This window comes from Epinephelus moara, chromosome 10 (assembly GCF_006386435.1).
Source record: "Epinephelus moara isolate mb chromosome 10, YSFRI_EMoa_1.0, whole genome shotgun sequence".
NCBI classification, from domain to species: domain Eukaryota; kingdom Metazoa; phylum Chordata; class Actinopteri; order Perciformes; family Serranidae; genus Epinephelus; species Epinephelus moara.
This window is the reverse complement of record NC_065515.1, coordinates 14,947,183-15,016,719: the sequence shown is the minus strand read 5'-3', so window position 1 is coordinate 15,016,719 and position 69,537 is coordinate 14,947,183. Positions and strand designations below refer to the sequence as shown.

Genomic DNA, 69,537 nt, shown 5'->3' with positions numbered 1-69,537 from the left:
CCCTTTCCTCCAGTGACTGAGAAGCAATAGGGAGCATTTAAATTAAATATTATTAACCAATTCACAGCTGGACAACAAGAAAAATAAAATCTCCTATTAGATGATATTGCATTAGGACAGCATCAGCTGCAAAACTGTGCTGAACCCATGTAATGCTGTGTTGATAGTGATATGTGCTGATGATATTTAATACACTGCCGCCATTAGGAGCAGTTTTGCTGTATTGGGGTCATTAGAAATTTCATTATCACTGAAAGGAAAATAAATACAGTTATTTATTATTATTAAGACTAACTGTAAAGTAAACCCAAAGCTATTCTCAAATTTAAAAGCTTAAAGTATTTCCTGGACAAATCTCAGGAGTTTCAACTGTTTTGAGTCAGGAGGTGGTAGCTGATGATTAACTGTCCCCTTGGTGCCCAAACTCTGTCAAGGTGCTGAGATTACTGGCCATGGGAAAGAGCTTAGACACCAAGAACAGTTAGTCACTTCTGATACTGTGTGGCTGATCCTACAAGGCTCCCCGTGAAAACAAAAAGCACACACACAAGGAGCATGCAAAGGCTAAAATCAGTCAGAAAAACACGACGAGGGGACTTGTGCTGGTACTTTATGCTGTGAGGTCATCCGACGCGGGTGCGAAGTCCCTGGTGCGCAGGGCGTTGGACTGTGCCCGTCTGCGGGCCAGCCTGGAGTTGGACGGAGGAGAAAGCCTCATGGAGCAAACGATGGCTCCGACGTCCTCCTGCTGCTCGTCGTGCTGGGATAGCTGCCGGTTAAAAGCGATGGCTTCTGCTGCAAACTGGGTCAGGTCTTTGGTGCTGCTGTTCCTGCAGGAAGAGAGGAGGCAGAGGAGGATTTAATGGATGGTTGCATGTGTTTTTTTGTATCATTTACACATTTCAACCCTGCCTCTTCTCACTCAATCAGATGTTTTCACACCAAACACATCAGCTCTACTGTCCTATTGAAAAATAATAATGCAGTTGTGTTGAGCAGATTGCTTTAATCTGACTTTACTCTCTCTGTAGAGCAATTTAAAACACTTCAGTGTTGTTTAAAACACCTGATAAACTTCATGAATACATTTGACATGGCTTTTTAAGCTGACTGTCATACCTCTGTAGAACATGAGGAGTTGGAAGACCTCTCTCTGGAGCGTTCTGTAAAAAAAAGAAAATGAATATTTAACTTGAAATCAATTAAAAATAAAATAGAAACAGCAATGAATGAATGATACCAGGGGTCCTGGTAGTTGGGTTTAAGACTTTTTAAAGTTGTGTTTAAGATTTTTTAGTTGGGTTTAAGACTTTTTAAATGCCACACGGAAAGAAAGTAAAGACCAATTTCACAAACCAAAACTGAAGAAAACAGGGATGGACGTCATCTATGGTCATTTTGACTTGACCAGCAGATTTCACTACAAGCCAGCTGGCTGTTGAAATAGGTGATGTGCTTTGCGTTCTAAAACCAGCCGTCGGCGATTTGACCAGCTGAGTTGCAGGTGACACCACCAGCCAGTTTGAGTCGAGTGCAGACCGGCCAGCTCACACTGCTGCAACGTTCTAAAACAGTTCTGTCTTGTCGCAAATCTTTGGTCTGAACTGGGTTTTAAGATAGATCTCAGATGGCTGGTCCGACAGGTACTATTTGGTCAGGCAGGTAAACGTACAAAAAACAAGATCCAGGGATTATGCCCTCATTTTCTGATCAATGAAGTCAGTGTCCCTGGATACAGTGGTCCTTGTATCAGATAATATTAGAGTACCCAGACGGTACAGCTATTCTAGTGCACATGTGTAATGATACCCACCCCCTGCACCCAAGGGTGCTTGAGGACCTGAGCAGCACTGAGGCGCAGAGTTGCATCCCGAACAAGCAGCTTGGATATGAGATCCTTGGCCCCCTCTGTGATGTGATCCCAGTCCTTGTCTGGAAACTCATACTTCCCCTGCTGGATGCTTTCAAACAGGTGACTCTGTGGACAGAACATAACACATCATCCTGTGAAACTGTTGAGCTGTCATGCTGAAGCATTACAGTGCCTGCATGTGCGTCTCGTGTTGACTGAATGCTGCTCCTCCAGTGTCACGAGCCACTCGAGGAGAGGTTAAACATTAACCTTGGACTCAGATAATAATCAGGTGACAACAGAGGAGAACAATTCATGTCCAGAGCTACAGGTGCAGTCACACCTAAATCAATCTATACAGTCACACTCGTGCTTTTTGTTCCCAGTGGTATTAAGAATACACTTAGATAAGATGTGACTAAACCAAGTGGCACATGTACTATGAATACTGTTGAGCAACACAGTCTGAATGTAGCAGGCAAACATTATTTATAGTGAATACACTATCTTATTAATAGCTATACCATAGAGGTGGGCAAAATCTTCTGTTACAGTATGTGTAATATATCATTAAAATAACCATACTATACTTCATCACATTTTAAGTGTTTCTGGATTCTGTATTTATAACTTCACTCTCCTCCTACATGCATGTCCAAATCACATTAGACTCGTTCAAGATGAGCCAGGCCTGAGTGGAATCGCTTAACGGCAATTGCCGCACAATGCATGCTGGTTAGATTTGTGTCCGACTTGTGGGCACTGATAACCTTACGAGATTGCAGTGGACTCAGTTTCTAGAGCGAAGCACCACAGTTACTCTCTGCTAATTGCAAGACCCAGGGCATGATGGGAAACGCCTGGCTGTCACCCACAGAGCGTGCTGATTGACTCTTAGCTTCAACCACAAACACTACGTTCTGTAGAAAATGCCAATTTTCTGTGTAAATTATTGTTTAACGCTGGATTGTAGGCTGTTAGTCTCATGTTGTTAAACCAGTTACACTCATTGCCATTTACATTGTACTGTTATTTCCACTCGTGTTTCTACTTATGTTATCTCACCTGTAAACCAATGTTTAAACTTACGGAATAAATGTCTTGGGACCATTTAGTAGTTAGCATTAGGTTAGTCTTAGGAGTTCTGTAGATTATAAATGTTACTGTATATTATATGCACTTTATTAAATCTAGGCAACATGTTCAAAAATACATTTTAAAGTACAATTTGCGTCATGTCTGGGCCCCTACTCTCAAGCTTTCAATAGCTTATCAGGGTGTTTCATTTCACATCTCCATTATTTCTTATGAATTGTACATGTACTTTTTCTCTATCTGTTTTTTGTGAATAAACTTGTGAATTGAGTTGAGTTGTGCAATTAAAATTTAATCTGTTAACAAACACATCTTATGATGATGATGATGATGATGGTAATAATAATACATGGTCTGCTAACTACAGGTAACCTATAGATGGATCTAAAAGAATGTAAATATTTTCTGTGACGACGCTTTGAAGGCAGCTGGAAATGGAGCATCTTTGTAGAAAACAGTTTGATTTGACTGCAGTTTTCACCGCCCCCTGGCTGCTGCCCGATATCATGTACTTTCCACGCGAAGCGCAGTTTATCTCAAACAAGCCTATCACCTTGCGTGACAGCTAGGTTCGTGAGATTGTGAGATCGCAAGATTACGCAAATATCCGGCCCTGATTTGCTACCCCTGCAGTAGAAACAGTTTTGCCAAATCTATACTTGTGGATACATTTCTACTGTTGCACGGTATATATATGCATATTATGTAACTGCACTTTATGCACATTACAAGTTTTCAGAGTCCAAGGTGGCATCTATAATGTCATGTTTTGTCTGCCCAACGGTCCAAAACCTATATTCAGTTTCCTATCATAACATACTACAGGGGCCAGTATATCCACCAGAGGTGCTTGTCGGACAGTCTCATAAGGTTCAGAAGCCCCCCCCCTCCCCCTACCCCTTTCACAATCCAACCATTTCTGTACTTTCATTCACATCCACTGTAAACACTGTAGGATGTAAACACTCAGATGCTGACTGGGCAAACATACCTGGCAGGTTCTGCAGGTTTCTCCACGGTCCCAGCCGCAGTCGGTGCCACAGTGGCCTGTGAAAGGAGGGCTGCCGCTCAGCAGGATGTAGAGGATGACCCCAAGACTCCAGAGATCACAGCGCTTGTCGTAGAAAGAGGCCTCATCAGTGAACACCTCCACTACTTCTGGAGCCATGTACTCTGCTGAGCCACACTAAGAGAGGACAAAAAAAAACACAGGAAGAGTCACATAACTGTTATCCATCACACTGATCTTGTTTGTTTGTGTGTGTCTGTGCCATGAAATTAAAACTAGACAGTTACCGGTGTTGTGAGCTCTGGGGTTGTTATGGGCGTGCAGGCACTGCTGAGCTTCACTCCACTTCCCAAGTCAAAATCACAGATCTTTACTGGGGACACCTGAGTCAAGAGATGGAGGAGAAATATTAAACTGCTGTGCTCTATTTCTCTAGGAACAACTAATGTCCTTCTAAAAGCTTCCTGTCCTTTAAAAATCACTTACCCGATCTGTGTATTCACAAAGGATGTTCTCCAGCTTAAGGTCTCTATGGGCAATGCCTGTAGAAAAGCACATTGTAACCATGACAACATAAAACAAAGCCACAGCTATTACCCCTGACTTTCATATGATAGCTGTGTGGATGCTGACCTACCTTTAGTGTGGAGGAAGTCAAGAGCTTGGGCAATGTCCCTGACCACCTTACTGGCTTCCAACTCATCAAAGTGCTTCCTGTTCTGGATGTGTGTCAGAATGGAGCCTGAGGGAAGAGAAAACAATCGCTTGTAGCAATTACTGTGTTTATGAAGGGTCATTTGAAAAGCCAAGCGTGTGCAGATGGTGTAACTATTGAGGTATTCATTTATACTTACCGCCGCGCAGCTTTTCAAACACCAAATAAAAGCAGGAGTTGTCTTCAAAGAACTGGATCAATTCCAAGACGTTTCTAAATCAGGAGATTTTCCAATGATTAGAATCTGTTTCATTTTGTGTTGGTTTTATTTAAGTTAAAAAATGTCTGACAGAAATTACACTCACTTGTTTCCCTGACACTGGTAGAGAGTCTCCACCTCTCGAAAGACCCTGCTGCGGCTGTGCCCTGCGCTCTTTTCTATGATCTGTGTAAAAACAAAACACAACAGAACATATTATACATGTCATACATTAAACTTGGAAAAATTCAAACTTCTCAAAAGTCTGAGCATTCATGTAAACCCTTGCATGATTTATTTAAGGTACGCCAAATGTTTTACCAGAACTATTTTCAAAACTTTCTCGTCAAGGCTCTCTATCAGGTACAGCTATTGTTAAAGGTGGTGTTAATTTGGTACACATTTTAGATCCTTAACACAAAACAGCATCCTACAAGTTGTCCCAGCATTTTCTTAATCTTAATGAAAATTCCAATACAGATGCAAGGAAGACACGCTCAAAAGCAAGAGCTGTGCTTTGGTGGTACGCAAGTGTTCGCAAGCGCCTGTTGTTCAGGGCACAACGGCTGCCCCTCTGACATCACAAAAAGTTTAACTTTTGGAGAGCAGCAATGCACAGCATGTCATGTGACAAGGGACAGTCAGTCACAGCCGTCAGATATTTATTTTTTTCCGTAAATATTAGTCTATGGTAAATATGGAGTAGTTGATCATTTTAGTGCAAGGCTACCCAGAGCTTTACATCTGAGCTTTGACAGTTGGCACAGAGTAGCTGCAAGGTAACACCCAGTGCCTGAGCACACCTTTTTCAGACTATGAATTATGGGGCATATGTCCTGGCCCTTTCTCTGTTAACTAAAAAATATCCTTACTCACCTTTACAGCAAACTCCTGTCCATTCTGCAGACTTATGCATCCTTGAACTTTGGCATAAGCCCCCTGGCCAAGCACCTCATCTGTTAGTTTGTAAAGATCTGGAGAAAATGGGACATATGAGACTGCAGTAGGTGCTTGTGGAGTTGTTTTTTTATTTTTCGTGTCTCACAATAATGTCATTACCATCAAAAGTGCCAGTGGAGCTGTCTGTCGCTCTGGTTCTTTTCTTCTTTTTTCTTTTAGCTGCATCTGGGATGTTCACTGGCTGGCTTTTCTCAATTTCTGTAGCAACACAAAAGAAGCCATAGGCAAGCAAATTAGTTAAAACAGCACAGATTTTACCGGTGTGTTACTGTATGCACCATAAGTTTCAGTAGCTCCAGAGCTGTTCTGAATTATAGAGCCGTTGTACCTGCTGGGCCCTGGGAAAAGTGCTGTCTCTCGACTGAAGCGACCCTGTTCTCCTGAGTTCCCCCACAGCTCTGCCCCACCTGGCCCACAGCCAGGGAGTTACCCTGTAACAGGGAGAAGGAGGCCACATGGAAGGGGGGAAAAGGGAGGGGAAAGTGCGAGAGTAGCAACAGAGATCAGTTGGTTATTCAGTAGTGAAACCACGAGAGGGAATACATAGTTCTTCCTCTTTGTTTTCAGTGTTAAATTTTCACCCAACTTTCTGAAACACTTGTGAAACAGTCGACCACAGGGTAAAACATATTGTTGATAAAACTTTCTTTTACAAAACAATGACCCAGTGTAATTACACAGAACTTCCTGTTACCACCTAGCTTATCTTATCTTCCCCCAGTGGCAACCTGCCAAAACCGTGGCCTGATGAGGATACAGGAAACAACATGACAGGCCTAATCTCACCCTGGACATTCCCAGAAGCATTTACACAACCAGTTACAGTGCATGACTCATAGAAAATGATGAAACTTCTACAAGTCTGTATAGACAACTCTGACAGTCTGCTGGCGGCTTCCTAGCAGCTTGGTCTTATCTACCACGTCTCAGGAAGTGAAAAGGTTTTGAAATCAACAACATCAACAGCTCACATCTTACCTGGAGAGAGTGCTGGAAGGTTTGCAACTCTGTCATGCTGTGCCTCACCATGTCTGCCAACTGAGAGGGCAACACAAACACTGAGTTAGTCTGGAACAAACTGCACCAGCAGAAACATAAATATACACAATAACAAGTGTACAGCAAAGTGGTAGGAAGTCAAAGAATGTGAGCAATGAAAAAGCAAAAAGGTCCATTAGTATCCTGCCCTAACTTGACGTGTAACTTCCTCTTTCTTTCCCCTTCTAATGTCACAATTTTGTCTCTGTCTGGTCGCGGTTATTAAGTGACAGTTCGCCACAGGGTTCAAGTTAGGTTAGCTTTAGCCTTCCGGCAAGTAAGAGGTATGCATAAGTCGTCTGTTAGTTAGCATTTAGCTATATTATCCAGCGTTATAACAGCTGAAAGTGAGACATAACGTTATAGCTTACAGCTGGTGTCCTGAAACTCGTCGAGTTAGTTAGTAAGTGTGTACCGACAGCCAATACCGCAGCTAACAATAGCCACGTCAATAACGTTGCTTACATTAGCATAGTTGCTACAAATATCAAGGTGTCCTTAACAAGAGCGAACAATGTAACGTTATAAATGTTTAACCCGATTATTAGAAAACAAATAGCGTCCATTGCTGACCGTATAATCCGATGTTATTGTCGTTAGCCCCGGCTAGCTAGCAAGTACCCTTAGCTAGCTTCTCCTGCAGAATAACGTCCATTCGCTGGTTTGTGTTTAGAGACCGGTCGAGTGTCGTTAAAACATAAACATAAATGCAATATAAACACTTCTTACCTGGATTCTGTGTCCAAACCATCCAGATCCTCTCTGTCAAAGCCCCTCACAGCTGATGTAAGCACCCATTGCTAGCTGGAATCCATCACACAGACAGACGGTGACGCACAAGGCGGGAAAGCACATAAACAGACGTTTGCTCCGCCCTCTTCTGCATACCCCCTCCTCCCATTGGTCGAGAATGAGACTGGCAATGCAACGTCACTTCTCTTATTGCCCCGCCACACCCCCGTCCACGTAGTGGGGATTTTTTGTGCATTATGAGGACATTTAATTACAGATGCAGAGGTTTGGCAGGTCAGCTATGACAAGAGGAAGTACGGCTCACGCCACATACCTTTAGTATTTCATCATTACTGTTTTATTTAGTTCATTGATTCTCCTTGTGTTGGTTTATCTGGTGAAGTATGTCTGTCTGTGGAGGTTTTATACTGAAACTAACAGCCTGTGCAGCAGACCAAACTTTAAATGCAAATAGCCCTATGTGATTAAAAAAGATATATATAAGTATTAATCTTGTCAATTTGCCATCTAACTTAAGTGATACAGTGCTTACATAATGAAAACAAAATCATAACCATGGGCAAATGATAAGACAATGGGCCCCTGGGCTCAGATATGCAAAAGGCCCCACCACATCTCCTGCATAGGAGCAAGACACTAAGATTATGGTGGTTTTGCATCTCTTTGTAGTCGTTATGCATCTCCATGTAGTTTTGTGTCTCTGCCAGTGGTCATTTTGTGTCTGTGTGGTTGTTTCATGTCTCTTTGTAGTCGATTTATGTGCCTTTAAGGTCATTTTGTGTCTCTGAGGTAATTTTGTGTGTCTTTTTGGTCATTTTTGTCTCTTTGAGATAGTTTTATGTGTTTTTGGTCATTTTGTGTCTCTTTGAGGTCATTTTGTGTGTCTTTCTAGCCATTTTGTGTTTCTTTGAGGTAATTTTGTGTGTCTTTTTGTATATCTGTGTGTCTTTTGGTCATTTTGTGTCTCTTTGAGTTCATTTTGTGTGTCTTTTTGGTCATTTTGTGTCTCCTTGTAGTTGTTTTGTGTCAGGTTGTAGTCATTTTGTGTCTCTTTGTGGTTGTTTTGCCTGTATTTAAGTTTAAGTTTATTTACTTTATTAATCCCCCTGTTTTCACTCTTGCTTGTCAATTACACACTGGTCCGAAAGACACACACATGCACAAACAGGACCTGTACATGCACAAAGTGGAGAGATGTCAGAGTGAGCGGTTGGGGGGTTTGGTGCCTTGCTCAAGGGCACCTCGGCAGTGCCCAGGAGGTGAACTGGCACCTCTCCAGCCACCAGTCCACGCTCCATATTTGGTCCGGACAGGGACTCGAACAGGCGACCCTCCAGTTCCCAACCCAAGTCCCTATGGACTGAACTACTGCCGCCCCCATCTTGTTATTTTGTATCCCTGCAGTTCCTTTGTATCTCTTTTCATCATTGTGTGTCTTTTGAGGTCATGTCATGTGTCTTGTTGGACATTTTGTGTCTCTTTGAGATAATTTTGTGTGTCTTTTGGACATTTTGTGTCTCTTTGAGGTAATTTCATGTGTCTTTTTAGTCATTTTGTGGTTCTGTGAGGTAATTTTGTGTGTCTTCTGGTCATTTTGTGTCTCCTTATAGTTGTTTTGTGTCAGTTTGTAGTCATTTTGCGTCTCTTTGTTGGTTGTTTGGTCCATTCTTGTATTTATTTAATATATCTGCATCTCTTTTCGTCATTGTGTCTGTTTGCGGTAGTTTTGTGTATCTTTTGGTCATTTTGTGTCTTTTTGAAGTAATTTAGAGTGTCCTTTGGTCATTTTGTGTCTCTTTGAAGTAATTTAGAGTGTCCTTTGGTCATTTTGTGTCTCTTTGAGGTACTTTCTTTAGTCTTTTTGGTTATTTTGTGTCTGTAGTTGTTTTGTGTCAGTTTGTAGTCATTCTGTGTCTCTTTGTGGTTGTTTTGCACATTTTTCTAGTTATTTTGTGTCTCTAAAGTTTCTTTGCATCTCTTTGTGGTAATTTTGAGTCTCTTTCTGATCTGTTCATGTTAATTTTTTGTGACATTGCAGGTGAAGGCCAGGGGGTCCCTGACACTTTCGGACCCTGGGCCCTAGCCCAGTAGGCCCATTCAGTAATCCATCCGTGATAATAGCAATGTTTTTGTACAATTTTTGTGGTGCAGTGCAAAAAAACACATTAGCAGAGCACTGGTCATTAATAGACTGTATTTTTATGTTCAAACCATAAAAAACATCAAATAAAGTACAAACTTTCATTCAACAAAACAAGACAACACTATATAAAAAGGTCAAACACAAACATACATGCACAGTGAGGAAGAGAGAAAAGGCATGAGTACAGGAGATGTATTATAAACCAACACATAGTCCTACATAATGATGGCATCAAGCGCCACAGTTACTGTAAATAAAAACCTCTATGAAGGCACAGTGCCACCAGCTGAAGAGGTGTGGTTATGTTAGTGGACCCTCCCAGTTATGCTCAGAAAATCACTCACACAACTTTATGTAAAAGCGTTCTTTGTTTTGAGTGTTTTGAAGCCGAAGATTTCTCACAGGGCTCAGATAACGTGAAAATGTAAACTCCTTTTGTCCATGTGGTTTTGTTTAATTGCATATCTTCTCTGTCATCTCTTTCTGTAGGAGAAGAAAACAAAGGACATGGTTAACACATCAGATTCATATTGTACGAGGAGGTGAATGATTGTTATGAAGTGCAATCTATACTGTTATCATGAGGAATAATATTTCTTATTGTGTGAAACAAAGCTGTTATTCCTATCAGACCAGCAACAAAAAGAATCGCCTTGGGCACTAAAGGTGGGACAATAAAACAGGGTCTGTTTACAAGATTCACCTTTTCTGCAGCGTGTTGACATAAATTTCTCATCCTCGTTTTGCTTTATGAGGGGAATTACGCAGCCCGGGCTTCATAATGATGATAACTGAAGCCTTTTATTGACGCTCGAAGCACCGTTCTCCATCTGCTCATATGTGATGGAGGTCCCTTTGTTGGAAAAAAAGCAACAACTACACAAACTCTGCCTCATTACATGATTGCACAAAGTCAGTAACTTTTCTTAGTGTTGTTGCTTCAAACCAATTTCTATAAAGCAGTTAACGAGTTTCTTTCATGATGGAAAATTGGGGGGAAAGTGAATGCTGATTCCATTCTTGGTGTCAAATGGAAAAGTATTGTTATCTCAGAGAAATCATACAGTCAGTGCAGCTTCAGAAGACAAAATCTGTGGTTATTTTCTTTGTGCTGCATGTGCACTAGCCAGGGAACACACACTGACACGAGGACAATCTCACCAAGCATGCTGCACAACAAGGTTATAGATGGCAGGATGGCTGATATTTTCTGCAAGACTGACAGTTATGAGAGTGATACTGACATCCTCCCAACACAAAACATCTATCTGATCCTCTTTCTCCTGCTCCCTGTCATCACCCTTGAACATCTGAGGTTGCGCTATATTCTCACCAGGGGCTCCAGTTCAGAGTGATCAATGAGGTTGAACTCAGAGATGAAGTAGTAGTAGTGCTTGTAGCAGGTATTGATGTGGGCCTCGGCACCCATGCTGCAGATGCTGTCAAAGTGATGGATGTAAACATGCACAAACACTCTGAAGAGGCGGCTCAGGATCTTCTTGCACACCTGCTGGAAGTTCTTCGGGAAAGGTACACCTAGTGTGAAGAAAGGAGAAGCGTGTTACAGACGTGAATAGACTTCCACCTGAGAAATTGTTTGATTAAATCTGAAACAAAGATGTTATCATTTTCTGAAACTGTAAGTAATATGAGTTCCTCTGAGCACAGCCTTTTTTCAGGTACATAAAAGTGACATAAAAGGGAAAAGATAGGATGTTCAACTTAATACTCTATTGCACTTTTCTTCAAAAATTGATAACCACACAAATTTCAGTTGTGAGGCCTGTCAGTCTAAAAGGTGCCTTTATGCTTGTTGTCAAAGAGGACTGATAAAAGCATCTTGTAGCTGAAATACTCTCTTTTACTACTTGGTAATTTAGGGAGCTGTGGGTGCTGTGGCTTCCCCAGAAATGTGCCATAGGGGTGGCCAGACGTGGCCACTGAAAATCTTGGGGTAGCACCAAACCCAAAAGCCTGTACTGAATTTTAGGAATTCAATTATGCTGTTGAAATATACAGGCGAGTTGAAAGCTAGGTAAGAATCTCATACTGATATACTTTGGTTTCTAATTTTACAGGTAATGTTATCTGATGTGCATAGACTAATACTGTTAACATAGGTTGGTCATCTTTTTTCTTGAAAGACAAGTATACAGCTTAAATGAAAAGGAGTACATTGATTGTAAGGAACAAAACATGTACTGAGAACATCCATCAATCCATTTTCTAACCGCTTTTCCTCTTGAGGGTCGCGGGGGGCTGGAGCTTATCCCAGCTGACATGGGGCGAGAGGCAGGGTACACTCCTGGACACGTCGCCGGACTATCGCAGGGCTGACACATAGAGACAGACAACCATTCACGCTCACATTCACACCTACGGACAATTTAAATTTAACCTGCTTGTCTTTGGACTGTGGGAGGAAGTCGGAGTACCCAGAGAGAACCCATGTTGACACGGGGAGAGCATGCAAACTCCGCACAGAAGGGCTCCCACACCTGGGATCGAACCAGAAACCCTCTTGCTGTGGGACGACAGTGACCACCACACCACCGTGGCGCCCTATACTGAGAACAAGCATCCGCAAATTTAGGGGAGACTCATGGGCACCCATAGAATCCAAATCATTCAGATATCTTATGGTGTGAGTTCAAGGGACCCCTTTGAGATTGGCCATAACTGTTGTTCCCTCGCCAAAATTTAGGCTAAATTTGAAGCCTTATTTAGTCTCCTTCTGGATAGGCTATGGTGACAGGGTTGGTACCAGGTTGTTGAGGGCACTACTTTGTGGGGCATGCTTAACAAAGCAACGTTGATAATCCCTGTACTAAGGCACATTGTTCAACATCTTAAACTTACCCTATCTTCCATTTCCTGTCCCTATTTATTCCTGCTCAAAGCCATGGAGAATTGTGCACACACTGGGTAAAAGGTAGGAAAACACTCTGGTCAATCTATCACCGGCTAACAAATAGACAAAGCCCACTTACACCTATGGGAAATTTGCAGTTTTCATTTCACCGGACCTGACCTGCATTAGCTCCCAGAGGGATATCATGCATAATACACACAGAGATGCTCCCTGATTCTCTACTCTAATAAATGTTGATTGTCAGATCTGGTGATGAGATAAAATACCACCACAATCACCCGTTCAGTCTCCTCTAAATGTCAGCGTCATTGTTTAATTAACCTCCGCTCGAACTTTATCATCTCATTTGGGATGTTAATGAAGGGGAACAGCATTGCACTCCAGGCTGGCACTTCAGCATTGATGCAGCACAACGTCAGTGCAGGCAGCAATCAATCACGCATCAGGTTACACACTCAATAATAGTCTGACTCCTTCATTTGTAGACTCCTCACACACCTACTCTGGTGGGGAAGATGTCCTCATTATTGATGAGCGACTCTATCCAGTCCATCAGCAGGTTCATGTACTTGAGAGCAGGCAGCTTGGTGGGTTTCTTGTAGTCGTCGCCGTCCTGCCACCTGTACTCGTACCTCAGCCCGCCAGACATGATGGGACACGTGCGCTCGGAGCAGTACTCGCTGACCGTGCCATAGATCAAGTTGATCCTGTTAAAGAAATCCACAACGTGAACAGCAATCCAGTCGTTGATGTTCTCTCCCTCCGGCAGCTGAACCACTTTCCTCAGGTCTAAGCCGGACTTGAGCGAAGCTTGGGCCTTCTTGTAGAGTTCAAAGCGCTGGGTGCCCGGTTCAAACCGCTTCCTCGGCCTGAATGTTTTGTCTTTGCTGAACACTTGTCCAAGACACAACGCCATTGACTCAGCCGCTTCCCCTAAGATAAGGGGAGAATGAGCTCTCCAGAATAATAATGAGTTTTGCGTTTGATAAAGGGTGACCTTCCTGAGAGATGGGACCAGGCTGGTGTGAGCTCGGAAATCAGGTCACAGGGGGTCAGCGTCTGTCATGTAAAGATTTCAGGGCGCTCTTGTTTTCAGACAGTGAGACGTTTCTGTGAAGAAGAAGAACAACAACAAGAGAAGTCAGAGACCTATTACTTTCCTGTCAATCCACCACTTTAGGCCAGAGTGACCAAAAATTGCATATGACCAAAACATCAAAGGTATAACTACAAACCATATTATGGTTAGATTGTTTACAAAGGGGGCATACAAACTCTGAAATAATCATGACATCAAAATTCCCAAGCCAAACATTTTCAAGAGCTAGATCATTAAAATGACTCATGCAAGCCAAAATACATAGTGCAAAGAAAACTGTATTTCTCCCCAAGTAAGGACAAAGCAGCGAGTTCATCCCATATGCGCCTTTATTGCCTCCTCTGCTCTGTGTGACCAAGATGACCATATCACAAGATCTTCAGTGGCATCCTTTGATAAAATTAGAAACGGTTTCACTCAACTGTGGCAAAATTCAGGCCACTGGAGTCAAGCATAGTTGAGAAAATGAATGGCGTGCTGCGACAAACTAAAGGTTAACCACTTCAAGAGAGCACTGAGAGAAAATGTCTACAGTACTGTGCTCGCTTTGCTCATTCAGAACATCAGAGTATAAAGGTAGATGCTGTAATGACAAAACTTTAAAGGTCCCATATTGTAAAGTCAGATTCCATGTCTATTTTAATATAAAGTAGGTAAAGGTGCTATATGAGTACTGTGAAAGTTTCAAACTGCTCACTCCACTGAGATATGCACACAGTCCATGTTCAGAAACTGTGCCTTTAAATGAGCTGTCAAGACTGAAGTTGTGATGTCACAACTATGCTAAACAGACTGAATCACTGTGACTCATGCTTACACTTTCGAGTAGACAAGTGGCTATTATTCTGAGTTGCAGAGATATGTGAAAACTTATTTTTGATGCAACTTTGAGCTGTAATTTTAACATTTAAAGATAGATGGGGTTTTTTGTTCAGTGTTGCTTTGCTAGCATCTACAATAAACCAAATCTACCGGCATGGAAGCTAATGTACTGCTAAGGACAGGGGCTTCTACAAAATGTATTTTAGCCACCGAAATCTCACCTCCCAAAAAATCTAATTTAGTTTAAATCTACTCTATATTTGAATACTGGTCGAGCAATAGTCCAGCAGCTCATGTTCTAAAATGACTGTTTTTGACAATGGAGTCCGGTGGCTTTGATGTGACGGCTTTAATATAGTACACAGCTAAACTGATACTGAGTTTTTTAGGCACAAAGTCGAGGCTAGGCAAGTTAAATTATATAGCACATTTCATACCCAAAGGCAACCCAAAGTGCTTTTCACATTACTCAGGTCAAAGTTCATTGTAGCCCAAAGCACGCCTCGAAGGGCTGTACAAATAGTAATTTCATATCAATTTAAATGAAATTTTATCTATAAAGTCTGATATCACAAATCAAAATTAGCCTCGGAGGGCTTTAAAGCATATGTTACTAAAAACGACTTAATTAAGGCAGCATTTGCTCAGCGCTGTTTGATTCTATGTACATGATCTGAAAGTTATTATAAATACACACTGTGATTCGGTTTATAGACCATTTCAAATGTGAAACCAGTCTATGCTTGAAACATAAATGGATCCCTTTGTATTTCCTGCTGAATGGCTTTGCTTTCAATGTGATTAAAATCAGCTGACAGGAAGTAAACATGGACCCAAGTTGTTGCCTAGCGATGCGATTTGTGAGGAACTCTCTATAAAGATAGAAAGTGGAACTACAGTGCCGTTATAATTAATTCCCAGGCTGCAATGATGGTACAGACACTGGGTTTTTCAGGAGGGGGGCTTAAAGAGACAGGCATTTCTTAGCATTTCAGACAGAGGGTGAATACAGGTATATTCAGGCAGACAGTACGAGATAAATAATGTGTTTTTTCAACATTAAAGCATTAAAATATGTTCTCGCAGAAACCCAAGATACAAGTATGACACTGAAAATGAGCATAAAATGGGACCTTTAAGCTAGGTGTTAAAGCACAGAACATGACAACTGAATAAAAAGCACAGTGTCAGCGCGACCTCTGGGAAATGAGTCTTGGGATATGAAGCACAACCAATACAGTATTTACGAGTGATTTTTTTTCTAATAGCTATTAACCATCTGGCAGATAATACACACTGATCAGGAGCATGCCCTCAGTGACTGGTTATGTGATCCAAATCCTTTATTGTTATGATGATAAAACATATTTGAATATTAACTAAGTAGCTTATTATAGGAAAATAAGGCGGGCAGTCTGATTGAAAGGGTTGCATTTTATTGTGTTATACTCCACTGAGTTATAATGTGGCTGTTTCATACAGTATGTTGCTTCCACAGATTTGACACTGGAGTCACATTCAAGTGACCGTGGTTGCAACATGATACTATATCCGCATTTGTGTCCCATTTTGAATTGCCGGCCTCAGCGTTTCCTGTGGTTGTTTCACTGTGACTCGAATTAGCAGAAGTTTCTGTCTCTGCATTATCATCTGTGCTCACATAATAGACCAAGCACTGATACACTGGTTTGTTTTGAACTTGTGTTGACCCACTACCTCATTCCAGAAAACTCCCAATCCACAGACTCCTCACATCAGCCTTGTAGTTTCACTGGGTTGTGCTCACTCTTATTGTGAAAATGCACACAGCGTTTGATATATGAGAAGGGTACTTTTTCTTTCCACTAGCTTTCACAGTCTGCCTGATCTCAGTTCAAGACTCACCACTGGGGGAGCATGAATACGTGGTCATGAGATAGCTCTTAATGTGTCCATAACAAAAGGGCTTCTGAGGAGGGCTCATAGTTACAGTGTGTCACTCACTGCTCCATTCAGGGAGACAGTTTTAGTCAAACATTAAACTTGAAACCTGTTCGTTACTGAAGACGGTATTAGTTTGTTCAAAAAGTGACAGCATGGGGACAGAGTGACTTGAGTCCTGATCACTTTATGTCTCTCTGCATGCCTCAACAGCCTCAGACTGAAGCATGTCTGATCACGCACTGTTGGCATACTTTCATGGTTTTTCTGGAATTTGCCTGTGACTCCTCAGACTGACAAAACTCCTCTCAAGACCCAACACATAAATGAGACAGAAAAAAAGAAGGCACTGCAAGTCACGGTAACCAGAAACAAAGGCAGATGGAAATCAATAACAAGAGACTGATATTACAGAATGGAAAAAAGAAGCTGTCTGCACTGTACCTGGCTGAAATCCTACAGCAGAGGAATGCGGTGGAAAGTTGAGGGAAGTTCAGGGAGGATTCAGGCGCCGGAGCCCTTGGCTATAAACTCCCCGTGGAGGACAGCTCCAGCTGCTCTGCCCCCTCTGGCTCCTCTGGATCCTCTCCCTCTCTGCCGGCCACTAACAGACCGAGAGTCTCCAACTTCACTCAGCAGCACAGACAACACAGTAAAGAGAGAAAAAGTTGTTTGGCTTCTCTTCCTGTGGGTGATGTCACATCCTGACTTTGCCTTCTGGGCTGTGTGTGCGTGTGTGTGTGTGTGTGTGTGTGTGTGTGTGTGTGTGTGTCAGTGCCTGTGTGTGGGTGTGTGTGCAGGACCTATAAATTGAAAGAGTAGAAGGGGTGGAAAAGGTCTTTCGAAACCCCCACTCAGCCCTCCCTGTTTTCCATTTCTTTCCTTTCTTCTCATCCTGCAGGCAGAGCAGCCAGCCCACTTGTCCCACCAAAGTCCAGCCCTCTGGTAAAGGTCCTGAGAAAACAACCCCTCCTCTTAAGCCACATATAGGACAGAAGGAGCAGAATGATCCCACAAGCATTTCTGGATGTTTGGCAGTCCGTGCCACTCTTTTTTTTGTGCAGTCTCAATAACATATCATTTAAATTCTTGGCCTTTTTAAGATATTGTCATTGAACTTAACCCTAAATAGAGAAAGTGCTTGTCTCTAAAAAAATGCTCTTCAAACACTCTCAAATCATGAACAAACAAGGCACGTTTGACTAAAACTTTGTATTTACTGATGCCCTTAAGGGCTGAGTGTTCTTACGATAGCCACCCTGGCTGTTCCCTCTGTCTTGAAAGTGAATGGGTGAATGGCACCCAACCTGCAAAATGAAGCTATCTAGACTCTTTGTGATAATTCCTTCCCGTATGGAAGAATAAAACTGTAGGATGAGATTAAGTGTCATTTACAGAACCACAGGATCACACATGTTGAAGTTTTATGATATGAATTACATCTTCTTAGTTAAGGAGCAACAGCATGTAAAAGCAGCAGTGCAGACAACTAAAGCTAGATATGCGGCGATGGTTGCCTTCCTCTCCAAGGTTAACATATCTTAACTGGGTTCAGTGTGCATCCTTATCTGAACACTCCCACAGTGTTTCAGTGAGCTGCAGCCATCAAGTCTGTCGTTGAATCCAGGTGGTGAGATTCCTTCCTATAGGCGACATAGGCGGCGAGCCAGATTGCAGGCCTTTTTTTTTCTACAATCAAAAAAATTGAACGTCAGGGGAAAATAATCTGAAGATATAATGCTAATAACAGTCTGGGCAGTAAGGGTACCACCTCTAGTCCTGGCATCTTTATGTGTTCATCAGTGAGGGATCATCACAGTCACAACATGCTGGAGCACTGATGGCTATGATGGAGTGGTGTATGTGTTAAGAACATTAAAGTAAGAGAAAGTGAAAAGGCAAAAGTCATTTTCATTCATTCATTTTCCATAACCGCTTATCCTGTTAGGGGTTGTGGGGGTGTTGGAGCCCCAGCTGACATTGGGTGAGAGGCGGGGTACACCCTGGACAGGTCACCAGACTATCACAGGGCTGACACACAGAGACATTGTCATAAGTTGCAGTAACAGAACATATCCACTTGGGGTCACTGTGACTGTTATTATGAATGCTGTTTTAGACACTTGGCACATGCAGGGTTATCAGTGAGTTATCAGGGGAATACCCTTTCTTTCAGAGCAGCAGGTGGTTTTGGCTTCGATGCTGACTGAATATCACTCAGTGCTTATAATGGGGCGTAAAATGTTTGCATACTGTACAATATATGAACAAAGTGGCCTATGGGAAAGCACAAGACGACACTACTGAGCTTAAGTGTTGGATTAGCTGGAAAAACCTGATTCAAAAGGTATTCAACATATGTGACCTATACATGCACACACTGCAATTTCAATCTCTCAAAATCTCCCACTAGTGACGACATACACAGGAAACACGCATGACACATTGTGCATCCTGCTGCCCTTTGCTCTACTTTCACTCTGGGTGTTACAGTCATCACCCAAAAATGTGACACAAGAGGAAGCGCAACTAGTCAGGCCTTTTTTCACCTTTGACTGTCACTCAGCACTCACTGTCATTATTGTCACTAAACCCACATCGCCAGTCCAAACAAACGCAAAGGCAAATGAAACTGTTGCAGGTGGAAAGTTGTTTTGCCTGTTGCTGAAGTGTAAATGCTACTATTTGTTCTCAACTGAACTAACAGCTTAATCTGGAAAATACATATATTAATGGCATGTTCTATATTTGACATATATATTAGGTGCATATTTTGCCAGTATAATAGAGCCACACATGTGCCAAGCTTTACTGTGGATTAATCTTCTGTCTGTGGTACCTTTACGAGACATTTTTGTGTGTTTCTGTGTTGAAATGTGTGTCTTATCTTAACTTAAACAAAATGATTTATCCCGGTTTAAAAAGCTCTCCTGACGCCTCAGGTAGGCTTACTGTAAGAGAGGGCCCCACGCTTAAAGCTGAAGCTGTACTGGATGATGTCTGATCACACAAGCAGAGCAGGTTTCAGATCCTCCGGACTCTCTGTAATCTCTGTGTAATCATTACAGGTGAAGCTCACTATCAGGTCAGCGTCACCTACAACATTCCAGAAGCCCTACGCTGGACTCAAACAGGCTGCTTGTGCAGGATCCCTTTAAGTTACCAGCATCACATCCTCCTCCTAAATGTTAAACGTTAAATAAACTGACACATACCTGAGTATGTTTTACATAACGTGAAATGTAAAACATGCTGCTGCAGCAGTTTAAAGACATGTACAAGCTGACGTCTCTTATCTTTACTGGGGATCAGATTCTGTCATTCATTGATCTGATGCTTGAATTACAGCGTTGTGTAAATGATGTGTGGGGTGTCTTTTATCCCAGTGTGCAGTGGTGCAAGATACAATCAGTTGAAGAAATAAATAAAGACATGAAGATTGTTTAAAGGATGACAGTTTAAGTAGGGTAGACCATGTACAATTGTGAGAGATGACACTCTGCACATGCTCAGTTAGATTGTCTGTTTGCTTACAAAAAAGGAGCCACATTTGAAACTGGAAAACGTAGCTTTTCTTTTGGATACTGTCCTGAGATCAGATGTCTAGGGATCCAAACAAGTATTATTAGGATCAGTATTTTGTAAGCTGAAAATAGACATGACTAACATGTCATAGTAGCAGTCAGGCCAGTTGACATGTGACGAAAACATGGCTGGTGATGCTGGGACAGTTGTAATGCCTTGTTACAATTGTCCCTGAACCAAGAACTTTCATCTATATTTAAAAAATAAATAAATAAATAAATAAATAATTATGATATTATATCAGCTAAGTTACATGTAAAGATAATGATAATCAGTTGCATGCTAAAAGTCTGTGGAAAGGCAGGTCTAAAGCTTTAGAGAAAAATGATTGAAGCCACAAATAAAATAAAAAAACAGGAAGTAGAAAATTTAAGACTCATTTGATGAAGATCTGCTCCAGTGCTGATGGACGTGACCTTTACACTGTGACTCAGAGCGATTTCATCATTGTGGACTGTCACATTTTAATGTGAGGCTTCCCCTTTTTTATGTCATGCAGCCTGGCATAGAAAGGCAATGGTTATTAGATTAAAAAATAGTCACAATAACATGGTGAGTATCTGAGTATCTGATTGAATAATTGTGTATATTGTAGACATGTCACAACCGTCCCTGCACACCAGTACAGTTGTGACATTGGAGTGACTTTATTTAAATTGATATAGCAACCTGTACACATGGATGGATTACTGAACGGGCCCCCTGGCCTACACTTTCAAAATGTCACTCAAATTAACATGTACCAAACATGGATGACTACAAAGAGATGTGAAAAGACCACAGGAGAAGCAAAGGAACCACAGAGCGAGACTAAAAGAATAAGGAATGACAAAATTACCTCTAAAAGTCACGAAATTACGTCATGGAGACCCAAAGGACTGCAAAAACAGGGTGTCTATAGATATAACCAAGTTAAAGACTTTTTAATACCTTGTTAATACAACCTTGTATGAAATTTAAGACCAAACCTGCAATGGAAATACACATTATATATGTGTGCGTGTGTACCAAGTGCGTTTTCCAAAATTAACAGTAAGGAAAAATGACAACAATTGGGTCATAAATTCTATTTATCATTGCAATTTGACGCTCTGTCCAATGATTGTAAAAAGTCATTGGGTCTGTAAGGCTGGAGAAGCTTTCATGGTAATGTGACAGAAAATATTTAATAATATCGAATCTTGATTTAAGACAATTCAAGACTTTTTAAGACACCCTGAAAAAGACAAAATAACCACAAGGAGACACAAAGGGAGCACAAAGAGATGCAAAACCACCACAAAGTCTGGTGTCTTCCTCTTATGAAGGAGAGGTGGAGGGGGCCCTTTGCTTATCTGTCCCCAGGGGCCCATTGTGATGCTAACTCTATACTCCTGCCTCCAAATTGGAGTGTATCATCTACTGTGCACCAGAGATTAGACAGGTCCACTCCCACCAGCAGCAGAATTACATTGCATTGGTCTGAGCAAGCATCATCTGCCAGTTGAGTTTGTTAGAAACAACCTGCAGCTGATTGATTTTGTATCGGTGCTGACTGACATTTGATACTGTCAGTTGGTTACGTCCTTATTAGGCGACCGGCTCGCAGCAGTGGAGCCCTGAGGTGACTCCACCTTTTTTCCAGCTCCATCAGCGGGTTCAGTCGAGAGGAAGATTTTAGCAGAGAGGAAGAGGAAGCAGACTATCTTCACACACGAGCCGGGCGACGCTTTCAGCCTTTTTTTTTTTTACAGTTTCCGCAGGTTTAAACAAGGTGAGTAGTTTCTTTAAATGGTTTTATACAGTGTCACAGTTCGCGGTCTGTGGACTTACAGAGGTTTTTATTCCATTTCAGGTGCGTTTATTTCTTGGGAGGGGTGCTGGGGGCGCGCGCGCTGCCAGTTTCCGTAACGTCATGCCCAAGTTTTATTCATTCAGGGGCTTCATTTGTTGTTTTTATTTCCAAGTAGAGTATTTTAGACTAAAAGTACACGTTTGCTGCTCATTAAAAAGGCTGGGGTTAGTGTTTCTGCAAATGAAAGTTGGGCGCGTGTCACCTCTGACCTCGTATCCGGTGCGCACAAATGTGTATCCCTTGAAAACATGTGGTTTACAATGAAATTTGCATACCAATCAGTGTAGTTATTTTAGCCATTGATGCTATCGTCCTGTATCTCATCATTTGCACCTGTGCTGCGGACAAAGAGCTCATTGACAGCCGGGTCTCCTCCGCTCGGCTCAGTGGGTGTCCTGCACTTTGAAGGCTTTTATATCCTAATGGGAGTGAGGACACTTTGTTGTGTGTGTTTATGTGCAACAGGTAGATCAGCATTTTTCCTTAGTTTCATTAGAGTCTATCAAAGTGAGACTTACCTGCTGGCCACATGTTGTAACTGTGTCTAACGGTTTAGAGACAGAGTGGACTCAGGTGCATTTATGGGTCCACCTTGTTAGGAGCTCTTGGTAGCTCTACTGTGCCTAAGGTGTTATCAGAGATGCACACATTTAAAAAAAAAAAAGGGTCCAGTTTAGTTCACTCTCGAGCACAGATTTGTAAGACTGCTGGATGTCATTGGTCATTTTTTGGTAACTGAGAATATGTATTTGGTTGGCATTTGACTCACTTGAGTAGAAGGAGTTGACCTTTTTACTATGTGACTCTGTATAGATGAGTAAATATTAACATTGTCACATCATATAGCCCTGATACTCTTACAAACTGATCGCCCTTGGGCCAAATCTGGCCAGTGGCAGGGTGCCATCCCCTTAACATTTGCATGTAGGGCCCATGTTGGTAGTAAATGAGCTGAAAATAGGCCCCATATGGGATTGTTCACGGGTTCCATTTTGACCCCATGTCAGTTGCACACTAGGGTGGGTTTACTCAAGTGAGCCCCAGATAAGGTGCCCATTTCGGGCCCATACATAGTTGCTACCCAGGTAGCCCCAGCATAACCCCTGTGGAGCCCACTTGGGTAAACCCATCCATGTGGGCGATTGGCATGGCGTCAATATGGAGCCCATGGACAATATCATATGGGGCCCACTTGTCAGAAGAACATGTAGTACCCACATGGGCCCTGCATAAGATGTTGGCTGGGCCACTTTCCACCACTTTCTAATTTAAAATGAAAATAAATTGGGTTGGAATTGAACCCGCAGCCGCTGCGGCAAGGACACAGCCTTTGTACATGGGGCGTTTGCTCTATCCGCTAAGCCAGTGGGTGCCCCTAGACTTACTATTTGTAGCTCAGCTGCTAACGTTAGCCACCCTGCTGCTGCAACAAGGGCTCCGGTGTGATCCTTCTTCTTTTAGAAACTTTTTCAGCCAGCCTTAAACCGTAGGGTCTTTGTGGAGACTTCGTAAAATGAATCCATAATGTTAAAGTCTCACAGTAAATGTCTCCTGTAATTATTTATCAGCTTTCCGAGTAAAAATTAGATTGAAAGATGTTCAAAGCTCGACACTGTCACCAGCTGTCCAATCACAGTGGAGAAGGAACAAATACCACATAGACCAGCCGTCATAGAGGACAAATGCAAGTGCCAAACAACCAGCTGGGAAAAGAAATGCTTTAGTGGACACACAGTCTTATTAAAGTTACACCAGCACCTGTCCAACCAATTAGAATTTGGTTTGACAAGAGTATATTGCCCCTGGGCTCCTGTCTTTTGCAAAAGTGGCCCCCAGGTAAAGAAAGTTGAGTGTCCCTGTCATAGGCTAAAGATAACATTCTCAATAATTACTTAACTTTGAGACCCGCCTGGATTACTGCATGCAGCAGTCATGTCAAACTCTCTTTCAGTTTCATCATCCTAGGAGGTAGACAGAACCACAAACAGCCACACTTCACCTTCATACAACACATAACAAGGAAACAATACTGCAAGGCTCAGTTTGTTTTTACTACACAGGTGTCATATAACACCTGAATGTTCCAGAGGAAACAGTGCTGCGTTTTGCAAGTGATGCAACTGAGGCAAGTCCTGCAAAGCCGACTGATATATTTTTTTTGCAAGATTGCAACTTTTTTAATCGCATTATCGTTATCATTATTTTTCAGTAAAAAAAATGCAAACACTAACAGTCCAACTAAAATTGTGACCTGTATCGCAATGGCAACATTTAAAAAAATAACTGCAATATATTTTGCCTTGCATATCTTGCAGTCCTAGTCTCTTATTCTTTATGGTTACACAGAAAATGAAAATGCTGAATATGCTGCAGCAGACCCGGTGCTTGTCTGTACATTGAATTAATGTTTCTCGAACATACTGGCCAATCCTCATTTATGCTTTTCCTCTCAGATGATGGCCAAGTGAGGTAGATAATGGATCACTGACTCTGTGTAGTATGTAAACATAAGCCGTAACCAACGGCTGTGGGATGGAGACAAAGGACCTCAAGGTCAACCAACCCAGGTGTATGTCTAATAGTAATGTAAACACTACAGCAGCATTGTGACTGTTACTGCTGCAGCGTTGCATTTTGTTATCACTCCATCAGCCTCTAATGTCAACACCCTCTCTGAAGGACTCATTTGACGCAAGTTTCAGCCAGTGGAAGTGACGCTCACTTTTTAAAAAAACAAAATGTTTTAACCAGGTTTTTGTCAAGAAAACCTGTGCAGGCAGAGCTGGGTGTGTTTATGAAGCAGTCAAACATCACACAGACCACAGTCCCCCTCCTGTTGGTCACTGAGTGAGCAGTTGTAGTAAAGTGCTTTGCCAAGGAGTGGAAAAATGTTGGTCATGCATGTTTCCCTCGCCACATATACCCAACAAGCCTGGTGGTAAAGGGATCCTTGTCAACTGAAGCACGAAGCAAGCAACAGTTTGTGACCCCGGGGTATTTGAAAACGTTCAAGATGGTGACAGTTGTTTCATAATCACTGCCTCTGGCAAACTGCAAAATTTACGCTCTTTACTTTGGATCTGAATGTTGTTAGGTAACCCAGCACACATTAGCTGTGTACGTTGTATTAACATGTAAATAAATAACAAACTGAAGTTCGTAGAGCATCTCTCCTATCTCAGTAACCGCATAAATTCTTACCCCCACATTAGCTGCTTTAAGTGACGCTATAAGTACACTCCCTTGTTGGTATTTTAAGAGACTGTTTTGTAATTCATGCTTTGATGTCTCATTTCTCCCTTTGAGGAAGCTACCTTACTTGACATTTAGCATTTCATTAGGATAAATGTCATGAATACCAATTATGGGTTAAGTTAAGGATACTGTTACCTGTTACAAATGCACTTTGTGGTGCTAAGTTTGTGATGGTGTTGTTGTCATACAGTACAAATCTTGTCAAGTGCAACTTTCAGACCCACCCTTCCACCCCCACTCATAGCATTGTAGTTACAGTTGATTGAATTGACTCAAGTGAGTGTAAGTTTCTTAAAGCTGCACTTCAGTGGCTGTTACAGTCCTTTAAATATGTCATGATGACCTCGGAGATGACTGGCTGTGTTTTGACCAGCATGCAGAGAAAGGTGTGTTTTTAGTCTAATCAGTGGCTGCTTTGTTTGTCCTGTAATTATTAATTTCCTTGTAAGGTCATGCGTTGGTTTTTAATATCTGCCGAGAATTAGACCAAAGGTCAGATTGTAAAAAACACAGTTGTTACAAAGTTTGAAAAGATATGAATCTTTAGGAGACATTGGCACACCTGCCTATTGTTTTCTCTCTGTATGTCATAAATTTCATATCAGACAACTCCATCTTCAGTTTTGCAGTCATCACCATGTGTGCATGTTTGAAACCATCACGTGGAAGTTCTTGTCATATTAGCATCTGAGGTATTCCTGACAGACATGGCGAGTGTCATTCCAGTCGTGGTTGAGTCTTGCATAATGGCAACCTGTCTGTGGGGCGTGTTTAACACTTGCCCCACATATCAAGTCTGGAGTTGTTTTGTTGATGAGTTTGAGCACGCTCTTCCAAGAGGCAGCTGCGAGGACACACCCTGAAGTGGACAAGGAAAAACTTTCAATGAGGGGGAATGCTGGGGCTTTTTAACACACATTAGGGAATCCCTTTCAGTGCTTAATAGATGCTAGTAGATGAATGATGATTGTACTTAACACAGTTATCTGTGTGAAGTGTGTTTGCTTCAGTCTTGCTTCTTGTTTGTGTAGCCGGTCCTCTTTCCAGATTACATAGTGGAGAGGAGGTTGTGTGGCTCAGGCTCCAGATGTTTTGTGACACCTGGAAGCTGCTTTACATCCTTCTCGATCCATCTTTATCATGTATGTTCACATTCTATGTATCATTTTAGTCATTTGGATGGTGTATATTGGGATTTCCATAAGTACAGAGAGTTCTGTATGCTGCAGAGTTAAAAAAGCCCCTTAAGGCAAATTGTGATTTGAGATACTGGGTTATATAATTACTTGACTTGAAAGGATATCACAATACAGTTGGACTGGTTTTTGTAGCACAGATAGAAAACCAGGAACCCATCAGGAGTTGTTTCAGTTGTTAAAGTTGTTCGAGCATTTCAAGTGATGGCATGTTTTTGAACGGGACCGTCCCACCTTCCCACCGATAACATTTTTTCTCTGTGAGCTCCAGTCACAACTTGTAGATTTTTGCATACTCTTGAGCATTGCCTCCCAAGCTTTACCTTATATAAGACAAAACTGTCAGCTCAGTGGAGCAGGTGGATTCAAAGGCCTGGATGCAGGAAGTCCCAATGTACCGTCTGTTCCTTACTTTTTTCCCCTAGGTTTGGCCTTTATTTCAGTCAGTTCTTTAAACACTGTACCATCCAAGGTCACATTGCTGAGAACTGAGAATGCAGCGACATCTTCTAAGTACAAAAGTCAGAAGGGTCAATGAGCATGAGTAGTCAAGATGAGCATACAGGTTTTTGAAGTGTGTGTAAACACCAGTCACTGTTTACAGAATACCTTTGTGGTTCAACTTTGTCCTACAGTACTTTCCATGGTTGTGTGCACACAGTTTTCCTTTGCAGTGAGGGATTATTTTAGGTGTATGGATGAATTTACGTTTGATTTTACCTCTAAAGTGCTGTCTTTGCCCTGTTTGGCTTTATTGTGGTGATGTCTCCACGTTCTCTGCAATTACTTGGAGTGCAATTTTATCATAACTGATGGGAAATGATAAATAAAATAGTTATGATGACTCAAAACTACACTATAAAACTGTGCAATTAATGTCACTTTTTTTATGTGTGACTGAAAATGACTGATTAAGCTTCAGCAGTTCCTAAACATATAGCCCTGCGATAGTCTGGCGACCTGTCCAAGGTGTACCCCACCTCTTGCCCAATGTGAGATGGGATAGGCTCCAGCTCCCCCACGACCCCTAACAGGATAAGGGTTACACAAATGAATGAATGAATGAATGAGTTCCTAAACATAATTATTTGCAACATTAAACCTATCCAGTTGCAACACTATTTAAGGGAGTCATAATTCTGCAGGTCCCCCTGTTAACACCTCAGTAAGTGGACACAGCCTGCAAGATGCCACCATGCAAATTAACTTTCCATTGTTCTTCCTGCACCTGCTCAGCTGCAGTCGTTTCTCCACAATCTCCATCAGTTCGAGCTCATTCACAAGGACGCGAAGCTCTATTGTTGTGTGTGGAAAGTTCCAGAAATCGGAGTCGTTGAGACCGGCAGAGGGGACAGAGAAGAAGGGAGGGGCGTGAAGAGAATGAGACCAGTGTTGGCCTTGTCTGAATAGCTGCAGGTAGGGGTGAAACTGCACCCCCACCACCACCACCACCACCACCGCCACCTACACTCACACCCCCACACACACCCTCAGGTTAACATAATGAAAAGGAGACGGTGTAAACATGTCGCGTCCAGACAAGTTCAGCAACATTCCTGTGCATGGGGGGTTACTATGGTTACTACGGTTACTACAGTTACTATGACTTAGGCCTTTGGTCAAGGTTTCTGAAAGTTAGTTTGTCTTCAATGTGTTTTTAACATGGATGTTGAATTTGCATATCACCAAGTCTGCGGTATTCTTTTTTTTTTTATTATACCACAAATTTGGCATGCATGGCTGGAAACTGATGGGCACATTCAAATCTAGAGGGTGGTATGCAGTTAGTTTTGATTTTTGTTAAATAACTAACAATGTCTCTGGCCCATGCATTGTTAAATTCAGATGCAGCAGAAGACAAGGTTGCAAAGCAGAGATACAGAGTTAAAGAGAGGGATGATTTTGCTTTCAAATTCAGTGTGGTGTAAACTTCAGAACAGTTAAATGCATGTAATAAGCCCCGAATTAACGCTAAATGTTTTACTGTCAAGTGTCTGATCCATCTCAACAAGGCTTTTTGGTTGTTTTACATTTGCCTTTTTTCCTTTTTTGGGCAAATATGTCATCGGCCAGACCAACCCATGAGCTGTGCAAGTTTTGAATGATTTATGATCTGGTAGTTTTATTTTTCCTTTTGAAGCATCTTTGGGTGACAATGGAGCAAAACGAGTTTGGATGAGATTGAGTTGTAACTCGTGTGGAATGAGACCAGCCTTTTTTGGATACAGCTCTTCTTTTTCTCACTTGTTATCTTTAGACATAGTTAAGACAGACATATTTGGACTCAGCGAAACTGGGCCCCAGGTGGCAGTGCTGTCACCCAGGAAGTGCTCTGAGTAATGTCTTTGTTTTCCCTTGGGTGGGTTTATCATCCCTCTGCCTTGGTAGGAATGCGTGTTATTGTTTTTGCTAAGTGACACTAGTATTCACTTAGCTGGTATCTTTGTCAACTTGGCATTCACTCCATTTTGCAGCTGCCATTCATGACTTTCTGCTGACTTGTTGTGAGGACAGGAAGAGACCTGACAAAAAGGACATCTTCTGCTAAGCCGAACTACTTATTACCTGACACTATCAGTCTTAGCTTTTCACAGGTATTTCTGCATTAATCTCTGAAGGTAATTCATTGAATGTATGATCTTGCTTTTCAGAACAGCATCATTTCTTTACAGAAGATGTTTTTCACATTGCACAGCTTGACCTGAGAATTGTACCTTGGCAGCAAAGTCGGACTCCTCACACCAGTGTGTGATATGCTGGTGGAAAATTCTGGGAGACTTGTGCTCAGTGCTATAATGCATCTGATGCACACAAGTTCCTGCTTTTACATTTTCCAAGTCAACAGATGCTTCTGAAATAAGCAGGTGTATTTTGTTTGGCACTGTGTCCCGGAAACAGGGTGTATCTACAATTCAACTCATCTCTGGAATTTTATCGAGGCATTAAAGGGTTGGTTCGGGATTTTTGAAGTGGGATCGTATGCGGTACTTATATGTAGTCAGTGTATTGCCTTCAGTAGATGGTGGTTGGCGCACCCCCAGTTTGGAATAGCAGGCAGGGGTCCCACCAGAGAACCATTGCATTGACAGGGGTTGATATCAAAATGTGTTTTAGCCACCTTTAAAAGAGGCCTAAAAAAATATATCAATATCAGTCTAAGTGGACGCTGTATTGAGGATTTTTTCACCGCTTTGGCTCGCCATCAGACAGCCCTTTTCTTTGACACTGCATTTTCTCAACCATAAAACTTCCGTATGACTGCACCTCCACTACTGCACACTGTATTACTCTGACTGACTGTAAGTGGTTTATGGAATAGACGACAAAAACATGTCAAAATGAGTGATTATGACAGCAACAATGAAATGCTGTTCTCTGTGGAGACAAGATGATACTGTTCTAAACCACAGTTTACAGAAGAGGAACCTCTGCAGAGGGAGATGGAACAGGCCAAGAGAGAGAGCAGAGCAACTTCTGTGGAAACTGGAGGCCAAGAAAGAGAACAAGGTACCTGATGGTGCAGATGTGTCAACTGTAAATGATGCTGACAGACCCAGAGAGCTACTGATGCCGTGAGGGGGACTTGGTTCAGGATCTTTCTGAATCAGAGGATGCAAGAACAGATACAGTCTGCATCAGCGTTGGGGGTAACGTGTTTACAGAAGTAAGGTGTTACAGTAATGTATTACGTTTTAGTAGTAATAAAGTAAGGTAACACATTACCAGCAGGATTTTGTGTAATATTACTGTATTTGCAATATCACGTAATGCATTACCACCCGACATAAACTGTTTTCTCTCATCCACACTGGTCCACATCACTCAACTTCCACCAGTGCACCACCAGAAAAAAAAAATCATCCAAAAGGTCTTCTGTCTTGTTATGTCATTACAGACCTAATAACGAGTTGTCTTCAAAGTAAGTTTTTCTTTGTTTGATTAGCCCAGCAAGACACAAGCGCGCACTATGTTTGAAATACTGGTACTTACAAAAGTAAAGTTTCTTTTATGTCTGATTTCACAACAGAACTTTCTGACCCAAACAGCTGATCTGCGGAGTGATTCAGTGCACAGTAAGGGCAGCGCAGTAATACTGATGTTTTACAGTTGAGAAAATGTAGCGCCAAAGAAAAAGGCTGTCTGCCGCCGAGGTCAAGCAGTGAATAAATCCTTTTTTTACGTGGGCCTCCTTTAAGGTGGCTAAAGTACATTTTAATATCAACCCCCGTCCACAGCAATATAATGCTGAGCTTCCCTGGAGGGACTCCTGCCTGCTATTCCAAACTGGGGACGCGCTGACCGTCACCTACTGAAGGTAATGCACTGAATATATATGAGAACCTCATACAACCCCACTTCAAAAATCCCGAACTAGCCCTTTAAGAAGTTTACAACCTACTTTACTGTTAAGGCATGATCAAGATTGAGCTGCATTGTTACTGTAGTTTGTGGAGGACATATTGCAACATCTAGTGAGGTGAAAGCACAAAGTGGCTGAGAAAAGTGAGGCTAATATGAAGCCAGATTGATTTATGGCAGTAAGTTGAAATCCTTGATTTTAAAGACACACCCAGATTTATTTAAGAGTTAATAAGTACAACCCCTAATTCAAAACATATGGGATGCTGTGTAAAACATAAATAAAAACTGAATGCAATTATGCAAATTGATTTTGAGCTACATTCAATTGAATACCGTGCAAACACAAGATATTTAATGTTCAAACTGATGAACTTTTTTAATGTAAATATACACTTATTCTGAATTTAAGGCCTTAAACACTTTAAAAAAAGATGAAACAGAGGCAAAAAAAAAGACGGGGAATGCCTATTTCAGGGGCGTCCCTGCTCATTCAGGCAAGACAATGCCAAGTCATATCTGCATGTGCATCAGCGTGGCTTCATAATAAAAGAGCACAGCTACTAGGCTGGCCTGCCTGTCTCCAATTTAAAAGTGTGTGGCACATTATGAAGCGTAAAATACAACAGTTGAGATGCCCAACTTTTCAGCAGCTAAAGTTGTATATTGAGCAAGAATGGAAAGAATTTCTCTTTTAAAAGCTTTAACAGTTACTCTCCTCAGTTCTCAAACACTTACTGAATGTTGTTAAAAGAAAAGGTGATGTAACTCAGCGGTGAACATGCCCCTGTCCCAACCTTTTAGTAATGTGCTGCTGCAGGCATCAAATTCCAAATGAGTTTACAGTCACAAATAACAATAGTTATCAGTGTGAACATTACATCTCTTTGTACTGTATTTAATTGAATATAGGTCATAAAAGGATTTACAAAGCCTTGAATTCTTTTTATTTGTGTTTTACGCAGCGTCCCAGTGGGTGTTGAGCTGGCAGGACAAGATTACTATCATGTTTTAAATGGCTCTGTCAGCAACTATGGCAAGGAACGATGATCTATTTTGTTGTCAGGCATGTTTCGGTATTTGGAGGAGGGGCTAAGATGCACTGCCCATCACCCCCCAGTGACAGAGTGACAGGTAAAACCAGCCCAGTGAATCAGATACATTGTACTGAAGAGGGCTTTCACAGAGACAAGATCACCTGTGCTGCGCTGTCAAATATCTGTGATTTGAACAGGCAAGTTCAACTAGAATTTGCAAACAAAAAGGGCACCAGACAATAGGCTTTTAATGGCAATTACTGACTTTTAGAGTTCGTATTGCTGTTTGTGTTTTACTTACAAGCCTTCCCAAGCTAAATTTTGAGCATGAGCTGGCTTTGCGGTGTTTTAACACTCTATTAGTCTGCAAGTGCGAATGCTGCCTTGTAGATTGATTACAAATGTGTCACTTAGGAACTTTAAATGTTCAAGCTACTGTGTGTGGACCACACTGATAGCTAGGTATGTTGCAAAGCTGAGGAAGTCATGAATGCTAAATCAGGGTTTCCCCGTACATGTTTCCATCTACCTGCCACCAGAGGACTAAAGTTATCCATAAGCAGAAAATTTTGAAAACTACTGTTACGTTTTGTTCGTCTTTAGAAAAGCTGGGTGTGGTAGTGAGATCAGAGTAAGTGATTTCTTATCAAGGAGACCAAAACCTCCGTACATGACGCGCTCAGAGGAATTTTAAGCATTATTGTGTGACTCATGTCTTCCCTCTGCAGCAGTCGTTTTGGTCTGTCATTAGCATTACTCTCCAACCCTGAGCAAACTTCAACCTTGTATGACTGTTTATGTCACTTCCTAGGTCGAATGTTTTAAATTTTTCTCTGTTTATTTTTCTCAGTTTCCACTAAGCTGGATGTTTATGCTTAGATTTGTGAGTATGCAGTGTGAAGCAAACATAAAGTGGGTCTGTGCCAAATATTCAACAACAAAAGCACATAAAAACTGATAGAAATGCAACGACTATGGGCTTGTTTCAGGTATTTTAGCCATGACATTGATTGTCTCCCAACACAGAGAGAAACATGGAAGCTAGTTTTGCTTTATGGGTGTTGGCCGGTTAGAGAGGCGTAACAATGGCCCCCTTCATGATAACAGAGTCTCCACTGATTTCTCGCCTGCTGCCTGTGAATAATATTATCAGCCCACCCCTGAGCGAAAACTTACAGGGTGACTCCAGAGTCGTGTGTGTTTCTTTGTGTGTGTGTTTCAGTGGGTGGAGGGTGCGATAAAAAGAGTCAAACAGAGTCAAAGGTGGGGACTCAAACTTTTTGAACTCAGGGCGGCGGTCACAAAAGTAGCAGGTCGCGTTTTATATCGTGGAGTTTTGTAGTGTGGGTTTAAATAGGGGCCATCTCTCTCTCACCCCAGTTGTACTCTGCCTTGGCGCTCCCTTACACACAGTGCTCGCTCTCTCTGGCTCAGCCTCTTTCCCTCCCTCTCCCTCTGTGAGCTAGTTATTCATCCACTGTGTGAGTCAGGGAGGGTGGGGATTTGGAAGACTGCTGTACCAGTCACACTTTGTCAGTTTACTTTCTCATTCCCTTACCCCATCTCTCTCTCTCTCTCTCTCTCTCTCTCTCTCTCTCTCTGTCTCTCTCTTTCTGTCTCTATTCCTCTCCCTGCTCTGCTGTTTCCTCTGTATTGCTGCTGCCGCCTCAGCCTGCCCGCCTGCCTGCCTGCTCTTCCGCCCTCATAGTTTACAGAGAGGCTTTGCCGTCCTGTGAAAGAAGAATCCACACTGGCTTTTGATGATTTAAGGGGAGAATTATTCTAGTCTCGACAAGGTAAGTTGCATAATCTTACATAGAAGGTGAACTAACTTGTGTGGAGTCTGCCCACATGTTGAGCAGCTCGGGTATTTTTTTAGAGGGAAGGTTTCTCTTTTTTTGGTGTTTGAGGATATCAGGCTGCTCTGGTTGAAATGTCTGATTTTATAACGGATACTTCACTGTGTGTTTGGCTAATGGGATCCTGTCTGCTCCTCTGAATTTTTTTTTTCTTTTTGGTTCATCATTAACTCCTGAGTGTGAGCTCCCTTTTTCCATCTCTATGATTCATTGACATGGCTCTCATAGGAAATGTTCCCCCTGCCTTTCCACTGTTTTATATCTCCTTTGTAAAGTAAACCAGCCACCTCGTTGTCAAGGTAATTGAACGAGTGGTTTTGGTGGGACATACCAGGAAGGAGTAACGGTGTTTTTTGTTTTTTTGTAGAACTAATCAAAAGCTTTTATTTTAGTTTGTCACAAGAACAAACTGATGTAGCTAAAAGCTGTAAATCCTGAACATTTCTGTTGAGAGGGTGCAGAGGTCACTGCTTAAAGTCAGGGTGGTGTTTAAATGGTCATGTGACTGCAGCTAAATTGCTCCACTCTGTCATGGAAATTACACAGCAGACACTTTGTGGACCCCTCTCACAGTTATGAGGAAGTTCCTGTCCTCTTGTGGAATTGCAACTAGTATTGCTGATACAGCTGAACAGCAATGGCGGTTAAAGTTCAGTTCTTCAGTTTATACTAGTGATCCAAACTCTGAGGTGACACTAATGCCTCTAATTGGTGGTGATTAGGAACCGTTAAGTGGTGTCATTGTGTTTGAGTTCACAGGTATATGCAGGAAATGGTACAAAGAATTGATGTTCACTAACTGGTGTTACTTACTAGGGGTGTAATGATACATTGATCTGGACCAGTATATCGATTCAATGACCAAAGAGCCATTATTCTATATGCCTTTATTTTGAAATTCTCATGGCACATCTGTCACCACTTGCATCCCAGCGCACCTCCTTACTAAACATTCAGACAGTGTTAGAGGCTTAGCACCAAGCAGACAATGGCAAGGAGCCAAGAAAAAGACAATGAGGATATTTACTGATATCGTCACAGGTCGGTTGCAGGCCCCTCAGTTGAATCGAACCGTGATCATATACTGGCAGACTTTGTGATATATATGGACTTAATTAGCTTATTTTCACAAGCAATATGAACCAAGTTACCCATGTCCTTTGTAAATTAAAAAGTAAATACCGCTAAATTATGAGGGAAATTTCTTTATTCTTTGTTTTTTTTTGGGGGGGTGGTTGCTGGAAGAAAAAAACTCTTGCAATGACTGATACATTTGAGTTGAGGACACCTCTGACTACGGATGCAAAAATCATCCTTTGTAAATTCAGACATAGTCCAAAAGTTAAATTCCCACATTTCTACTTCAAATATGAAACCTGAGGCGCTATAAAAACACATTGCTCCATAAGTGAAATATTTGAGTTCAGTACATCTTAGACTACACCCGTACTGGAAATTCCTTTTACTCCCTGATATCACAACCAGCATTGGCCCCAAAAATCCAACATTGGTCAGGCTCTAATATCAGAACATATTAAAGAATCGATGTAATATCGTATCGTGATGAAACTTGTGTTTTACACCCCTAATATTGAGTTGTTCTTTTTAAAATGGTCTTTGCCACTTGATGAAAAGTTTTTTTGTGGTTTCATTGAGCTGGAACGGTCGGGGCTTCATTTTCAATTTTCTGAAAACTTCTATCTTCATCAGGGCCTTAGGATACAGAAATATTGTTTCCTTTTTCTTGTTAGTGTTAATGATCATAAGACTGTCCTCCTGACTCACACAATCAGTTTTATTATTGGTCAGTATTCTCTAAAGATCCCTTTCCAGTGACTCACGTGTTGCATGTTCATACAGTAGTTTGAACATGAACTGAGAGATTTAATAAGTTGTATACAAAGAGCAAATTCTACATATTGTAATATTGTCTACAACATAATTTGATCTGTTTTCTAGTGTATAAAAACTTACACTAAACTATTAAAATATAAAGAATCACCAACACAATGAAGGGAGAATTGTGGCTTCAGGAATTCCTTTTTAAATATCAGATGTAAACAGATCATCTCATCTGTTTATCATCTCACATTAAAGCCTTGTGATGTGGTCAAACTGCCTCGACACAACTCAGAGTCACTGTGTTACAGGAACTAAGACGTCACCACTTACCTGAACAGATGGTCATCTTCTGCGTTTAACTGTTCAGCATTTTTCCTCAGAACAAGACAGACTGCACACAACAGACATGATGGTACTGTTGAAATGTGAGGCGCCTGGCCAAATGCCTCACCATCGGTTTAAACACAACCACAGCGTTTTGTATGTATCTGATCTGCTATACAACACACCATCATGGGCACATTATGTGATAACGGCTGCGTAGATGTTAGAAATTGGTCTGGAATGCTGAACCCAATCACCTGTAAGCCTGAACAAGAAGATCTACTAGAAAGATACTGTGCTGTTGACATTGCTTTGTGGTTAACAATTGAAAAACCCTGAGGTGAGCAAGCTGCAGGGGGTATCTACACAGGGAAGAAGAATGTCCAGGTTGTGAGATATTATCTGTTTACAGTGTCGATGCGTGCTGCTCACAATCCGTTTTAACTTCGACACAATGAATGCACAAAATAAGCAGATCAAGGGCTGTTATGTTTTCATTTGAACTGTGCGAAAAGGGGCTACAGCTGGAGGTCTTTAGATGTTATATTTGCCATTCTGAATCCCGAACTTGACAGTACCAATTTGATACCATTGCATTTAAAAATGAATAACAGCTACTGCTAACCCTGAAACTAAGGTCTTGAATACTGTACATGTTGCCTTACTGGTGGGACTTTCCAGTGTAAATTATTGCCCTTATCACTGACATTTTGCTACCGGCTAATGTTAAACTAAACTGCAAATCAGTTCTTTTTCATGACTCTAAAACAGTAGCTGCAAATGGCTACACAGGGCAACTTGCTGCATGGGCTAAGAAAAATTAATTGCCATGAAAACATTGGTGCTTAGACTAGCGTTCCTGCATTTTAGGCAGTATCGGAGGCATTTCCAGTACTGGTATCGGAACAACTCAAGCTGCAGCAGCAATTTTAGATTTTTTGCATTCAGTGTAAGTTAGTTCCTGTAGATATAAGAAATGTGTTTTACATGCATTGCCTTGAGGTTTTCAGTTGCTCACTTGCAGACTAAAACAGCCTTGAAAACAAGTGTGCACATGTTCAAATTCCACCGTATGTTATCCCGTGATAACATACAAGCTTAAACATACATCCTTAAATTTATGCCCAGCTCATTGTTGGCAAAATGCATAGCTGTAGATCAAATGTCTTTGCACTGTATTCTTTCTCTCTGTTTGCCTGAGCAGCACCTTTGTGAGCTCCCTGCCCTTCATTGCACAGCATGAAATTATTAGCTGTAAATTATATTGGCTTAAGGCGGGCTGCTCTTTAGGCCTTGGGCAGTGAAAACTCAGAGCTTTGTAGATTGTACAACAATGGCGTGGTGAGAGAGGAGACCGCACCCTGCGTGTCCTCTACTTTGTGAATATGCTTTACAGTTTACACTTGATATGATAAGCCTTTGTCAACAGAGAATTACGCAGCTCTGAAAACCATAGCAACATTCATGTGTGCACATATATGTAGTTTAACTGATAGATTCTGTTTACAGTGGCAGTTTTCCAATAAGTGCAGTTGCCACATAAGAAGAAGTAACACTTGTTAGTTTAGGGAACTCGAATATCAGCATAAGCGTTTTGCAGGTTGTATTATTAGTTCAGTGATCAGGAACTCTGCCTTGTTGACTCCCAGTTGGGTTCATTTAAGGAGAGCAGTTTGGGTGTTGTGTCTTAACTTCTGGCACGAGTCCTGCACACAAGCAGCCAGTAGAGTGCCGCCTTACTGTGGGATGAGGGATGCCCTCCCAGTTCCTTGTAGCACCTCCTCTCTGATATCAGGCCATGTCTCATGAGCTGTTTGAGCAAAGCATCCTGGGATTTTTGTTGGGAGGGCTTGTTTGGTGAGAGATGAGCTGCACTGTCCTGGTAATTGCATTTCAATCCCGCTGAATCAGGAAATGTCTCCGAATGCTCCTCCTTAAAAGCATTCATTGGCCACGCGTGATCGCCAGGAAAACCCAAGCAATGAATAAGATGTGATTTTTATTTGTCGGTATTTATGTAATCCATTCTTGATGGACAGTGCTGTTGAGTGTTATTCTTTTAAAGTATCACATCCAAAAGGACTACATCTGGATTCAGAGGACATGTTCAAGATGTGCAACCTTCAAAAGTGGCAAAAAATAAAAGTTTGTTGAATTAAGTGATATTTCAGTCTTTGAATTACTGTCATGGGATTGGTGGAGGCATTGTTACTGTTTGACTTGACATGAGACATAAAGTAACAATAGGCTTATTGTTTTTTTTGCAGATACTTGGGTCACAATACAAGGCGGCAAACATGCTTCGAGAGATCCAGGAGATTGGCTCACACGCCATGGATATCTACGACTACCTCTTGGCGGGAATTGGTGAGTAACTTACCTGAGTAAATATAGACAATCACAATTTGTGTTTGTTGTTAAATGTAATCGTGTCTTTTTATTTTGCCCCTCTAGATCCGCGGCTGAAGGGATATCCACTGATGCAGAGTCCTATTCCCATGTCCGCAATACTGCTGAGTTACCTGTTCTTTGTACTGTACCTGGGACCTCGCTTAATGGCCAATCGCAAGCCCTTCCAGCTCAAGGAAGCCATGATAGTCTACAACTTCACGCTAGTGGTGCTCTCGATATACATCGTCTATGAAGTAAGACATTGTTAGTTAAAGTCTAACATTTAAAGATGTGTAATTAAAGGACGGATCCATCTGTGTTCTTTTGAGGGTTCTTCAAATGGAAACGCTCATTTAGGGGTGTCATATCAGTGTAATATTTTTCCCCACTGTACCTTGCAGTCAGTCTTTTCTAACAGAGAATTGAAGCTGTTACATCACTCTCTTCAAAGCCACCAGACTTCTTTGACAAAACAATTGATTTACATCTCAGAACACAGGAGTTGCTGGTCTACTAACATGGCGTCCACAGCAGTACATTGATTTGCTGCTGTGACAGTTAACGGGTTTGAGGAATGCAGCTAATGTGACAGATCAATAACACATAGGGCTACATCCACATTACAAGAAAATGTTCCCCAAATCTGTTTTGTATCTCATGAGACACAGATCTGATTTGTTTTTGTTTTTTTAGAGCAGTGTGGACACAGAAAGTTTAGATATGGTCCACTTTCATATATGGCCTGAAATCCGATACATATCCAGTCACTGGCCGTGCAGCTGCTGTGAGAGTGGTATCAGATCAGATCACTCACCACACAGTGTAGGAGCAGTCCGTTAAAACTACAGAAGGCTGCCCCGGTCGTGAGCCATGAAGCTTTTTGACGGGGTTAGCTTGTCTACATTTGAGTCCTGCTGCGATAGCCTGTCGTAAGGCACCAACAGATATATCGGAATGTAGCTCTAGACATCCTAAAGTTTTAGAGGAACTGTTCTCACATGAAACCCTCCACATTGCGGCTCCATCACTCCTGACTCCTCTCCTGCACCCACACCCCTCTCTCCACAGAGCTGCCAGCAATAGTTGCTAACAGAGCCGTAGCTATGGCTTTTTATTTCCCTTCGTCCGTCATGCTCAACATATGATAAATTGTCATCCAACCTCTGCAGCAACTCATTCAGGAGATGAACACTTGCACCGCCATGTCATTACTATTTCCCCCCACATGCCTATCATGCAAATGTGACATTTTTTTGTTGTTTTTTCGTGCTTGGCGTCATTGGTTGCGTGTGAAAGGCATTTCAGGGCAGAGATACGTTCACACTGATGTCAGTCATGAGTCACCTCAAACATGAATGTAAACAGTCCAGGCAGGAAGATCGGGTCTGGGGGATAAATCAGCATTGAAGGTTAAACCCTGTAACATGAACTAGAGGCACATGAAGCAACGCCATCACATAGAAAGCTACGTCACATGGGAAATGTTTTTAAAAGGGCTTGAGAAAATCTCACGCTAATACAGACTTCAAGAAATAATGTAACCGCCCCTTAATTTACTTCCCACACATAGTGCAGCTCTCAGAATGGGCGTATCTTAATTTATGTAGCTTTGGTTGAATTTATATCTGTAAGAATCACTCTATGTTTTAGCTATGAATACAAACTACAAAATACAGTGAGTCTCCAAGTAAATTAACTTTTCTCATTTAGTTCCTGATGTCTGGTTGGCTCACATCATATACCTGGCGATGCGACGCAGTTGATACGTCCGACAGTCCTGAAGCACTTCGAGTAAGTCCTCGCTGTAATAAGTCGGACACAATTCTTGACTAATAATAAGTGAAATGATTATTTAACCAACTCTTTATTTTTCTCACCAGATGGTCCGAGTGGCCTGGCTGTTCTGGTTCTCCAAGATTATTGAGCTCATGGACACAGTAAGTTTGATACTCAATGGCCTCTGTGTGTAGTTTTGGTCACTGTGTCTTGGCTTTAACTGATCAATATCTTCTTTCGATCAGCTGTTCTTCGTGTTGAGGAAAAAGCACGGCCAGGTCACCTTCCTACACATCTTCCACCACTCCTTCATGCCCTGGACCTGGTGGTGGGGAGTTGGCTATGCTCCTGGTGAGTACACACATAAATCTTGATTTATTTAAGACTTTGAAAATGATTAACGGAGAAGCAAGTGCAGGTGGAAGGTTGTCGTGACGTCAACTTCATCATGCAAACCAGTCATGTACATGTACAGCTACACTGTCCCCTTTTTCGGGACCTTAAAGAAACATTGTGCAGGATACCAAGAATATCTAGAATAGTGAGAAAAATTAAGGATGTAGAGGCCGTAGATGTTTCACTCTGAGGCTCTACACTGGTCTGAGTCAGCCTAAAGCTGTTTGATCATTACCCCAGGTGGAATGGGATCTTTCCATGCCATGGTGAATTCTACCGTCCACGTCATCATGTATTTCTACTATGGCCTTGCTGCTGCTGGACCACGCTTCCAGACGTTTTTGTGGTGGAAGAAATACATGACTGCCATTCAGCTGGTACGGACACCCTACACTCCATTTTCTGTGTAGTTTGCTTCATCATTAATTTTTAATTTTAATTTTGCTACTCATGGGCCTCTGGGAGCAGCTCCAGGACCGCATGATGTAGCCTGAATGCATTTATTTAGAGCCTTTATCCAGTGTCTTTAACTACTCTGGTCTCCTCAGCATGTTTTTAAATGCCAAGTTAATGTCTCTGCTCCAAAGGCACTGAGACAAATTCCTCTACATTTATTTTTAGTAAGTGCTTGGCTGACTCTTGATTTCTTCCCAACAGACCCAGTTTGTCTTGGTATCTCTCCATGCTACCCAGTATTACTTCATGGACAGCTGCGACTACCAGTTCCCCATGATCCTCCACCTCATCTGGATGTACGGAACCTTCTTCTTCGTGCTCTTCTCCAACTTCTGGATCCAGGCTTATGTGAAGGGTAAACGGTTGCCCAAACAGGACGTTAAGCAGTGTCAGAACGGCACAGCCGTCTACACTAACGGCAAACACTACGAGAACGGCATCAACCACGGAGCCACCAACGGCACCAGCAATGGCTCAGCTCGCCACGAGAACGGCAGCGCTCACATGAACAAGATGAAGAAGGCCTAGGATCTCTGGAAGGAAACACCCAAGAAGTATGACCCAGAAAACCTGTTAAAAGTATGGTTTCCAAAGATAGTTTTGGCTGTGTTTCTTTTCCTGTTTTTAGTTGTGTATGCAACAAATGGGGAAATGAAGTTGTCAATGATCTCCACAGTTGGGGTCCCACATATGGTTGGTTGTTTTGTTTGTTTGTTTTATTTGGAACACCATTTATGGAACAAAATGTATGAAGAGAAGATGTTTTGACCTAAATGTTATCTTCACTGATGTTGCAACAACCACCTAGTTCAGTATGACACTGGTGGCCTTTCACCCCACTTGCCTTCACTACTTATCTGACTCCCACGTTGTTCTGACCCCCCTGTGGACAGATGACTGTACAGTTTCTATCGAACTTGAAAATACTTTTTGTAAATAGTTTTACAGCAAACAAAAGAATAACTAATTGTATTGGTATGCTTTAGACTTTCTAAATTTTGTTATATTGTGTATTTAAAATTAAATGCCAATAAATTCAATTTTAAATTATCTTATACATTATGTGCGTCAGTATTTTCACTTGCACAGTAGGTGCTTATTGTACGTTATAGCTGTAGGGGCTTTGGGTGAATACATTGTGCTCTGTTGCAACAATGAAGAAAAGTATTTGCATTGCTTGCTTGAGCCCCTCGTCTCTGCCATCCCAAGTATGTGGAGCAAGTAGGAGGTAAACAAGAGCCCCATTCTGCTTTGTTTAAAGAGATTCATAGTAAGAGGCAGAGAGAAAGCATCCTGCGGACCGGATCTCCACCCACACTACTCAACCATCAGCTGGGTTCATTAGGGACAAAAATGTGGTCATATTTCCATTAGTACTTGAGTGAAGGGGTTGTTTTTACACTCATTCAGTCTTCAAATGGATGCAAGATGTATAAACAAGGGCTTTGTTTTTAACAGGCTGGAACAGGCAGCTTTTCCTTTTATTGCAATGTACAGCCACAACATTTAAACCACTGACAGGCAAAGTGAATAACACTTATCATTTGTTGCAATGCAATGTTCTGCTGGGAAATCTTGGGTCCTGGTATTCATGCGGATGCCACTTGAGATGCACCACCCATGCAATGACCGTTGCAGACCAAGTACATCCCCTCATAGCAACAGCACTCCCCGATGACAGTATCCACCCTCAGCAGGATAAGGCTTCATGCTGCACTACAAAAACGGCTCAGGAATGGCCCGAGGAACGTGACAAAGATCTCAAGGCGTCGACCTGGCCCCAGAATTCCCAAGATCCCAATCTGAGCATCTGAGGAATAGACACAGGACCTCTGGGGGTGGTACCCTAGAGGCCATGTGCCCATGCCTCGACAGTTCAAAGGCCCCAGCGTAGGTCGGACTGGGCTCTGACCTATCAAGGCACGGACACAGAACCTCTAGGGTACCAGCACATCCTGCAGATGCTTGATCAGATTGGGATCTGGGGAATTGGAAGCCCAGGGTGATGCCTTCAGCTGTTTCTCACGTTCCTCGGGCCACTCATTGTGGTGTGGCATGGTGCATTGCCCTGCTGGGAGGCCACTGTCAATGGCGATTTCTGTTTCTATGAGGTGTTTTTGGTCTGCAGCGCTGTTTGGGTGGGTGGTGCATGTCAGGTGGCATCTACATGAAATTCAGGACCCATGGTTTCCCAGCAGAACATTGCATTGTAACAAGATGGTCAATGTTATTCACTTCACCTGTCAGGTTTTAATGTCATGGCTGATCGGTGTGTGTCACAACTGTAAAGTCTTTACGAAACTGATCTCGTGGGAAGAAAATGATTGTGTTTTGACTGCTTTTCATTAAAAGATGTTTTTAATATTCTTCCACCTTCATGTTTATGTATGAAGTAAAATCTTAACCTGCAAAGCAGCTAGTATTTGTAGTTGTTTAACAGGTGGAGAAAAAAAAGAGCATAATGCAGTGTGAAGTGGTAATACTCCAGTAAAGTACAAGTACTCCGTGTTGAGTATACGGTCGTGGATGAACAGGCAGTAACTCAGTCATTGTTGCAAGTTTAATTCTAGGCCGACATTACATTTCATGAGCAATCAATTAAAATACATCCAGTAAGAAAACATTCTTCAGGCATTCATTCAGTGTTGCATCAATTTGCTACAGATCTACTACATTCTGTTCTTCAAGTCATTCTCTTTTTCTCTTTGCTTTAAGGTCGTGGGGCTGAATCCGGCTCCCACTTTTAAAGGTATTCTCCCTATGGGAATTTGTATTGAACATTTGTGACGTGAATGATATCAAGCTATGAAATTGCTACGTCTGTACAGTGTACAGTGATCTGATGGTCCATCCTAGGTTTCATGCGTACCCAGATTGTCTGCTGCAGGGCAGGGTGAGATCAGAGAACCACTAAGAGTCAGATCGTTTCTCTCTACTCGTGAGTGGATGAGATGGATGCAGACCGTGGATGTGGTCTGGTTCGCCCTTTGAATGCTTTTGTTGCCCTGAAACTGATGGCAACACTGATGAGAAGTGCCGGAGACAGAGCTGTGGTCAGGGTTTAATAAGATGGAATAGTTGGGTGCACTCTAGGTGATGTTCTCCAGGATGTAAAAGATAAGCTCCATCACTATGGGCTCGTCGCCTCTCTTGCGCCCCCTGCTGTGTATGACGGGGATCAGCACGCTATCCAGGGCGTTCAGGTACTGAGCAGGGAGGGGCTGCCCGTTGCTCCCGGCCACAAATCCCACCTGGAATTACAACACAAACCACTAATTAGTTTTAATATAGTCACACCCAGGAGCTTGTGTTATAAACTTAACAAGTATGAGTCATATGTTACATGTCCTCTCCACCAGATTCAGACCAGTTTTTAGTAAAGATCCCTGACTATTATTTAATAAAAGTCTTAACCAAGTGGACGAGCATCTGGAACTGTAAGTAATTCAATGCTAATGTAAAGCTCAAATTGTTAGCAGACACCTATAGAATAGCATACAATCTAAATATCTTAAAGCTAATTAAAGAATTGATCAATTATTACTGGTGCAGGGGCGTAGATATGGATATATATGCACTGGGGCCTGTCGGGTTTGGGGGCCCTTGGAAATGATTCAGATTTGATCATGTGACAAGACGATATGATATCCAGTAGCTAGTTTAGGCTTAACATCTGTCAAGACTGGCAAGCTGAGCACATCTGCAAGTCCAGTGAGCAGGCATGTCTTTTAAACATAAAAGTGGCAGTAAGAAAAGACAAGAGAAAGATGCGTTATTATGACCTCCTCCGCTGTTTGTTTGTTTGTTTGTTTGTTGTCAGAAACTTTTTACTCCGCCCTCTAGTGCCATGTACTAGCTGTATCTATGCTAACATAAAGGATGCATGGAAGTATGTGGGTAGTGACGGTTACAACATTTGAAATGAACGGATCTATTTTCCGTACGTAGAGGGAGTTTAAATGAGCCTTGAGCCTGCAGCTATCTTATCCTGACTATATAATGACCTGAAGTGGCTGACCTAATTACACCACTGTGGATTGTCTGTTTGTTTGATTGTCACTTATGTAAGAGGAAGACGAGGACAGAGTGAGATTGCTAAACTTAATGCCAGGAGAGATCACAGATATCTCATAAGAACAAAAAACAATACTAGTGTTGACTTCTCTGTCCTTGCATGTTGAACTGAGAGCAGACTAGACGCAACAGGGACTCACTATCACCTCTGGAGGTACAAGTGGCACTATAAGATCAGACAAGGCGAGGCTAGCTGCTTATTTCAGTAGGTGCATCTGCAACACAATATGTAGAAGTAGTAGCATTTATGATGCAGCCTTATTGTGGGAGGGTAGTAACCACACGTTGTTGTGACTCAGGTCACTGATACCAAATAGCAAACAACCTGTCTGACCTCTTGAGAGTCAAAAGCAACACGTAGCCCCAGTTTGGCCATCCCGTCCTCTTTCAGCAGTTTGAGGTGTGGACACAGTGCCAAGCAAAATGCCCGGGCGATCCGCTCTGTTAACCTGTCGTGTTCTGCAGAGTCACTCGCTCCTCCTTTGGGATGATCCCCCCTCTGCAGGAAGAACACCTGCACACATCATACACAGACATGTAAAGAGAGGAGACAGTGTCAGATGGACTTGTGTTGATCATTTTAAGCAGGTCATCATAAGTACTTCTGTCCAACGGATGATCTTCCCGTTTTCTTTGTATTCTGACTTCTGGAACATTTTTGTACTGCTGATGGACTCCATGGATTTCCCATCGATGGGGCTAATAACTCTGGGGGACACAAACACCAGATATTAAAATGCAGTTGTTACAGTGCTTGGTTGGTTGGTGTTAAAGCCTCTATAGTCTCATATGTTGTTCTCTTTGAGCACAAAAGCTTCATTCTGCCACATGAAGTTCAAACAGGTGAACACCCTCACCCCTTATTCACAGTGCATTTCTCCTCCACCCACTGTACACAAACCAGCTCCTGGCTGTCTGATTGGTCAAGCCGTCCGCAGGTGACGGTGTAGTCCTTTATCTCCCGTAGCGACCGGCGGAGCTCTGCCATGGTTTCCACGGTGATCTGCACCATCAGCCCATCTGGAGAGAGGGGACAGCGATACAGGAGAAACACACAAACAGACACACACGCACACACTCACATGCATCAACGTGTACACACGCCTAGACAAACAGTCTGTTAAAATGTACACACACACACACATACAAAGATCAACACGTTCTGAATAAACCAGTTCTGAAGCAGGGGTGTTAACATGCTACTTCAAAAAGCAGTGTAAACAATGATTTTCCTGCAGGGCAGGAAAAGTCAAGGTGAAGCTGACTCCCCACTGAGCGGACATCCTACCTTCTACGATGCTGGACTTGGCCAGATATCCTGCAGTCGCTTTCAGTGCACTGCTGAATATAAAAAAGCAGGATCCAGTCACTGCAATTTTAAAAAAAAATAATGGTAATTAAAGACATATTCTGTGGTTTAAATCCTGTAATCAGTCTTTATACAGACAAGAAAAAAACTGTTATATAGTGCCATCTGGTGTTACATTAGGGAACATCTTTGGTCCAGTGGGCCACACGCTTGGAGCCTTTGTTTCTCTTTAATTTCCCTTAGGGCAGTTTCAAAGTTAAACACAGTTGCTCTGTCTTTATTCTATATCTGCTCCTTCCAATATAAATGAATCCATGTCAGATTTAAACTGAGTGAAACGTACCACAGAACAATACACTCTATGTCTTTAGGGACATCGGGATTAAGAATGAAATGTCACTGGTTTACACAATGTTTGGCTGCACATTTATTTGTAATGGTGAATTTTCTGCAGCAAATGCACAATCTACTAATTTAACCCTCTGAGACCCACTTAAGATCCATTTTTGTCTCAGGGGGAGATATTAGGTCAACAGTAGATGTCTTACAGAAGTGTTATACATCATCTGGAAGCTGGGAATCTAAGGACTAATTTGAGAGCTTATTGGGGCTTAGAACATCATGATGAAGGTATCCGATGGCCATGCCCATGCTTATTTGCGTCTATAAGTTGTTGCATAAATTTTCTGGTTGATACCATTTGCTGTTATAAAAATAGTCAAAAATTCCTTCAGTATATCACATTACAACACCGAGACTTTGAGGAACACGACAGAAAAATCCATGCTGTCATTTGGTATCAAAAATATTTGACACTGAGCGATTTCTGTCAGAATTTCATTTCTGAAAACTGCAAAGAAACCTCTTATTGCCAATATACCTATGAAAGCCATACATCCTCTGAATGCCTGAAATCTCTAGTTTGTGAGGCTGTGATTTTCCTAGAGGTCATTATAGGTCATTTTATACAATGCTGTCAATTTTCCCTACATTGAAATGGCTGCAATGGAGGTTAACATCATCATACTCGTTGAATCCACAAGAGTCCCAGCTTTCCAGTCATATCCAATTTATGCAATTCCAATGCTGTTTATGGACCCTTGTATGCAGAAATATTCAAATACAATTAGCAAAATAAGACATACTCCATGCAAAAAACTGCATGGAACCAGCATAAAGCGGGCATGATTGTATAGGGGAAACTCATGGGTACCCATAGAACATATTTTCATTCAGGTATCTTGTTGGAAAGGTCAGGGGACCTCCTATGAAAATGGCCATGCCCCTTTTTTCCCTCGACAAAATTGTAATGTAGAACAGAATCAGAGCCAGCCCTGTGGGTCTTGAATTTGAATTCTATTTAAATTAAATGACAAAAAAAGTAAATTAAACATGTGTGGATAGCACCAAATGTTCTGTGGAGTTAGACAGGCTTTTTTAAAAATTTCTAATGAATAATCACACTGAATATAGCTCTTGTGTTGATGTTTTTTTTTTCCGATGCACCAATTCCAACAAATATTAACAGATAAATGATCTTATTAGTCAATCAGGGCGTCCCCCCCCTTGTTGCAATCTGTATTTCTGACTGTAATGAACATCCTTCACTACTTGATTATGTGACATTGAGTCCAGACTCCCTCACAGTATCCTGTTACGGCCCACCTTTGCGTGGCTGATTGTGGATGCTGATGGCTTGGGTCTGGTACTGGCCATCGTCTCCTTGCACACAGATGAGGTGGGAGTCTGCAGTCTCATTGAAGCACGCCCCGATGGCCAGCACATGCTCATTGGATTTATTCAAAGCCTTCATTAGCTAACGAGCGACAAGTGGGCAGAGAGGGAAGCATGATGATTGATGAAAACTGCATAAATATTATTATTAATTCTGTGAGGCGCTTAAAGGCTTTGTCTTACTTCATTATACCCGCTGGTTGGTATCTTTATGCAGGTCCTCTGAGCCTCTAGATCCACAGTGAGCCCCGGCACCATTGGTAGGCTGTAACGGTAATTCCTAAAGTCCTGAAACAGGATGGGAGGAAAAGTTCAACATCAATTATAGGAAGTTTGATAAAAGTTACGACACCAAACAGAAGTTGTTGCACATTCTCATACTCACAACTAACAGTCTCATTATGGTGTGGCCAATTTCCCCAAACAAGGGCTTCCTGAAGCGCACGCTGTAAAGGGGACACGGGTAAACTGGAACGAGAAAGAAAAGAGGGTAACTGAAGAGGAAAACTTGAGAATTAAAGATGCAGTAATTTACACCAGGGCCTGGCTTACTCACATCTGTACTCGGCCCCCAGTCGCAGCATAAGACGCAAGGGGAAGGCTTTGGCCCAGGCCACCTCTGCTCTATGGACCAGCAGGCCAAAGAGGTAGGGCTGGTTTGGCAGAGGTAGACCTTGAAGGGACTGGAGAGTGGGGCGAATGTACAAGAAGCCCGCGTGCTCCTCGCTGCCCAGGAAACTACTGCCGAGCAAGGACAGCGTCAGGTGTTTCACAACCTTTCCTGCAGAAATACAGAGAAAAAGGTCATGTGTAATTATAGCAGGGAAAACACTTTGAGGGAGATGACAGGCAGTGCATGGTAGGCAGTTTTTCAGAATGAGTCTAAAAGTGGGCAAAATTCAATATAACACATCACTACTACTGTACACCGATCAGCTACAACATAAAAACCACTGACAGGTGAAGTGAATAATCATTGATTATCTCGCTGCAATGCAATATTCTGCTGGGAAACCTTGGGTCCTGGCATTCACGTGGATCCCACTTGACACGCACCACCCACCCGATCACCGCTGCAGACCAGTTACACCCCCTTATGGCAACAGCATGTTTCCCCCAAGCAGGACAATGCTCCATGCGACACAGCAAAAACTGCTCAGGAATGGCCCGAGGAACGTGACAAAGAGCTCAAGCAATCAACCTGGCATCCAAATTCCTCAAATCCAAGTCTGATCAAGCATCAGTGGTATGTGTCAGTACCCCATCTTGTGAACCACATGACTGGCAAATGCCCTGGTGGTGTCCAGAGGTCCTGTGTCCATGCCTCAACAGATCAGAGCCAAATCCGACCCAAGGAGACCTCATTGTGAATCATTAGTACCTCTGGGGTATCAACACTTCCATGAACGCTCGATCAGAGTGGGATCTGAGGGATTTTGAGGCAAGATTGATGCCTTAAGCTCTTTGTCACATTCCTCAGGCCATTCCTGAGCAGTTTTTGTGGTGTGGCATGATGTATTGTCATGCTGGGGGGCACTGCCATGGGGAGTGCTGTTGACATGAGGGGGGGTACTTCGTCTGCAATGGTGTTTGGGTTGGTGGAGGGTACTATGAATGCCAGAACTCGTATGTACAGTAGCCATCTTATAGCGTGTCTCTGACCTGTGAGGGTGTCCCTGTACAGCTGGATAAAGTGGCTGAAAATGTCTTTGGGGAAGCTCTTCTCTTCAGGCAGGCACTGCAGCAGCACCACCACCTCCACCTGGCCGACAGCGTGCATTCCCTTTGATGTTACACACCAGCACTTCCTGTTGACATCTGTCACACAACCAAGACACAACCTCAGTGGTCTACAAAGACAGCCTAACTAAAATCACATTTAGTCATCCATTTTTGTAGTCAATAATAGTGATAATAATTTATATGTTGGATCACACACACAAGAAAAAAAGAGACGTACAGTTGACCAGCTTGACCATAGCCAGTAGGTTGGCATTGAGGACAAACACCAGGGGCTTGGGCCTGCCACTCTCCAACTCCTGAATAAGCAGCATCTCAGAGGGCTGCTCCTCCACAGTGTAATCTGAGGAGAGAACATAGTGACAATGCTGTTAGACAGTAGTATCTCCTAAAACTGCTCACACTGCTGGCACAGTAAAGTATTTTTCTGATGCTGCACTTTTATCCATTGTAAGAAAATAAGGACGCCAACTTTTATGACTTCAGGATTCATGTTTGAAGATGAAATAGCTGTGCTAGGATTAATAACCACTGTCTAAGCCTGGTCCTAATTAAGATGCAAGGCTAGTAGCTTTTATTAATGCTATCATTTTTAAACGCCCCTGTTTAACCAGGCAGAACGGGGTCCAAATTATTATTTAAAGTAACAGCACTAAAGGGAGTCGTCGGGAATTGTAAGTGGGAATAATGAAAACATAAATACACTAATCACTACTTCATCTTTTATTCACAACAGACAATCTTAAAAGTGTTCATTTAGATTATCCAGCATTTTCTGTAGCTGCTGCTGTCATTTAATTTTGATGCCTCAGTTTTTTCTTCCCTTTGTCAGCACTACATTGTCAACTCCTCATCAGAGACCACATTTTCACCTCACCTTGTGTTGCCTGATTTGATTTTGACTCCCTTCTGTTTGTGCCTCTCCCCTTATCTTTACACTGTGCACACAATTATGCAAGACATGCCAATAAATTGGAAAACCACATTTCAAGGTCAGGAAAATGCCAGCATCTGTGCTACCATGAACAAAGACACAAAGTCACTTTGCTAAATCTTTTCATTCTCACCCTCAAATTGGATGACAGTTGTCTTACCTCCTTTGACTCCTGTGGAGGTGAGGATGGGTGGCAAGCCATTCAGAGGGATGAGGTTGGCAGAGCTGCTGACTAACGCTGTGGTGCCCCATCCATAAGGACCACAGGCCTCCTGGGGGAAGAGGACGGCAGAGGAGTAAGAACACATTCCTCATCAGATCTGTCCTGTAAAACTACCTGACTAACTATAAGACAACAAATATGTTCTGTGTCATGTTTTGTTACGTTGATATTCGTCCCATGCGGCCGCAAGGCTCTCCTAAGCTGTGGTGACCCCACAGGACTTCTGACCGGCCCGCCCAGCGCTCGTCTCATCAGCGGTGAGAACCCTCTGACTGGTGTGGTCGGAGCGGACTCTGACTGCTTAGTGGGGAGGATGTCATCTGCAAACCACACCCTCCTTTTCCCCCTCGGTGGTGTCCCTGAGGAGAGGATAGAAGAATTAGGAGACTAATTGGGACTGGGGTCGGTTGGCACACAGCTATTTTCTGGTCCTTTGAAGGTCACAGAAACAAAAATGTAACATCGAAATGTTTGCTTTCTTCACCTGCCCTCTTCTACTATCTTAACTGTAACTGTGACTGTATTTTAAGATGCTAAAATACTACCTATCCTCTTTCCTACTTTTCTATCCATCTAACCTCAACCCTTCAGCTCCCACTCAGAAACCCCCAGACCGCACTATTAATCCTACTCATAGTCTCAAGTACTGCAAAGTGTGCCAACCAACCCTGGTCTATCCAACTTCTGCATAGCTTCATTAAAAACTGTGAACTTGAGATAAAAAAAACTGTGCTCACTTTTGAGGAGGGTTGAATGACAGGAAACACAGACTCGCCCCTCCTTGCCATCCAGATGTGTGAGTCTGAACTTCAGGCTGGAGCAGAGTGCACAAAAAACCTGACAATACACACACACACACACACACACACACACACACACACACAAACAACATATAGGACAGACACACATGTACATTCCATGTCACCATGTTACGTAAGAACATTTAATTAAATTGTATTTTCAATGCTGCACAACATACCAACTTTCCTCACCTTCCCACAGGCTCGGCAGTGATGCCTCCTCTTAGTAAACGTAAACTTGACCCCACACTTCATGCAGACCTGCGCCTGAGCGTCAGGGATCCACACTGGAGCTACCTCTCCTAGGACAGTGCCTCGATCCTTGGACAGAATACCAACAGGGCTCAGCTGGGACTCATTGTCAGGATCTAGTGGGGAAGCTGCACAGTCCCCCACCGCTCCCTCTCCACTGGCTCCCTGAGCCTTGCTGTTGTTCGTCTCATCTCCTCCATTAGATCTGACCATCTTAAACTGGCTCTGGAGCTCCTTGGGCCCCCTGCCATGTGCGTCATCCTGTGAGAGAGTAGAAGGTGCTGCGGTCGCCTCGGAGCTGCAGGACTGCTCTTGCTGCTCCAGCCTGCTCTCCTCCAGCTCCTTCTCCTCAACCACAGAGTCCTCCTTTGATGGCGGAGCCTGGGGCTTCTTCTTTTCCTCTGCCACCTCCTCCTCTTCCTCCTCATCTGGCCATGCGGCCTCAGCAGGGCTCAGCACCAGGGGGCTGGAAGACTCCCCGAAACAACTCTCACCCCATGTGGAGATGGTGGTCACAGTGCAGCTGCCCTCCTCCAGCTGGGAGGGTGAGGCAGTTTTGGCAGGATGTTCAGATGGTTTCTGCTCACATGGCCCAAAGCTGCCTCTGACTGATGTGTCTGAGGGGGTCTTAGACGGAGATTCTGGTCTTATTTGGCCGCAGCCCAATCCTGGTTTGGACACATCCCCATCTTTAAGCACCAGCAGGCAGGGTCTGTTCAGCCAGTGCTGCTTGGTGTCCTGCAGAGACGGATTGTCTCCTTCATCTGTTTCGAGGGGGAGCATGATGATATCATGAACACTCAATGTGTCTATCGCTCATGCTGTCACGCACACACACTTAGACACACACCATTAACAATGACTCATTTCGTGGGGAATGTTCACATGTGCTAGGTGGCCTTTTAACTGCATGTGATAATCTATTTCATCACCCCAGACACAAGTCATAGCTTCGGTCATCACTAAAGATTGCATTAACACTCGCCCTTGAGGTGTGTTTGAGCTGATCACAGAACAGACCACATGAAAAAAAGAGGAAAATGTTTACTGTGGACTAAATATTGACGTAAAACAAATCGCAGTTGTAGAAGCAATAGCACAGAGCTGCTGCTTCCCCAGAGAACCACAAGTTCAATAGTGGTGTTTAATTGGCTCTGTGCAGCATCTCATATTGAGTGGCCACATGTCACCATGAGAATTTAAAGATTTTTTTTTGGGCTTGCAGGTGTTCACACTAAACCCTCAACTGGTTCTGTGTATTTGTTTTGTACCTTTGGTTAAAGACAAAACCAACAAATCTCCAGAAGCCAATCAATCTCCCATGTTTAAGTGCCCAACTTACAGCAGAAACAACATGTTCACAGCCTGGTACAAAAAAAAGTCTTTTGGTCCCTGTAGCTAATTCCAACATTCACGACAACAGTAAAGGAGAGAGAGAGGGGGGGGGGGGGTTCACCTTAAGTCACCTGTTTACATTTTATTAAGTTACGCATATTTTAGGGCAGGCCACTTCAAGTGACTGAGAGTGTCCTCAGCTTCTCAGTCAAATCCATACCTCGCTCCTCCACAGCTCCAGCCTCTGGCCAAAATATGGTCACTTCTAGCTCTAAAAGCCAAGATGGTGAAGGCCAAAATGCCAAAGTCCACAAACCAATGGGTGACATCACAGTACTTACGTCCGTTATTTTTTACTGTGCGTTCCAGTCCCCATATACCATACCATACCATATAGTGAGCCAGAAAAAGATTTAATATGCCCCAATACATAGTATGCCAAAAAAGTGTGCCAAAAATACCAGGATGTTCTCCTAAATCTGGTCTGATTTTGCAGCGTGCAAGCCAGCATGCTTTTCCAGCTATTCTGACCCACAATCCTCTGCACCTCTGTCACATCGACTGAGCTGCAAACATAATGTTATGAGGAAGTATGTCCTGACTGTGTGCATACTGCATGCAACATTTAAGGGCAGTTTCATTACCTACTGAAAGTAAAAAGAAATGGTATGCAATTCAGAACGCACCCTATTTTGGGGGCCACTGGGGATTTTTGCTGCAATACCACAGGTGGCCACTGGGGAAAATTGGAAGCAAGGCTGAGCTCCATTCCTGGTGGTCCGGGGGTCTTCCACCAGAAAATTTTGAGTGGCTTACACTTGATTTTCTGCATTCTGGTGATGGGCAAAATTGTGCCTTTTCTGCATCAGTTCCCTGTCCTCTGCTAATTCCATGTTTTTATTGGGGTGCAAATTCACATAATTTTGATGTGATGTAATATTGAGGGGAACATGTCCCCTGCATCCCCCAAATCTGCACCCATGCAAATGAGCCATTAGATTCTGAATGACTCCATTCATAATCTCAACCTCAGGTTCTACATAAATGCAGCTCCTTCTCTGATTACAGCCAATTACTGTTTCAGCACCATTCCCTCATTAATCGCTTACGTAATAACCATTATGGTAAATCACCAGCACGTAGGTGAGTTAATGTGTCCATGGCTGGTGTTTCATTGAGCTGCAACACCCAGTGATTCATGAAGAGTTATGACTCAGGACACGGTACTTTAACAACCACTGGAAATCATCCTGCTGCAGCCTACATGCTGTTCACTTCATACTGTTTAGCTGCGCTGTTGATGGGAAGGATCTGGTCTAATTTTCCTGTGTGAAACTGCATTGCAGCGCTAAAGCCATAAAAAGAAAGGCGGGTCGTTTCGGTCCTGCTGCGGGCTACACAGTGAAGATTCCCCGACACGGCACGGCACGGCACGGCACGGCGGCGGGGCTGCACCGATCCGGCTGACTGGAGCGATCGCTTCCCGGGACAGTGACGCATTCAACACACGTGCAAATGTTTGAAACGCTGGCAGGCACCGAGGCCGGCGGCAATGCGACACTCACCCCGCACCCCGTTACATCAGCGCGAGCAGGACACTTCACTGAGGTGGTGTTTACTGAGGAGTCTGTATGTGCGCAGCCTGTCTTCAATCGGGAATGTGCACAACACACACACACACAGATGATGCGGACTATGCGCGCGGCCAAATGCTGTGTCAGCGATTTTCTGTGACAAACACAGACGCGCAGTATCATCACCCTGTAACGCACAGGCAGTGAATGGGGAAGTAAAGCATCCCCACCCCGATGCAATCAGCGCAATCCTTACCCTCAGTTATTGCTCCCAGAAGGCTTTCATTCTCGTCATCCCGCGCAGAGAAGAACTTCAGCATTTTATCCTGTTACATGAGAGAGCCGAGGAGCACGGATCCAAGCAGCAGTGCCTTGCTCACAAGCGGAGGGGATGGGATGATTTCGCCTCTCTACCCCCCTCTCTGTGATCTCCCTCCTCCCCTGTGTCTCTCTGCAGCTCTTTGAAGAAACTCAAGAGGTGTGCAGAAATGTCCCTCCCCAGTTTGCCGTCTCCACAGCCCGCAGGACAGCAGGCAGGCCAAGACAACAGAGCTATGATGCCAGATATGAAAAGCCTGGCTGCATGCACAACCTGTCATACTGCAGGATGCATCACTCAATTAGCAGCTGAGCACATTCCCATGCAAAACTGCAGAATAAAACCTTCAATCTCGTCAATGACCACAGCACCATCTAAAAAATGTTAATCACCTTTATTTTGTTTCATAAACAAAAAGTCTTAAGACTAGCTTTAATGACCACTGTAATCCTGACCATGACTGACAATGTGGTGAAGGGATTTAACCGTTTACCAGAAGGGGGTATTTTTCATTTTTTTTATAAGTGCACAAGCCAGTCTGACTCGGACATCCGTTGGCCATCGTAAAATAGAAAAGTCTCTGGTTTGTGGGGATAGTGTCTGATATGTCTGGATGACTAGACTTAAATTCACCGCAGTCCAGCCCGTGTGCACATGAACTTCACGTGCGTCAGTTGGCCTCGTTCTTTGACGCTTCGTCGAAGTTCTCCACCAGATCTGCAGAACAACAACACATTGTGAATTATTACATTGTTGGAAAACTGTTCAGCATGTTCTTACTCCTGAAAATTATATCAAATGCACTCAGCTGAATCATTATTGTAGACAATACATCACTTCTACAAAGCAGATCTTCTTTTCGTGACGAAATAATAGGCTTAACATTGAGAGAGTTTGTTTAAATGTGTGTGCAGACACAGAAAAACAAGTTAACTGTCTGACTTTTACACAGCTAATGGTTCATACCTGGAACGTCATCATCCTCTTCCTCAATGTCCTCTGCCTTTGGAGCCTTGCTGTCGAGAGCTGAGATAAAATATACACATTTAAAAAATGTTCATGTTGCATCATTATCATGAACATAGAGGCTTTATTTTATGTTGAGTATATTGTGCATGCACTGTCCTGCTAATGTACTTACTCACTCGAGCACCAAATGTAAATTAATCAACAGCTGGACATAGTATGTCAGACATAGTAAGACATATGTAAACATCCTAAACAACAAGCGAGGCATTGCAAAAGCTCATCTTCCCTGGAGGTGAAATTGTGATCAAACTGCACTCGCAGTTATTTGGTCTCTTATGTCAGGTTTACCTATTTCAATTACGCATGAAATTTCCTTCCAATTGAGTCAAGTTTATCTAACATAAACCAAAAAAGTACCATTAATGTAATTAAATTGAAAAACGAAATGTGATGTACAGACAATGGGTATACACAGAATTTGTTAACAGCAATTACATAAACTTTATTCAGTAAAATTAACTAAATTCTAAGAGCTATTGTTACATAATTTCTGAGAGATTGAGATTGTTTTTTTGTTGTTGCTTTTTTGCCTTTATTTGACAAGACAGATTAAATGTAAAAGGGGAGGATGACATGCAGCAAACGGCCACAGGCTGGAATCAAACCCGTGGCCGCTGCGGCAAGGACGATGCCTTTGTAAATGAGACGCCTGCCCCAGTCAGTGAGCTACTCTCAGTTTTATTGGATTTAATTATATAAATTGTATTTTTTGGTTTATGTCAGAATTACTTGACTCAATTGGATGGAAATTATCAAAATACAATGGAAAACAGTGGTGTCACTTAGAGACGCTTCTACCCAACTGGAAGTGAAAAATCTGAACTAAAAGGCAAAATAAAAACTGACAAATAACAAACTAAAAACTGGACTTCCTGACATTACGTCTCTTGTCTCCCTTATCCTTTGGTCATAGACAAGCTGATAAATGCGATAATGTTGCATGAAAAAATTATGGATTTATGTGGAAGTTATATTAGTTACCACAAATTTTTTGAAGCCACTAACATGGAAAATCTTAGACACCCTTTCCACTACTTTAAAAGCCCTGACACAACAAGCCGACGGTCAGCTGTCGGTCAGTGTTGGGCTGTTGGTGAGTGTCCGTTACCCTACTCGGTGCAGTGTGTCCTGCACCATTGCCCCGCATAGCCCCGTTTGCTTTTTTTTTTGGCTGATTCAGCATATTAAGTTGACGTCAGTGAAGCCCATTGGTGAATTAAATCACTCTGATTGGCAGTTCAGCTCAGTGCATGAGAAGTGAGATGGAAGTGAGGAAAGTAAACAAACAGCTAAAGTAAAGAGGGAGTGAGAACAAAACAAACTTGTTACATGAGGTAAAATTATTTTTCTTTAGCCATTGAGCTCTTAAGCAGAAATGTGTCATGATGGTTTTTGTTATTGTCCACTGGTGCAAAGTAAATATGCTTTGTCCTTTCAACATTGGATTGTGTTGTTAATGTGTTAACTGGCTAAATAGCGGCAAGACAGTTTTCCTGTTTCCCTTTTTGAATGACGATAACAGACTACCACCGTCTGCAGGTGTGGAGAGTTATTTCCTCTCACACTGGCACAGAATGTACGTGCAACTTTGTGGTCAGGCTACACAACAGGAGGCCTTTGTCACAGCTACCTCCCTGAAGTCTATTTGGTGCATCTGGGCTTTTATGCTCCCTCGACTTGGTAAGACAGACCTCCTGACTCTCCTCGTTACAGGGACTGTCAGAGGTCTAAGAGGTCCAAGCACACCCACCTTGCCGAGGGAACTGTTCTGCCAGTTTGCGCAGGCTGCTGAGGCTGTCTGCTCCCAGCTGGCTGAGGATGCCGGGAAGCATCTCTGTCAGCTGCTTGGTCTCAGCGTGGCCCGTGATGGCGAAGGTGTTGGCGGACAGAGAGGCCTGAACTTTGGGGTTGTTGAAGTGGATCACAGTCCCGTCATCCTTGATCATGTTCACCTGAGAAGAGACGACCGCTCAGGTTTTACAATTATGGCTATAATGATCTGAGAAGCTACTCTACGCTGAGTAAATGTATGCAAATGACTTAACAAGAAACAGATAAGTGTGAAAAACCTGAGAGCAGTCTGGTCTACACAGCCACGTTAGAATGCACCACATTCATGTTAATGTAACATTCAGAGTTCACATATGCAGAAGATCCACACCAATTTACCTCCTCAATTCCAGCAATATTGTTGACAGCCAACTTCTTAAGTGAACTCTGAAGCTTTTTGTCGTCAGCTGTTGCAGTTCTGTGTACCACCTTCTTCTTCCTGCGTGCAGATCCCTACAACCAAAGTAGACATACAGTGTAAGACTCCTAAAGGACAGCAACTTGAAGCCAGCTATGACTTACAGGAGTGACAGCATTAGGAGAAAATTAGGGGCCACACAGCCTTTGCTGTTTTATTACAGTATTCAATACACACATGAATCAAATTGGGGCGACAGAAATACACTGGCAACAAGTTAATAACTGCTGCTATAAAAACCCAGCAGAGTTACTGGTTGAGTTGACATCTCCTGTTTTTGTCAACAAATGTGTTTTTCCAACAGCTGGTCTTATTTTCTGTTACACAATAACTTGATGCAGGTCTGCCTCCATAACTTCTTGTCAGATACTACATTTTACTAACTATGAGAGGAAGCTATAATCATCTGAAAAGGGGAGACACAAGGCATTATCTAAGACTCTCAAATAATGTATCATAATGCAGCCATAACAAACCGATTTATCCTCAGAGTTAGGCCTGCACATAATTTTTAAGTTAATCTACTAATTATTTTTCTTGAATACATGCCAGAGTAGTATAAACGTGCCCATGACAATTTCCCAGAGCCCAACGTGACATATTCAAAGTTGCTTCTTTTGTCCGACCAACAGTCCAAAACCCAAAGATGTTATTTACAATACAAGAAACCAAGAAAACCAGCAAAACATCACATTTGAGAAACTGGAGTCAGAGAACATCTGGTATTTTTGGCTGAAAAATGATGGAATCACTGACTGATTATCAAAATAGTTGCAGATTAATTGTTTTGTTGATCACTCATTTGATTAATCAACATATTGTTTTAGCTCTAAATAATTTCATTGCAATTTAAACATCATTTTTATTAATACATACATTTATACATTTGAATTTTTTGCACTAATCATCTGAAAGTAAATCTTAGTCTGAGACACTCTACATCCAGTTTGTTGCATTGAAAATGTATTATGACAGCACTGAAACATATAAAACCCAACAATTAGAAAGAATACTAACACCACTCTTCATGGCAAGAAGAAGCGCCTCAATACAGATATTGCAATGATATTTTAGGGTTGACTAATGGTGCTTTCACAAATTATTTACACAATGGGATTTTTGATAAATAATTATCAGTAATGTGGATATAATGACTAACTGTGTAAAGGCAAATAATAGAACAGCTAAAACAGTGTGGTAAATTCAGAAAAAATACATCACTTTACTGTAGTGAAGCGTTTAAAACCAGGAAAAAACAACCCTTATGACATTATGTTATCCAAAATCTAAGACGTTTAAGGTTTGATACTGTTCACAGTCAAAATAAATAACTTCTACAGCTAAATACTTCACTTTCTCTGCGATAACATAAATGTAATTTTGGAAAGCTGCAGGGTCGATGTAGTAATCCAAAAAGCAATTCTGCTCCTCTGTTCTTTTTTAATTACACACAGGGCTAATCTTCTGTCTCTGTCTGTCCGTCTGTCTGTCTGTCTGTCTGTCTGTCTGTCTGTCTGTGTGTATGTGTATCTGCTTGTCTAGCAGTATTACTAGTCTATTACTAAAATAATACAGCAAAGAAAACTGACCAGACGCCAAAACTATCGGGCAGAGCGGCGCTGCAGTGAAAGCTTTGGCATGCTGGGAAGCCAGCTTCCCGGCACACTCTTGTCTAATCCTGGCGCTCTCACCCAGATGAACTCTCAGGAACTGATATGTGGATTGGTACTCAGTATTACCGAAATAATTCTGTGGGTACCCTGTTTGGCACCCAACTCTATAGACATTAATGAGTCTTCTGTCACAATATAATACTGATAAATTGCCCAGCCCTGCTTCAAAGTGGCTTCTGATCAAGAATGAGTTTAATTTACAATAAGAAACCAAGAACAACAGCCAATGCTCACATTTGAGAGGCTGGAGCCAGAGAACATTTGGTGTTTTTGGTTGGAAATGACTAAAATCATTAACTGATTATGAAAACAAATGCAGATTGTTTTCATCAGTCACTTAACTGATAAATCGACTAATTGTTTTGGCTCATTTAACCTCTAAAAATAAGGCCTAGTCTCAGATTCTCTAAAAATGTATCATGACAAAACTCTAACGTACAAAACCAAGCAATTCCTGAGCTATGAACACTGTAAAACATGTAAATCAAAAGTAAAAGAACAAACACTACGTTTTATGGCAAGATGTATTTTAGTTTTGGTGTAGCATAGTGAATAATGAGAGCACTGAATAACAGAGACATTCCTACGGTCTCACCCAACATCAAACTTTCCCAACAAAAACAATAAACCACTTCCTTGGGTGTCAACATACCTTTCCTCCTATCCGGACCTGGGCTTGAAGTTTTGCCAGTTTTTCTTGATTCATGTTGTCACCTACGACATGGGAAAATGAAGATGTGTAAAGACACTGAAAACAAATAGAGGTTGTGTGTACCAGCTGTCATTCTGATGGACAGTTAAAGCCGTCTGAACACCAAAACACCCACTGCTCATATTATAGATTATTGTTTTACAGTTTTTAATTAAATTAATATCATCTGTCACTGTCAATATAGATCCTACGTGCTATATATACAGTATATATTGATTTAATTAATTTATTTACACAGGAAGTCCCTTTGAGATTGAAAATCTTGTTTACAAGAGAGACCTGGCCGAGGTAGCAGCCAATCAAAACACATTAAAATGCAACAACAAATACAACATATAATGCAAAAGAAAAGAAAAACAAGCACACATCTCGGTCAACAAATGCTTTATGATGCCCTTAAATTCATCAATGGATGTAAGTGTATCTTATTTTAGATCTTTTTGGAGATTGTCCCATGCCCATGGTGCACAGTAGGAAAATACAGTTTTCCCCAGACATGTTAAAACCTGGGGTACATTAAAAAGCTGACACACAGAAGGGTGCAGAGGTCGGCTGGAGGTTTGCACAGTATTTCTTTATAGGTAAAAATATACCAGAGCTTTTGTCTGTGAGTGGTCAGTGACGTCCAAACCACCAAATCATAAAGCATGCATTGATAAAAGAGGAACTTTGCATTTGTAATCACACATAGACATGCACTTTACATTATCATCCAATCCATGTATATAAGTATGTATTTCTTTGACTATTTGCATACCAGTAGTTTACAACTTACAGAGCACTTGACTTGTATATAGACATTTTATTTTAGTTTTATTTGTACTGTTGGTCATTTAACTGTATTTATAGTATTTATATAAACACCTATGTTTCCCATATACTTGTGTACATTTAAGTCCTGTCTATTCTTCCACCTTTATTTGTCCAGCTCTACTGTCCTTGTTCCCAGCTGTTTATTGCTGTGTAAGTACATGAGAGTCAAGTTGCTGGTATGTTTAAGTTACACATGATCCCAACTAGCTAAACAGTTAGCATGCTGCTGCTTCCCCTGTCGCCTATAGCTACAACATGAGCTAACCAGTTTAGGAAGAATACAGTAAAATACACGAGCAGTAAAAAAAAATGTTTTATAGCCGAGACAAACCAATAAAATAAACCATAAAGCGACATGTAAATTACACCACGCTGATACAATAATAACACAGACTGGCTCTAACTTGTCAGTCTGCTGTGTGTGTGTGTGTGTGTGAGTGTGTGTGTGAGAGTGTGTGTGTGTGTGTGTGTGTGTGTGTGTATGGTTAGCAGCTGCAGAGATGAAAACACAACACAGGGCCTTCAGACTGAACACACAGCGTGTCACCGCTCGGCTCGGCCCCACAGCTCTGCTCCGACCACACACCGACAAACACACACTCAGCTAACACCGCACGGTACACACAAATCAATATGTATCTGCCCAAACCTGGTCAAATATCCGCACAGGCATGCGGTGGCGAAAGATGGAGGTTATAAGGAAGAGATTACGTCACACACCATACGGGGGTTTCTTCTTCTACGCTTCCGACCAGCTGGAGGGTTTTGAGTTCCGTGCTGCCCCCTACAGGACGTTTGATGTATTACACTATAAAGTGATGGTGCGCCCAGCACCTCGCTTATTTTATTTTATTTTATTATTTTTTTTATTTCAATTTATTTATTTTATTTTATTTATCCTTTATTTAGCAAGGAAGGTCCCATTAAGATACAATATCTCTTCTTCCGCTTTCATTTAGAAAAACTGTTACCCAGTAAAACCTATAAAATAGGCTAAATAAAAGCAACATAAGGCAAAGTAGTAAAAGAAAAGGGATATAAAAGCCACACCAATGTCATCTATACACATTTCACATGGGTTAAGGACTAGTTTATAAAGCAGCAACAGTTTCCTTCAGGGCAGCTTTTAAAAGGCCTTTAAAAATGTTCAAAAAAGGGAGTGCTTCTGAGGTAACAACATTTTGATGTTCATTCCATACCCTGGGTGCATAGGAAGAGAAAGCAGCTTTACAGAGCTCTGAGCGCACCCTGGGGATATTTAAAAGAATACCCATTTAAGAGTAAGTGCAGTAGTTGCTGGTATGAATGAACAAAAGGCTTAAGATATAAGTACGTGCAACACAGTTAGACCAGGTTGGTAGGTGGTTTACCTAATAACACCAATGAATAACATGTGCATTTTCCTCCTCTTACACAGACAAAGCCATCCTAAAGATTAATATAAAATACAATGGTGAGTGTGAGAGGCTGTATTTGTGCCAAATGTAATGCAGCATAATATGCAGAATCCAGTTTTATAAGTAGGGATGAAACTGCATGGATGTGAATTACATCACCATAGATTAATACAGACAGAAATGACTCGTCAAACGAAAATGACCAAAATGCACATTCATGTGTTTATTTTGTTTCAGATTTTGTTCTGGGAATGTATGCAAAAATACATATTTAATTAGATAATGCCTCATTTGCATGTTTTAACATATCATTTCAAAAAACTTGTAATACAAAAAATAATTGTCTTAAGTAATCACCTGGGGAGGTTTGGTGGTGATATCCATGTTAAAAAACGCATTCTATTCACATTTGGGTGTCTCCTCTTAATCATGATTAACATAATTGACTAGCATTTAATGATTATAATTGATTATAACTGAAATGTCTTTAATTATCCCAGTGCCACACTCTTGACTCCACAGAGACAGACACAGACCCTCTCCTCAAAAGATGTTTCTGGTGGAGAATAACCTCCTCCTAACATACATTATCCTGACCATCATAACAAAACGTTTTTATGAGCCTTCAATTTGCATTTTTATGTCGTTTATTTGTTTTCCATTATTACCTTTATTGCACAGTTCAGGCCAAGGAAACTGAAAAGATTTCATAAGAGAGATGAAAAAACTCTTGTGCATTAACAGTAATATTACCTACCACTGCCTGACTGACGGCCCTGCTCTGTCTGATTTCATTCTGACATAGTGGTATGAAAATGCCTGGAAACAACGTAGCATGATCAGCTATAAGGAAATGCAGCAGTCATAGTGAATCAGTAAACAATAAATCATTAGTTAAATGTGATCAACACATAACTTTTATGCTCATACGAAGATGACCAGACTGTTTCTATATGATCTGTATGCTAGAAATATCTAAACAGTGTGTTGTTTATACGTAAATATTTCTGCAGACTGAATCAAAACCAGTGATGAGCTCAGCTGCATTACATTACATTATTTTGTACATTCTGCAGCAGACTTTTGTGTCTGCATTAACCATACATTCACATTGTAAACCAGAGAATCCATATCACGTTACCACATATATGTTAGGTCAAAAACACAGGGCTATACTGTGTTTGTGACCTGGGCTACTGTCAGTAAGAACAACATCAAAAGAAGAAGAAACAGAATCAAACACATTCAGTAAAAATCCTTAGATGAGGTTAAGGACACCAACTGGAGCTGAAATTTCAGCAACATTAAGACTAAATACATTTTTTCCAATAGAAAAAGTGTAATAAAGTTATGTCTGAACCAATCTGACAGTGACTGTAATATTTTCTGAGTACTGTGAACATCTAAAACAGATTTTGTTCAAAGCTGAAAGTTGAGATCTAAAAGGTAATCTCACATAATACAACAGAGCACGATACTGCCAGTTCACTGTGACTATTTTACAACTCCAACATGAATACTAACTGTATAACTGTTATTTACAATAACTTTTTTTGACCTTTGCCAAGCCTCGCCCCTTTGTGATGGTCCGACAAGCTGTCAGAGTAAGAATGGAGCCCACACTGTCTTCAGTCTGTGTTTGAAGGATATATCCAGGATGTCAAACTGACTCAGCAGCAACAACAGGTTAAAAAGACAAAGACAGTTAGAAGCTAAAGCTGAACTATAGGCTACAGATCACGGTGTAAAAGTGAACCACCACATCACTGCTGATCGCCACAGAAGACGATGAGTATAAAGGGAAACTTTGCTGATATTGAACCAGCTGTGTGGCATCACAGTGTGTGCCGCCAGACCTCTGCCGCCGGACAGGCAGGGATCTGCAGAAGTCAAACAGTGTTCTTCTGCGCACAATGCGATGACACACAGCTGGTTGAATATCAGCATAATCATTAAAAAGCAAAAGCAGCATGTGTATACATTCAGTAGGCTATATCTTCAGTAGCTAGCTAGCTAACCCTACACTTTTCAGGGTTTGATTTTGGTTTTGGAACAGGGAAGAAACGTATATCTTTTTCCAACCTCTCCACATTCTGCACATCTTCAAAGCCTCTTCCTGTTTCTCTCACAGGACCTGGAGATAGTCAGCCATGTTCTCATGTTCTCCCGTTTGGACTATAACTCTCTGTACACTGATATTAGTCAGTTCTCTCTCTCCTGCCTCCAACTGGTTCATAACGCCACTGCCTGGCTCCTCACAGGTACCCAGAGGAGAAACCATGTCACACCTGTTTTAGCCCCTCTCCACCGGCTGCCTGTAAAATTCAGAATTGATTTTAAGATTCTCCTATTTGTTCACAAAGCCCTTAATGGTTTGGCCTCATCCTGCATGGCAGACCTCCTCTGGTCAGCTGACCATGGGGAACTTGTCTGTCCCACGCTTCAGATTCAAGCTCAGGAGTGATTGTGCCTTTGCTGTGACTGCCCCCAAACTGTGGAACAGCATCCCCCTCCAAATCAGATGTGCCCCCTCCACTGCATTGTTTAAGTCCAGGCTGAAAACCTACTTTTATTCCTGACTTTCTCTGCGGTGTGTCTGTTTGTGTTGTGTCTCTGAATGTGTGAGCTGTGTACCTGACAGTTATGTTGCCTCTCATGTATTTAGCCACTTATTCCTTTTGTACAGCACTTTGGTCAATATGAATTGTTTCTAAATGTGCTTTGTAAATAAATTAGAGTCTGAGTTTGAGGTCCTCTCAGGTGATGGATTTGACCGCAGTGTCTCGCAGAGGTAATCTACCCGAGTTGCTGGTCTCTGTCGAGCTGCGGAGAATGCTGCGCTGCCAGCGGTATAAGTTATGAGACTTTGGGCCCCAGCAGCTTTGGAACAACGTGAAGATTTTCCTCAGAACAGCCTTCCTCAGCAGGATGTAGACCCAGGGGTCCAGGATCTGGTTCCATGTGGCCATACGGACCACCATCAGGAGACTGAAAGAGGCGGGCTCGCTGTTGGCCCTGGTGCTCAGCATGATGACACGGATCTGGTGGGAGTGGTCAGAGAGTAAGAGACAGTGACAGAAAAGATAGACAAACAAACCATGAGCTGTTTTATTTAATATAACTAATGTCTTTCTTTAATTTAAGAAATAAAAAACTTTTACACTGACAGATTAGAAGCATCCTTGTGCATGGCACTCACTGTTTTTGTAAGATAAGCAAATGCTTTACTGGAATATTTTTTTAATTCAGTGTTTCACAGAAGAGCCTGTAAAGCAGTAATTAATGTTTCCAACTTATCTTTTGAAGATTGATGGTGTCAATCACCAGGCGTCCTCTCATGACTGGCACATCCATTATCCTCCACACATGTACAATGATTCAATACATGAGCATCTGCATGGTGATTGTAAACTCATAAATAAATAGTAACTGACTAAACTGAGAATAAAAAACTATAGTGTTTGTTGTTACAATAAGATTTAAGCTATTCAAAGATGTGAAAATGCAACAGCATGTTTGCTTTAAAATACCACTTCAATCACACTCCATTAGGTTCTTTCTCAAGCTCCTCTATGTATGTCTGATGCAAATTGGTCACAAAACAAAACAACACTGAAGAAAAACAGGTTTTAAATAATCTAAAGAAAATGTCAGCGCATTTCTTACATTGCTAAAATTACCATAAAAAATGTCAGAAATATGATTAGTTTTTGCTTTATAGCTGTAGAGGATGAGGAGTGTGGCATGCAAAGAGCTGATGGTGTAAATCACAATGTGCTTTTGCAGCAGCAATAAAAGCAATGAAGGGAACATGTAGAGAGCACATTTGTAGAGCAGGAGACAGAGCTTTAAATGTTCTTTTTCAACCTGGAGCAAAGAGATATTTTAAAGGACGTGTGTAAATGTGCCACAGAGATCTGGACATACTGCAGTATTTAGAAGTTTAGTGGAGTGGTCATATAGTAAACTGTTTAAGCGTTTGAGTCCTGATGTCATAGATAAATGGATGACAGCTTCAGCAGCAATGAATTAGAGGAATGGACTGATTGAAAGAGAAAAACAGCAGTGTAAAAAGCTTCAAAACAACCTTTTGCTTGAGCAATCTTTTCATCACATATTACAGGTTTGTCTCATTTCAAACCCAATTTCAGTCAGTTTGTACTAACCAGTGGTCAAAATCCATGACAGACACAAACAGAAAATGGGGTTTGAAGATCAAAAAAATGATGTGGGAATGTAAATGTAATTATAAATGGATTATTAGTAACAAATTGAGATCAATTAAAGAAACAGTGTGTAGGATTTAGTGGCATCTAGTGGTGAATATTGCAGATTGCAACCAGCAGAGAACAGCTCCCTTTTGCAAAGCAGGAACTTCCGATCAGGATTCCTACCAGTGTTTATTGTTCAGGAGGGTTTTTAACATGAGGTGAGGTATCTGCAAAGGTCTCTTCCTCTCCAAAACAAATGGAACAGGTGATTAAAACTGATAAAAAACACTGACTTAAAGCTGTAGTTGGTAATGTTGGAGAGCTAGCAAGATTTGAAAGCGGAACCTCCTCTCAGCTCCACCCCCTCCTCCCCCTCCCGTCAGTGCTCCGTCCAAAGCCACGGCCCCACAAACTTGAACGCGCATCCTGCACTGCAGTAGGAGTCAGCAGGGCAGAGGAGAGCCGAGTAAAATAACAAATCCCCCCAAGCAAACAAATAATTACCTGTCCAACAGAAAGACAGCAACCTCTGCATCACTTTTCAGGCCCTTCAGCTCCCTCAGTTGTCTCCACCGTTCAAAAGCTGCACCGATGTTGACGTCTGGTTTGTCCTGTCGTTTTATCCCAAGCCTTTTTCGTTGCAGCCTTTTCTGCCTCTGACTTTCTTGTCTCAGCCTGTTTAGCGGGGCGAGCCGTTACAAGTAACGCTGGAAATGATACTTTTGGCTGCATTTTCTCTGCCATTGTTCAGCAAATTCCTGCTAACTCGGTATTTCTGCTGAGGAGTGTGCTGAATATTTCCGGCAACAGTGACACGTGATGAGTGCATGCAGGGAGGAGGGAGGGAGGGACGGAGGGAGGCTCAGGCAGGACGAGACATGAAGGCATCTGATTGGTTCTTTCCATTCGCACCAAATGGCAGGGATTGGTCAGAGTTTTTACAGGCCTGCAGCTGGCACAGAGGTCTAATTTTTTTCATTCCTTTTTCTTAACACATTATGTATTGACTACTCTCAGGATGGAAGGACCATTTCACCCAAGAAGTGTTTCTGAACAGGATTACCAACTATAACTTTAAGCTGATCATGTAACCAATTAATGTTTCTCCAATGCTGTTCAGCTCATCACAGACAGGCCGCTAGCCCAGCACCAGCTAATGTGTGCTCACCAATTTTCTCTGATAACTTCAAATCCAGACATTCAGGAGGTTTTTACTGGGAACCAAATCATCCACAGAAGTCTCTTCCTCTCCAAAACAAACAAATTCTGTGATTTAATCTAGTTAAAAAAACTGAATAAAGCTGTTTCATATTAAAAAATAAATGTTTTTCAGACACTGCTCGTCAGGAGGGGCTGCTAACTATAGTTGCCGACGTGAAAATGCAAAAATGCAAATGGCCCTGTCTAGAGTCTGCGTTTGGTTTGTCTGTTCAGGGCTACTGTAGAAAAATGACGGTGCAACATGGAAGACTCCATAGCCGAGGACCTTCTCTCTATCTAGATATAAATGGCTCATTCTAAGGTAACAAAAACAGAATCATTCTTATTTTCAAGTGATTAAGAAAACAAACATATCATAAACAATTTCTGCCCGTATCTCCCCCTAAATCCTACATACTGGACCTTTGATATATAAACTTGAATTAAAAAGGAGTTCCAACTCATTGTCATGGTTTCAGGCTGTGGGGAATGTGCATCACAAAAGGGTTAAAGGTCTTCCAAGGAGAAATTCTTACCAGTAAAGGGCCCCAGCACACACAGGACACCAACATGATAGCCAGCAGCTGGCAGATCATCTCTATGTGGTATGACGTGCCTCTGCAGTGATGCTTGCGGCGCAGTCTGGCCTGCAGCAGCGCGCAACTTGTCAGTGTATTGCACACAATCGAGAGCAGCAGGGCCAGCAGCCCTAGCATAGAAAAAAGCAGAGGCAGGAGCACATCCAGCCAGTCCTTAGGTTCCTCCATATGGAAGAAGCACCAGCTCCTGGAGCTCTGAACCCTGTAGGGCCTCCACAGCAGCACAGGCAACACAGCCACCAGGGCAGCGAACAGCCACGTGAGTCCCAGCAGCCTTTTCATGTGGTGGGAGGCTAAAGCTGTGGAGTGGAAGATAGGCCTGGTGACTCCAATGCAGCGCTCCACCGCCATGGCGCTTCCCAGGAACAAGGGGCTCAGACCAAAAAACACCATGCATGCTCCAAAGATGCTGCACACAATGTGGTGAGGGTCAAACATCTCCCATTTCTTGTGGAAGCTGTAGACAAAAAGCACCAGGGAGCCAGTGATGAGGTGACCCAGCAGGTCTGTGACCACCAGGCTGCTGGCGAACAGCAGGAAGGCCGCCTTGTGCTTGATCCGGATACGGTTGTAG

The 69,537-nt window shown here is 42.2% G+C and overlaps 6 protein-coding genes across 11 annotated transcripts in view; 1 reads left to right on the top strand and 5 right to left on the bottom strand.

Moving 5' to 3' along the window:
- mknk1 (MAPK interacting serine/threonine kinase 1) overlaps positions 1 to 7,744 on the bottom strand; it is a 9,027-nt gene extending 1,283 nt beyond the window's left edge. Inside the window, exons 1-14 of the mRNA XM_050054954.1 lie at positions 7,598 to 7,744; positions 6,809 to 6,868; positions 6,159 to 6,261; positions 5,930 to 6,028; positions 5,747 to 5,844; positions 4,977 to 5,056; positions 4,811 to 4,884; positions 4,594 to 4,698; positions 4,443 to 4,498; positions 4,244 to 4,339; positions 3,939 to 4,133; positions 1,814 to 1,978; positions 1,120 to 1,163; positions 1 to 830 (exon numbers count right to left, since the gene is read on the bottom strand). The exon at positions 1 to 830 is cut by the window's left edge and continues 1,283 nt beyond it. Of these exons, the coding sequence (XP_049910911.1) occupies positions 611 to 830; positions 1,120 to 1,163; positions 1,814 to 1,978; positions 3,939 to 4,133; positions 4,244 to 4,339; positions 4,443 to 4,498; positions 4,594 to 4,698; positions 4,811 to 4,884; positions 4,977 to 5,056; positions 5,747 to 5,844; positions 5,930 to 6,028; positions 6,159 to 6,261; positions 6,809 to 6,859 (1,386 nt within the window). The 5' untranslated portion in view covers positions 6,860 to 6,868; positions 7,598 to 7,744 and the 3' untranslated portion in view covers positions 1 to 610. The remainder of the gene's footprint in view (positions 831 to 1,119; positions 1,164 to 1,813; positions 1,979 to 3,938; positions 4,134 to 4,243; positions 4,340 to 4,442; positions 4,499 to 4,593; positions 4,699 to 4,810; positions 4,885 to 4,976; positions 5,057 to 5,746; positions 5,845 to 5,929; positions 6,029 to 6,158; positions 6,262 to 6,808; positions 6,869 to 7,597) is intronic.
- A 2,052-nt stretch (positions 7,745 to 9,796) lies between these two features.
- mob3c (MOB kinase activator 3C) lies at positions 9,797 to 17,276 on the bottom strand. 2 transcript variants are annotated; one of them, XR_007570624.1, is made up of 5 exons: positions 16,922 to 17,276; positions 13,135 to 13,746; positions 11,098 to 11,300; positions 10,468 to 10,617; positions 9,797 to 10,247 (listed from the first exon to the last, which is right to left on the bottom strand). XR_007570624.1 is itself a non-coding variant. In XM_050055797.1 (4 exons), exons 2-4 carry the CDS (start codon positions 13,550 to 13,552, stop codon positions 10,218 to 10,220), a joined length of 651 nt encoding a protein of 216 aa, XP_049911754.1. In that variant the 5' UTR covers positions 13,553 to 13,746; positions 16,922 to 17,271; the 3' UTR covers positions 9,797 to 10,217. The 2 variants fall into 2 exon arrangements, 1 of the variants encoding a protein (XP_049911754.1); XM_050055797.1 differs by lacking the exon at positions 10,468 to 10,617 and having other exon boundaries at positions 16,922 to 17,271.
- A 4,384-nt stretch (positions 17,277 to 21,660) lies between these two features.
- On the top strand, positions 21,661 to 41,842 carry elovl1b (ELOVL fatty acid elongase 1b). 5 transcript variants are annotated; one of them, XM_050054437.1, is made up of 10 exons: positions 21,661 to 21,815; positions 33,415 to 33,539; positions 35,825 to 37,913; positions 38,036 to 38,135; positions 38,223 to 38,413; positions 39,870 to 39,950; positions 40,040 to 40,096; positions 40,181 to 40,286; positions 40,572 to 40,708; positions 40,989 to 41,842. In XM_050054437.1, exons 3-10 carry the CDS (start codon positions 37,800 to 37,802, stop codon positions 41,313 to 41,315), a joined length of 1,113 nt encoding a protein of 370 aa, XP_049910394.1. In that variant the 5' UTR covers positions 21,661 to 21,815; positions 33,415 to 33,539; positions 35,825 to 37,799; the 3' UTR covers positions 41,316 to 41,842. The 5 variants fall into 5 exon arrangements, with proteins under 5 accessions (XP_049910394.1, XP_049910398.1, XP_049910399.1 ...); XM_050054441.1 differs by lacking the exon at positions 35,825 to 37,913; XM_050054439.1 differs by lacking the exon at positions 21,661 to 21,815 and having other exon boundaries at positions 33,291 to 33,539.
- Positions 41,843 to 41,985: 143 nt separating this feature from the next.
- Positions 41,986 to 55,084, bottom strand: zfyve9b (zinc finger, FYVE domain containing 9b). The gene is made up of 16 exons (XM_050054436.1): positions 55,019 to 55,084; positions 51,794 to 52,617; positions 51,539 to 51,638; positions 50,964 to 51,160; positions 50,739 to 50,850; positions 49,865 to 49,987; positions 49,567 to 49,722; positions 48,461 to 48,685; positions 48,290 to 48,372; positions 48,088 to 48,192; positions 47,836 to 47,986; positions 46,150 to 46,230; positions 45,719 to 45,881; positions 45,464 to 45,569; positions 45,196 to 45,375; positions 41,986 to 44,038 (listed from the first exon to the last, which is right to left on the bottom strand). Exons 1-16 carry the CDS (start codon positions 55,080 to 55,082, stop codon positions 43,877 to 43,879), a joined length of 2,832 nt encoding a protein of 943 aa, XP_049910393.1. The 5' UTR covers positions 55,083 to 55,084; the 3' UTR covers positions 41,986 to 43,876.
- A 376-nt stretch (positions 55,085 to 55,460) lies between these two features.
- On the bottom strand, positions 55,461 to 62,304 carry btf3l4 (basic transcription factor 3-like 4). Its single transcript, XM_050055807.1, has 6 exons — positions 62,206 to 62,304; positions 60,684 to 60,745; positions 58,280 to 58,393; positions 57,861 to 58,062; positions 56,048 to 56,107; positions 55,461 to 55,798 (listed from the first exon to the last, which is right to left on the bottom strand). The coding sequence occupies exons 2-6, from the start codon at positions 60,735 to 60,737 to the stop codon at positions 55,752 to 55,754; spliced, it is 477 nt and encodes a 158-aa protein (XP_049911764.1). The 5' UTR covers positions 60,738 to 60,745; positions 62,206 to 62,304; the 3' UTR covers positions 55,461 to 55,751.
- A 3,405-nt stretch (positions 62,305 to 65,709) lies between these two features.
- ptgfr (prostaglandin F receptor (FP)) overlaps positions 65,710 to 69,537 on the bottom strand; it is a 3,986-nt gene continuing 158 nt past the window's right edge. The window contains exons 1-2 of the mRNA XM_050055380.1: positions 68,901 to 69,537; positions 65,710 to 65,994 (exon numbers count right to left, since the gene is read on the bottom strand). The exon at positions 68,901 to 69,537 is cut by the window's right edge and continues 158 nt beyond it. Coding sequence (XP_049911337.1) covers positions 65,710 to 65,994; positions 68,901 to 69,537 — 922 coding nt within the window. The remainder of the gene's footprint in view (positions 65,995 to 68,900) is intronic.

Bases quoted from the DNA above. Each gene is read 5' to 3' on its own strand.
- mob3c (XM_050055797.1), bottom strand. From the start codon at position 13,552: ATGGCGTTGTGTCTTGGACAAGTGTTCAGCAAAGACAAAACATTCAGG. The intron at 11,301-13,134 runs GTGTGTGAGGAG...TCTTCACACTAG, and splicing joins CATCTTCCCCACCAGAGTAG to GTGTACCTTTCCCGAAGAAC. The intron at 10,248-11,097 runs GTGAGAATATAG...CTTCTCCTACAG, and splicing joins ACTCTGAACTGGAGCCCCTG to AAAGAGATGACAGAGAAGAT.
- elovl1b (XM_050054437.1), top strand. From the start codon at position 37,800: ATGGACAGTGCTGTTGAGTGTTATTCTTTTAAAGTATCACATCCAAAA. The intron at 38,136-38,222 runs GTGAGTAACTTA...TTGCCCCTCTAG, and splicing joins CTACCTCTTGGCGGGAATTG to ATCCGCGGCTGAAGGGATAT. The intron at 38,414-39,869 runs GTAAGACATTGT...TTTCTCATTTAG, and splicing joins CGATATACATCGTCTATGAA to TTCCTGATGTCTGGTTGGCT.
- zfyve9b (XM_050054436.1), bottom strand. From the start codon at position 55,082: ATGCTGAAGTTCTTCTCTGCGCGGGATGACGAGAATGAAAGCCTTCTG. The intron at 49,988-50,738 runs GTAAGACAACTG...TTCTCTCCTCAG, and splicing joins CTCCACAGGAGTCAAAGGAG to ATTACACTGTGGAGGAGCAG. The intron at 48,686-49,566 runs GTCAGAGACACG...GTATTTCTGCAG, and splicing joins GTACAGGGACACCCTCACAG to GAAAGGTTGTGAAACACCTG.
- btf3l4 (XM_050055807.1), bottom strand. From the start codon at position 60,737: ATGAATCAAGAAAAACTGGCAAAACTTCAAGCCCAGGTCCGGATAGGA. The intron at 58,394-60,683 runs GTATGTTGACAC...CTTTGGTTGTAG, and splicing joins AGGTCCGGATAGGAGGAAAG to GGATCTGCACGCAGGAAGAA. The intron at 55,799-56,047 runs GTATGAACCATT...GTTGTTCTGCAG, and splicing joins AGAGGATGATGACGTTCCAG to ATCTGGTGGAGAACTTCGAC.